A 70,256-nucleotide genomic window follows, 5' to 3' on the forward strand; every position below is an offset into this window, starting at 1 on the left:
GGCACATAATAATAGTGAAGGATTTGCTCCGCCTTTAGCGTTCAGAAGTATCACTCATGTCCTGCTGAGCCTTGAATTGTTCGAGATAGGCTTAGCTGTTCTCAGGTTGTCCAGTGATTTCAGCACAATAAAGCACACATTCACTTCTCCTTGGATTATTTTCCAATCATTTCAGCTCCCTGAATGGACTGCCCACAAGATGTGATAAGATCAGAATCAGTAAAGGAGAGAGCAGGAATGCACACGTGGTTTGTAGCAAGGAGCAGTGTTAGAAAGCAGCTTAAATTGTCACGGAACAGCAGAAACTGTTGTTACATGTCTGAACTTAACGTGAAGGGGGACTAATTCATATCCAGAAGGGAGGAGCAGATCAGCCTGTCAGGTGCAAGGATATATTTTTAAAATGAACAAAGCCCCTGATCAACTTATTCAAAGCAGTTTAAACATAGCTGACCTTAGATGTGACAGTATCCCCCTCTTATCATAATCAAAACAGCTTTAACAAACCTAACAAAAAGGCAATATTGTTTCAGAAGATAGATTGTTATCTGAATTCACCTTCCACTGCAAATCAAAGAATGCCAGACTGACATTTTGCTAAGTTAATTAAGCATTCTCTGAACAAGTACTCCTTAACTAAGCCTTGTGATGTGAAAGTCAGATTATGGGTGACATTTCACTAGATTACTGATAGCGTAGCTCTAAAAACTAATGCCATGAAAACACACTTTCTTATGCATTTTCCTGATTAAATAAAAGAAACCCCATCCCTTTCATTATGTTGCATAACAGAAGCTCCCAATACTCCTGAAGCAACCAGTGTTACTCCAGGTAGAGTGTCCTGGAGCACACTCCAGACCGCTGGTACTGACTGAAAAAACCACTCTGCTTTATTGCTTGCCTCAGCTAACACTGGAGGTAAATGTGTGCTGGAAGGGGAGTGAGCCTGAGGGTACCACAGCCACAGTTACCCCTCTCTCAGGTGGATGTTATCATCCACTGAGAAGCAAAATTTGAGAAATACATTAACAGCAAATGAAAACCAGTTTAACTCTTTTTTTGTTATCTTATTATTACTGATGACAATAATATTTAACATTTTAGATATACTTAGCGATGATAATTAGCATTATTACTGACATTTTCTTAACAGTTAACTCGCAAATATCAAAATTTGTGCAAATAACAGGCATTCAGTTAGACTGGCCAGTATTAGCTTGTCTCCCCGGCTCCCTCTGGAGGCTGATAAACGAACGCTCTTGTATTGCCATTTACCACGTGAGAAAGGTTTACGCTGAGAGTAAGGATTTTGCTTACAAAATGCTCTCATGTGCAGCAACTCTACCCTGAATGCAAACAAGCATGTGGGCTCCGCAGCCAGCTGCAGGTCTTCCTCCTCGGTTTCTAATGAGAAAGAAACCTCCCTCCCATGCCACAGCTGCAACATATATAAGGGCTCACGCTCACAGACTCTTTTTTTCTTGAATATTTTAGTGGAGGTGTTTTTTTGGCTGCAGCCCTAAGAAGTATGGAGGGTACCTGGAGAATTTGTGTTTGTTTCTATTGCTATATTCACTGGCTTTCTTCTAGCATACAGTGTGCCCCCCGCTCCAGGGACAGTGCAGTATCTGACAGGATCTCTGGGTTATTGGTAGCTCCTGAGGATGCCACCAGTGAGCTAAACCCATTGTTGAGGCTGCCAAAAGGTGTGAGACGTGGATATGCCCTCCTGCCACCCCTTCTCAAGGTGCTGTCTGACCAGGGACGCCAGAGCTGGGAAAGCGAGGCCCCGAGGCTACAGCCAGACTCCAGAGCCCTCAGGTACATGAAGAGGCTCTATAAGATGTCTGCTACCAAGGAGGGAATCCCCAAGGCCAACAAAAGCCACCTCTATAACACTGTTCGACTCTTCACCCCGTGTTCGGAATGCAAGCACAGCCACAGGGACCTAATGACAGGTAGGTGTGCAGCGACCTGAACTTCCAACATTCAACTGGTTGGGGTTTATTTTGGCATGTTCCATGCTTGCAGTATAGCAGAAAAATATCTTACTCTGTTAGAGTTGTTGCTGCTTTAATGCTGATGGCTCTTCTCTTAAACTGTGCAAGCTCTTTGTAATGTGCTTCTCTTTAAATGGCATTAGACAAAGACTTCCCCATAGTCTGGGAGCTGACACAGAAAAGGTACTGTGGTTAAGATCATATTGATGTTTCTGCCTAGCACGTTTTTCCTCTGGTTAGAGGAAATTCTATAATCAGTTTTAAACCACATAAGAAATTAAGGAAAAAGTGGCTAGGAAGGGCATTATGTTCCCTTCCAATGCCTATAGCACAAGAATCCTGCTACAGGATGACTCTTTCTCCTTGTCTTGTGCTTTCCCTAGGAAAGAATCATAACGAAATGTGTGAAGAGTAGAACCCCTGGTAAAGCAGGGTCGGGTCTGAAAACTAGGGTGGCTGAGCACGTCACTGACCTTTTTTTTAATGTGGTGTAGTCAGAGCAACAATCCTTGGCCTCTAATTCTACTTATGTGACTGGTGATGAGTTGTCTGAGTTTTCCTGACTTGGATTCCTCCACTGGGACAGCCAGATAACCTAGAACACAAACATCACGCTCATACACAGTAATGGCACTTTGAGGTTGAGGATTGGTTAAAAAATGTCTATGGCTAAAATTTCCTGGCATAGTATAGTCTACTGCTTTAAAAATATACTGTCAGTTAACAGTTAATTGTATGATTACATATCCTAAATACAGCAATAGTTAAAGTAGTAGCCTGAATCTGAACCAACTTCAGTATGTATGTCTTCATGGCAAATTAAGGTACAGTAACTGCAAAATTTTGTTTCCCTTCTCAGGAGACCTTCACTCAGGGGATTTGCTCTTCAACCTGGATCGTGTTACTGCTCTAGAGCACTTACTCAAGTCTGTCTTGCTCTATTCATTTGACACATCTGTTCCCACTTCTTCCTTTACATGCATGTGCCACTTGTCTGTTAAGGAGCATGATTTTTCTAGCCAAGTATGTCCCAGTGTTTCTCACGCTGTAGCTTTTAGCCTGCACTTTGAAGTTAGAAAACGCAAGTGGGTGGAGATTGATGTGACTTCTTTTCTCCAGCCTCTAATTGCTACTAACAGGAGGAATATTCATATGGCTGTGAACTTCACTTGTCTGATGGGTGATCCACAACATGGCACTGAACAGGACAGTTATATTAATATGGCTCTGGTTCCCCCTTCTCTTCTCCTTTACTTAAATGATACCAGTGAGCAAGCTTATCACAGGTGGAACTCACTTAGACGTAGAAGGAAAAACCCAGTGCGGCCCAGGCAAAGGAGCAGTCTGCTGGCTGATATTATCGATGACGAAAGAAGAGAGAATCTGCAAGGTAAAAGGGCCTCTCGGCGTCGAAGAGATGAGAATCTGAACGAAGCTCCAGCAACTCCACCTTACAATTTGAGTGAATATTTCAAACAATTCCTGTTTCCTCAAAATGAGTGTGAGCTTCACAGCTTCCGTCTGAGTTTCAGCCAGCTAAAATGGGACAAATGGATAATAGCGCCACACAGATACAGCCCTCAGTATTGCAAAGGGGACTGTCCGAGGGTCGTGGGGCACCGTTACGGCTCTCCTGTGCATACGATGGTGCAGAACTTAATATATGAGAAATTGGACTCGTCTGTTCCGAAGCCCTCTTGTGTTCCTGCTGAGTACAGCCCACTGAGCGTGCTAACGATAGAGCCCGATGGCTCCATAGTCTACAAAGAATATGAAGATATGATAGCTACTAAGTGCACTTGTCGGTAGTGGGTGAATCCTAATTCATTTTACACTTAGCTTGGGTATTTTGAATTATCAGAATACCTGCAGCATTTGTCTAACAGTTCTTTAAAATCGGTCAGGATTTAGCATGTGATTAGTAGGTGTTTACATAATAGCACTTATTTTTGTAGCCACTCAACTTTTCTACAATGTGAAATTAAATGTAAATATCTTTTTATTGGAATAATCTTGCATTTAAAATATGAAAGATTTCAACTACCAGATGCCTATTTTAAGCTGTTTTGTTATAGATTTAAAAAAAAAAAAAAAGGAAATAAATGCCTATCATGCATACCACTTAAGCTCAGTGCCTGCTAGTCTTCCTCAATATATAATGTTGTAATGATATTTCTGGCAAGCCTCTATGGAAAGAGGAAAGACTCTGATATTAAAAAATTACTTTCTCGATTTCTCACTCTTTTCCCTAACACCTTTTTTCTAATTCCCCTAGCAAGAAGACAACTGTTTCCTGCAGTTCTGTTTAAAAAAAAGTTATCAGGCTGTCCCTTGCTTTTCTTCTGTCATGTTCCTCAAGCTTTCTCACCAATGGACGGTAAGAATTTAAAGAGAGAGATTAAAAAAAAATAAATCACTGAACTATTTGAACACAAACATGCAACAGCTTACAGATATGCTATTGAGAAATCTTGATCTGTTTTTTAGCACAATATACAAGCTCGTCGTGGTGTTAGGGTATGGGATTCTACATGTAAAACTATGCTGTCACATGCTTCTGAGATATGTGGAAATGTTCAACACTGACATTTAAAGGCCTTTAGGAGGCTATTAAATTAGTTTATTTAAATGCTGGTAAAATTCTAGTAGTCTGATATGAGGTGTGAAGATGTAGGGCCATAGCTTCATTTCCTCTCACAGTAAGAGTGTAGGTAACAGCATCTTAATTCTGTATGTTTTTAAACAAAAGCTTCACCAAGACTAACGTGTTTTCTCCTAGATTTTTCTAGTTACAAGAATTTTGCTCAAAACACTTGTTTTGGTTTGGGGACCCATGCTAAGATGAGGCTCACACAAAAGACAGCTTTGATGTGGATTTTTAACAGAAGGATGTAGTGTAACACTGTCTTGTGTGGTTTTTGTTTTTCTTTAAATTGCGAAGACTAGCCTTTAAAAGGGCTTCCAGATGTATTAATGCATAGTCCCTGACTTCCTACTGGACTCTAACATTAGAGCCTGACCCGTGTAGTACCCAAGGGCTTGGGAACTCAGTCTGGCAGAGAAAGGCCTGAACCCGAGGGGCCGTGTGTGACTTCCCAGGGCTGTGACAGGACACGAGCAGTGCTTCCCCTCCTAGATGTGAACCAGTCGGTGCTGCTGTGGTGCTTCTGTGAGTGAGGAGTACGCCTTCTGGAGTACCCTGCGGAGGCACAACGCTGCCTGGTGAGCGGTCACATAACTTCCACCAAAAGAGGCCTCTGACTGGGGCTGCTACCTAAAAATAGTGCTTGCTTTGGCTCTGATCGGAGGTGCAGCTGGAAAACACCAAGAGCTCAAGGCAAAAACCTTGGTGTCAAACAAAATCCCAGCCCAGGTCAACATTGGGCTTGATTGGTGTAAAGAAGCTTCCCTGCCCAGTGAGCGTTGCTCCCACCACCACCTTTCAAACTGGGGGAATTCAGCCTCACCAAATGCTTTTGTGTTTAAAACCGTGTCCCTTCACATTATTATTTTGTCTCATTTATAAAACTGTGGCACCATCATTTAGTGTTCTTTGTTGTGCCAATGTCATTTGGTGTTTTTTATTGTGGCAATGTGTTTTTTTTTTCCACATGGTGTTTTGGGGAGGATTTACATCTGTGAGGGGATGCACTCACAGCCTTCACATTATTATTTTGTCTCATAAAATTGTGATAACATTATTTATTTATTTATTTATTTATTTTACTGTGGCAACATCACTTAGTGTTGTTGTTTGTTTGTTTGTTTTTATAGTGGCAACATAATTTAGTGTTTTCCATGTGGCATTTTGGGGAAGATTTACATCTGTGAGGGGATGTGCTCACGGCCTTCACGTTATTATTCTGCCTCACTTATAAAATTGTGGCAATATCGTTTAGTGTTTGTTTGTTTGCTTTTTACTGTGCCAACATCACGCAGTGTTTTCCACGGGGCAGTTTGTGCAAGATTTACATCTGTGAGGGTATGCGCGCACCGCCTTCACATTATTCTTTTGCCTCATTTATAAAATTGCGGCAAGATCGGTGATTTTTACTGTGTCAACATCATTTAACGTTTATTATTGTTGCAACATCGCTTGGTGTTGATTATCACAATGTCATTTGGTGTGTTTTTTTTTTTACTGTGGCAACATCACTTCGTGTTTTCATCGTGACGTCACTCGATGTTTTTTTTTACCTTTGTCTTTTTTTTTTTTTTTACCTTTTTTTTTTTACTTTTACTTTTTTTTACTTCGTCTTTCTTACTTTACTTTTTTTACTTTACTTTTTGTCTGTCCTTTTTTTTTTTTTTTTACTTTTTTTACTTTGTCTTTCTTTACTTTTTTTTTTACTTTTTGCTTGTCTTTACTTTTTTTTTTACTTTTTTTTTTTTACTTTTTTTTACTTTGTCTTTCTTTTTTATTTTTACTTTACTTTTTTTTTACTTTTTTTTTTTCTTTTTTTACTTTTTCTTTACTTTTTTTTTTACTTTACTTTTTGTCTGTCTTTACTTTTTTTTTTTTTTACTTTTTTTTTTTTTTTTTTTACTTTTTTTTACTTTGTCTTTTTTTTTTAACTCCACCCGGACATTTTGGGGGAGGACCGACACCCCCTTGAGGGGGGGGGGGGGGATCCTCCCGCGCAGCCGCCGCGCCGCCCGGAAGCGGAAGCGGCATCTCCGATGCCGCTTCCGCTTCCGGGCGGCGAGGCGGCCAAGGCGGCGGTCGCCAAGGTGACACCGCCATGGGCCGGCACTTCGGGAACCTGGCGCGGGTGCGGCACGTCGTCACCTACAGCCTGTCGCCCTTCGAGCAGCGAGCCTTCCCCAACGTGCTGTCGCACGGGCTGCCCAACGTGTGGCGGCGTTTCAGCTCGCAGGTCTTCAAGGTGGTGCCCCGTGAGTATTGGGGGGGGGCTGAGGGGGAGGCCTGAGGGGGATTGGGGGGGGTGGTGAGGGGGTTAGGGGGGGATCAGGGGAAATGGGGGAGGCTGGGAGGGGAATTGGGGGGGAATGGGGGAGGCTGAGGGGGAAGGGGAGAGGGTGGGGGGGGACTCAGGGGGGTTAAGGGGACAGGGGGAGGCTGGGGGGGGAATGGGAGGGGCTGGAGGTGAAGGGGAGGGGGTGGGGGAGGCTGAGGGGGACTGGGGGAAATGGGGGAGGCTGGGAGGGGAATTGGGGGGGCTGGGGGAGGCCAGGAGAGGCTGGGGGGGAATGAGAGCGCCTGGGGGAGGTCGTAGGGATTGGGGGGGGAGGCTAAGGGAGAATGGGAGGGGCTGGGAGGGAATAGGGGGACTGGAGCAGGCTGAGGGGGACTGGGGGAGTCGGGGGGGAGGAATGGGAGGGACTGGGGAAGGCTGGAGGGGAAAGGGGGAGTCCAAGGGGGACTGGGGAAGGATGGGGGAACAGGGAGGGTTTGTACCAGGTGTCTCGTGAGCCAGCCTGGCGCAGCTTTGCCTCCCCCCTCGCCATCCTCAGCGCTCTCCTCTCTTTGCAGCCTTCGTGGGCGCCTACCTCCTGTACTCCTGGGGCATGCAGGAGTTCGAGAGGCTGAAGAGGAAGAACCCCGCCGACTACGAGAACGACAAGTAGCCAGCGCCACGAGGAGATGTCAGCGGAGATGTTAGCGCTGCGTTATCGGCGTCCTGTTGCTAAGCGAGTTCATGTGATTGGGATGACGGGGAGATAAAGTGCTGGCTAATAAACTTTAACTTTGTCTCATGACTGTGTGAAGCCCGTGGCTTTGCGTGTTGAGATGAGTCGTATGAAATGTCTCTGGTTCACTCTGTACAAAGGGATGATCAGGTTAAGGTACCCTGTGCTCAAACTACTTTACTTTACTTTTTACTTTACTTTTTACTTTACTTTTTACTTTACTTTTTACTTTACTTTTTACTTTACTTTTTACTTTTTAATTTACTTTTTAATTTTTATTTTACTTTTTACTTTACTTTCCAGGCTCTTTGCCTCCCGTTTCTTTGAGACACTTCCCAGTCTAGTTAGCGTAGCAAAGGCTGTGTTCAGCTCTCCTTGGTTAGAAATGACAGCTCAGGGTAAGCTCTTTGATCCCTTGATGTTTCCCTCTCCAGCCACTTTTTGCTTGAAATAGAATCGTTCCAGCCGTGATACCCATGAGAAAACAAACAGCCCATCTGATACTGCCCAAAACTGCATGAGCTGGCTGACGGCTCGGAGCTGAGCGTGGACTCTGCCCCGCATACACCTACCTGGTTATCATCTTTATTAACGTTAATCGCACGATAAGCTGCCATTCTGCTGGCTGCTTAGTGTTAACGAGCCGAATTAGAAGCTTCTTCGTGGGAACTACAAGGAGAAAAAAAAGATTATTTTGACACCTGAGGGTGATCTCAGGAGCTTTATTGCTACTGTTTGCTTTTAAATCTGTGCCTAGGAAATTCACCCCCTAGCATTAAGTGTGACACCCTTTGCTCTCCCCAGGCCAGACCGTTTGGCTCAGTTCTTTATCTTTTTTTTTTTCCCTTAGTCTTGAGCTGATTGTCTCAAGCTCGTGCTGCAAGCAAAGTAACTCATTTATCTCCCTGTTGTGCTAGTCCCGTAGCTGGTACTGAGCATTTATCTTATCTGCAGAGGGAGTGACGTTCTCCGGGGGTAGGTGCTCTGCGGGCTCAGGGCTGAGCCGTCTGGGAATACAAAGATGCTCGGCCTCACTTCAGGAAGCTGGGGGCATGCAAATTGTGCAGTCAAATGCTTTATGGTTTTGTACTCGAGCACAGTCAGAGGCTGCCGTGACCGGGAGTAGTACCAGTGCTCCCGCTGCACCACAAGCAGCCTGTGCTTCAAGCTGCTTTGGCTCAGCAGTGCTGTGCAGGCAGCCTTAGCAAGACGGGAGCATTGAACTGGCTGCAGCTGGGAGGTGGCAAAGATGTCCCGAGGCAGGCTCTGCTCACAGCTCTTATTTGCATCCTACTTAGCCCCAAAGGGCACCGGCAGCCGCTTGTAGCCTAAATAACAGGACTCATAGGCTTGGTACAGCCTCAGTACTTCCTCAATCCCTCTCTGGAACCCTAGAGGCTGCGCCGCTCCTCGCAGCCTCTGCGATGCGGTCTCTGCCCCCGTTCACAGACAGCTGACCTCTGGCCTCGCCGGCTGCCAGGCTCCTGTAAACACCGTGGCACGTTCAGCCCCTGCCGCCGAGTTTACCCACGGTGCTGCAGCCCCGCAAGCACCACTGGCAGCCCCGGGATGGGGGCTGTTCCCTGCCTGCTCCCACGGCCGCAGCGCCTGTCGCAACCCCCCCGAGGTGGCCTCAGCTTGCAGGGCTTCAGCCCCGAGCTGCCCCTGGGTCCAGCCGGCGCGGCAGAGATGCAGAACCTGGCATTTCCACACGCTGCCAGCAGCGATGGCTCCTGCCCGCTGCGTGGCATCGGGGCGTTGGGCTCAGGGCTGTTTCAGCGTCTGAACGCCGTGTTTGAGTTTCCCAATCTCATTTGTTTCTGTTCTCCCTCTGCTAAATGTTCAAGGGGGCCGTGGCTTCGTACTGGCAAATAGGAGACAGCGGGCTACCATCTTAATCATCCAATTATTTCTATTGTCCCTTTGCTAAATATTAGGAGTGCAAAGCAGCAATTTTTTTATTTATTTTTTTTTGGTGGTGTTGTTTAAACCAACATTTTTGCTTTGGCTTCTGAGTAGCCAGCGGTAGAAAGTGAACTGCACTGGATTTGCATACATGGAAACAAGCAGTCCAATTTTTTTTTTTAATTTTCTTGCACAGAATAAACAGATTGCTGCTTCAAAGGCATCTGCAGCTACAAGCTGACACTGTTAGTAACCTAGGACACACAACAGTTTTGACACATCATCACACAGTACTAATCTTAGCTAGCCAAAAAAGCTGAGGAACAATGACTTACTGAGGACACGGCTGTCAGAGCTGAGCTGTCATTTCACATCCTGTGCTCCAAATACGCAGCCAAGACTACCACTGTTTCTTTTCTCGTCTCTGCTCTACTACAGTGCCTAGAGAGACAGCAGAAATTAGAACTCACATGCATGGAAGGAAAGGACTTAACGGGAAAAACAATTGAGAAATTCACAGCCAGATGTAAAAGAAACATTCCAGTTCTGTTATTTGATCTGCAATTATTTACTGTCTCATTTCCTTCCCTGTGTGAACACAAGGAAGGTGAAATGAAGAAGGGGTTTGATTCCTTCCCACAAGGAAGTAAGACAAACAGGGAAACAGTAAGGAGCCCCAGAAAAGGAATAACTCTTCCAATAATAGCTTGCAGGTGATATGCTGCAAAGAGATTTTATTTAATCCCAGTGAAATTTGGTCTAAGGGGTAATCATCCGTAGGCAGGAACCTGACAACATGGCAGGCATTATCTTAATCTCAGTAACTTGCCTTCCACGCTGGCACTTATACGTCCACGTTAAGCAATCACAGAAAATGTAGTCTGTTGCTTTCATATTTAGATTTATAATTTAGCTAAAACAACTCATTATTTTATACGCTATCTTCCCACTTGAAGTAACTTTCAAAGCAGGGTGCCTCCCAGCCTCCACGCAGTGCTTGCCATGGCTGAGCTGGTAGTGTTGCTCTGCAAGCTCATAAACCATTTCCTTGACAGATACAGAACACGCGGACAGATTTGGGAGCCAGATGCATAAAATATCAGAGACGAGGAGGAGGAGGAGTACTGGCAAGGTGCAGCGACAGAGTAGGGATCTTACAAACACCTCTCCCACTTCCCAGCGGGAGACCAAGTGGGAGTAGTGTGTGTCTGAACGGAGACTTTGGGCAAGATGAAAGGTAGCGTGTAGTTCTTTTGAAACATTTCCTCCAGGCTGCTGCAATCTCTTCTCACATCACCACAGAAAAGTGTAAGAGTGCCTCTAATTAACTCTAATCTGTCCCCATCGGTGGGAGCTGTTGTTGGCAGCTTCTAGAAGACCACTCCCGAGTTGTGCTGTAAGATAGAGGCAGACCACAGCAGAGACGGCTCGTCTAAAGAAACCATGGTCTTGCTACGTGGAGCAACTCAACTCCAGAAAGTCCTGACAGCCATCTCCTGCTTTTAGGGTTAGCTGCCTAACTTATCTTTAACAGACTGGGATCCTTGTAAGAAGAGGTCTAAGATTTATCAGGAATTACACACTTTTTACACTTCAAAACCCACATGAAAAGTACTGCATCCACTTTTTAAGCACGACGTTCATGGAAAGACAGGTTAGAAGTAACTTGCTTATGATTCTTTCATGTACCCAGAACGAGAAGCAGAACCAAAAGTACCATTTGCTGCTCCAAATAAACTCGGTAGGACAATACTTACCTGCCAGCTGGCAAACCCAGAGCTGCGCATACTGTGAATGTCAGAGGAGTTAAATAAGGTTGTTATAATAAGGCTTTTGATCTTTACCACACACTTTGGGCCACCCACCCTTTTGCTTGCAAGTGCAGGATGGAGTTCTGGTAACGTGTTAGGTTTTAAAAAAAGGAACAGTTGGCAAATCTGGTAAGCTGACCAGACAAAGTACAAGTGGAAGGAGAGTAAATCATTAGCTAGATAGACAGGCCTTGAACCAGATCGCTTCGGTAGATGCTAACTTTGTAATTCCCTCTTGCTCTGAAATGAACTTTGTTCCTGTAATGACTGACAGCTGATGCAATGATAAGAGAATGAAGTCTATAAAAATCTGGCTGAAGCTTGGCAAGTTCTATTCAGGGCTCTTCCAACCTCCTCCGCCTCCAGCCGAAGCAGCAGCCCATACTGTGAAGATGCACTGTTTGAAAGTCATGGCAATCTTCTTATTCTGCTCGCTGCTGCTCAGCCAGGTAAGTAGAGAGAACTATTTAAAATGCTAGCGCAAACAGCCAGGCAGTGAAGGAAAGTGTTAGGAGCTACACGAATAACACTAACTGCCAGAGCCAGAAGTAAGAGCAAAGCTTTTTTAGCAGATTCAACATCCTGAAGAAGTAACTAACTGCTTAGAGGGAATACTGGGTTGCTCTGAGATGTAATTTAGCAAATAATTCTGCCTTCCCTCTCAAGACAATTAAAAATGTTGATTTTTATAATTATTTCTTTAGGGTTAGGATATAAGCAATTGTACTTTAACAGAGCGCTTTACAATCTGAAAACAAGAAAGATTTACAGTCTTTCACTTAAAATGTATATGATTGACCACAGCATCCAAATGACCACCTGCCTACAGCTGCTGAGTGCTCCTGACAGCTGTGCCACAATCTGTTTCAGATGCACTGTGCTTCCCTGCACCAGCCACAGCCCCACCTAACAAGGCAAAGGCGGATGACACCGTTCTGGAGAGGAGTCTCACTGAGACCCATTGGAGCCTCATGCAGGGATAACAGCGAGTGCATTACAATGCTATGCAGGTAACTAACCCTGATCAATAGAAAGGCTCAGGAATACTTGGTATTATATTATGGAGAGGAAGTTCCCGGTTATTCTCATTCAAATAAGACATGGGATTAATTCTGGGCATAAAAAAAAAAAAAAAGATAGGAGGGGGATGGATGGAGCAATAGATTTAGACCTTTTTTGTAAGCAGTACAAACAGAACAGAGTCCAAATGCCCTTGATGACAGGCCTTTGTAGTTTCACTGCAACCCAGAATAACCATCTTTTCAAAAAAAAAAAAAGGCAACCAACCATAGAGTCCCAGACAGCTTTAGGTAGCCACTTAGAAGCCTTAAATAATAATCCATCCTTAAAATGGTGAGCACTGTAAAGTGATTACTGAAGCTCACTGTTTCAAAGCTAAAATACTAAAGCAAACATAAGTTATCCAACTACATATAAAAAGTGATTAGTTAAAATTACTGCCTAGTGCTTGAAAGCTGATTTTGTGTGGCACTTACTGTACTTACACCAGAAAGCAAATGGAAAATGGGTAAAATAGATCCATCTACACACAGATACTACAGGAAATAACAGTCGGGTTCCTACTCTGCATGCACCTGAAATGCACCATTTGGTTTTAACAATTAACGTGGTTGAACTATAACAGCAGCTACAGGAAGATGAATAGACAGGAAGGCATTTTTGTTGTGTATATTTTTTGCACTAGAGCCTGGCCATATAGCCCTGGGTAATACGTACTTTGGAGTTACCATGCAAAGCAAAGAACATAAGATGAATCGAGGCAAACTGAGTCACGTTAAGCTGAATACAAGCACTGGTGTAATAGCTGAGCCCTGCTAAGGACAGACAGACCTGCTGGAGCCCTACACAGCTGTCAGTGCCTGACGGTGGTTTGTTTTCCAGGAAAAACCGCTGCTTCCTGAGATCCGCCTCCGAGTGACCTGTCATGATGAAGAACACCCATCACTGTTACTGCTAACAATGCTCCGCTCTACTTGTGAAATATTTATTGACCGTTCAAAAGCTAGGACAGTGAATCAGCAACAAGCACATTCGACATTTCTGCCATAAGAACTGGTAAAAGGACTTCAAAGAGCTGGACAGCATTCAGTAACCAAGGCTGTACCTCTGCAGCATACGCCTGAGGATGACTCTCTGGCCAAGCTCAATAAAAGGACCCTGCATCTCACGTTTGTTTTGTTTTTTTATAACTGTTAATATATATTTTTTTAAGGTGTGGATTAAAAGTTTATATTCAGTAAACAACCTGGGTTTTTCCTTGTATCCTGTGAGCAAAGTGTATGGTGAGTGCACATCAGGCATTTCAAGTAGGAATGCTTATTTCAAACTGGACTTTAGACATTTATCCTTCAACCTGGCAAGTGCTTAAAGTAGATCACGCTTCCATCTCATTTCAGTCTCAACAGCTGAACTCTTATCAGTACTTCAAATAAAGGCCTGTCGGAAAGAGGGAACAAACAAACTGATAATAATACTGCTAGCAGATTCAATACGCCAAATATATCTGGTGATAACTAGAAAATGTATTTACTTTTAATTACTTCTAATCAAAATTGCCCAAGTAAGTCCTAAACTGACCTCTTCCACTGAAGGATCTTCTTATTTCAAAATAAATTTATTAAAATCAGATCCATCTTAACTCAGAGGGCTGAGAGAAATGAAGCCACTTTTGATTAGACGAATATCAACAGGTCTGAGACACAAATACTGAATGTTAGTTTCCTTTGTTATACAGATAGCATTAAAACAAAGATGAAAACTGCTTTAAAATGCAATACTGGGGAGGAGACAGCCTGTCCAACAGACACGAACACAGTGTTTATGAAGTTTAATACAGAAAATCTATTTGATATTTATTAAACTTAGTTTCTCCAGTTACAGTTTTGCATTGTACAAAGCATTTTAATGACACAGTAGTTAAAAAGATCTTTACAAATTGAAATGTGATACCCTTTTCTCCAAATATTTTAATTGCCATAAATTTGTTTAAAAATACACATTAAACGCATGTTTCAGACACTAAACTTTCTATAATCTCAATACCACAAAATACATAGAATATACTATACAGATGTGGAAAAAATCTAGTTAGTATATAATACTTTGCTCACCATTAACAGCTTTATTACGTGAAATGCACATACTGACTTAGAAATCCTAATTTTGAGCCCCAAAGTACCCTTTGAAATTTCAAATGTATTGCAACAAATAAAATCACAGTTTGTTTTTTTTTTTTTAGGTTTTGGTTGAAAGACAGATGCCTAAATATTTTGATAGAAACAAAATGTAACACATGGACTTGTCATGTACAAAGCATAAAACAGAGACATCCCATTAGTTACTAACAGTACCTTTCTGTATGATTAATAAGGGCTTCATTTATAAGTGACAGCTTAAAAGTTACCTTCCCCCTCCCGCAAACCCTCCCCCAAAAGAAAACCCTTCTTCACCAAATAATAATTTCAAATAAGATAAAGGATTTTTAATAAATATATAAGCACTTTATCCTCCATATACAAAATTTCTTAAAACAATTTAAAAGGGGGACCAGATACAAATGTCAGGAACTGTGCTTGCAAAAGTCATGCCTGGTCCTTAGAGTTGAGTGTTCAGATGTATAATGCCAGCGCAGCCGACGCCAACCGCTGCAGAAGTAACTGTGCACCCGACTGCATCAATTCCTAGGGTTGCATACAAAAACTGAAGACAGGGAACACTGCAATCCAATTTGCCTGTATCAGCTCCGTTAGCAAACGTGGAGAGTTCCAACAGGAACGGATACGTTCCCATTAAGTTTCCAGATGAAATTAAAACAGGTAAGTGTTTACATACAGATAGCCTGTATAAATTCTCTGCTGTAAGGCAGCATTTCCAATTGCTCACTATAGTGTATTCCACTGAAACTCAGCTGAGACTGGCAGACAGCAAAGAGCCAAGGCTGCTCCGCCGAAGCCCAGAGCTCCTGTTGAAACAGGAATTCGCTCACTGTACAGCCAACCCTTCCCTCTCTGCCCCCAACGCTGCTGGTTTCAAATGGCATCGGAGACCAATTCCTTGAGAAGTAATGGGGTTAGACAGAGATCACGATTCCCTGATTGATTGGGTTTACACAACTTTCATACTTAGGACATTTGCCTCCTGGAATAGGTCTGTATCTGTCTGAGTTGGCTACCAAAAGCTTTGGCTACTCTTTATACTTAACAGGTATCTTAACTCTGTTGCTTGGAAACACACAGTTTTCCGTAATACTGATTCCTTAGATGGAGTAATTTAAACCCTGACCGAAATACTCGTCAGACATGTAATAATTTGGAAGTTGCTTACTCCCCAATGGGTAATTCAAACTTGACTTGCTCAGGCCCTTAATATAAACACTGCAGTGACAGTAAATATCTGTTAGGTAAGTGAAACATTAAATACAGCAAAGGTAGTCTCTCTTTCCAATAGTTTCCCATTTTGGAAAATTACATAATTATCTGCCTACGGCTTTATTTTACTTGCCCCAGGCAAGCACAACAGTATTTCCATAAAGTACTGACTCTCTGTATGTTGGGGCCTTTCATAAATACATTTCAGGGCTTTTTTTTTTTTTTTTGTTATCACAGCAATCAAGCCTCAGCAATCTAAAGGAATATACATTGCACTCCTGTATAATATGCAAGATTTATCACCAGTAAGACGGTGACTCATCACTCAATAAATAATATATCAATATAGTCAGTTGCACCATAATCTAAAAACAAGTATAACATATACTTTGGACAGACTGAGTTCATATATATATACATATATATTAAAAGACACATACAATACAAATTGCATACTGCCATCAAAAGCCAAGAAGAGCCATCCATACGCTCTGCTTTATGGCTAATAGTTTCAAATCAAAATAAAAGTATCGGGCTGTTTTACTCTGGTGTCCTAAAGATTTGTTTATAAATATAAATGGTTGCACTTATCACCTAGGAACCTGCAAGTTTCACAGCAAATTCAAATAATATTGATATCTGAGCAAGCCTAGTCTGATTAAGCCATTTTTAAGATTCACCAACTGGGACCGCGTTCAGTAAGGGAATTAGAATTACAGCGCTGATATGTATTTAATATACAATCGTCTAGGGAATCGTTTAGGAAGCCAGGAGTTAGGGATTCCCTCATTAGTCAATAGTGCGACTTGCCTTAGTGCTGAAGGGACATGCATTTCCACCGCTGTTGTGTAGAGGTTAAAAAAAAAAAAGATTTAGATTGTTAGCCTGCATTTGGACAGAGGGATGGAAGCTTATTACGTATTTGCATTTTTTGGCTATGAAGTCTGATAAATACTTAACTTCTCTCTTTGAAATAACGGTAAATCCCAAAATAGATATGCTTTTGGAAGTGTGAAATCTAAGTTTCTCTGCTTGAAATAGCCACAGATGAGTAAGGCATTTCTTTTCAATGAACAAGACCACTGCACATCTCCCAGACAGACAGAAATCCGGGACAGCACTCTTGGGGGGTATTTCACTGTGAAGTACACTGTTGAGGTGGGACACTTTCAACCAGTTTAGGTCCACATTTTGACACAATGTGGAAAGTCTTCTGGTCATTTGAAGACAATCCTTTAAGATTCACCGATCTAGGGATAAGCGATACATTTTTATAGACCAATTGCACGTGACACCAAAAGGTATTTGTGGGACTCTAGTAAAAGAAAAAAAAAAATCCCAGAGATGAGACCATTCCTGCTGACAGTCATGGTAACTGTGCACAAAAGAGCAAGCCAAAAAACAGCCATGCTGGCTAGTGCAGCACTACACAAAAAAATAAACTATGAATGCAACTTCTAAGAAGGTATTTTTATATAGCGTCAAAAGTGTGCTAGGCACTTTAGAGTATTAAAGGAAAAAATAGTTGACAGTGTCCCATTAACCAGGATGCAGAGTCTGAGGGTACAGAGTTCTGTCTCTAACAGCAAACACTAAAAGAAATGTGATCTTGCACAGTGATTCAATACAAAGGATGCTCCAACAGACCTGAACAGGAAATTCGGCTCTAAGTGACCACCTCGCAGGTCCGTCACCCACGTATCGGTTTGTATGTAGCAAAGCTCTTCTGGAAGTACAAAACACGCTGGAACGCAAAGGAAGCTCTACGAATATGCAGCTACCTTTTAGTAGGTTACTAATTTGCAAAACTCCTAAACTCTTAAAGCCCATAGGACATACTGCAGTACTAAGTAGCGTAGAATTCTATTCCTTCCGCCGAGGTTGCCATGAGTTTGGCACTTAACTACAGCTACACAAAAATTTAGTGCAATAATTTTCCTGAACATGCACGTTCATATCTGGTACAGAATAAAGGGTTAAGTGGGAGATAAAACAAAGCAGCATTCCACCATCTCACTCCAAAGTATTCAGAGTTTGACTCTTTAACAGGAGACCACTGCGCTGAGAAGTCCGTTTGTGTGACAGACACTACTTTTACAAAGGAAATGGAATTTTACCAAAGTACTGCAGAAGACCACTGCATACAGTATACCTGGTCCTGCTGTAAAACATCTTGTAAACAGTTCATAAAATCTTCATCTAAAAGTAAGGCATAAGGCACACCAGACATGTTAGGGGCACTAAGCAATACTGAAAGCAGTAGCATTTTAAACCTTTGACTCAGACAAGCACCTTGCGTGGACAGGTACTTTGGTTTGCACGTTTTGAGAGCAGTCAGCTGCAACTCCACGAACCATTTCTGTTGCACCACATCGCTCCTCTCAAGCGAATATTCTGCTCCGTCAAACACATCAAGCATTAATGGGACCTTCGTTAACATGGGGTAAATACAAGTTTCAAATCCATTCTGCGTCAAAGCAGTCAGACAGCTTCCCTGTAATAGCAGGCGTGCTCCCCACCCCACAATGGCTGTTGCACTGTCATGCTGTAGTGTCCATTAACCATCAGACCCTAAAAGGAAAAAATGGACCTCCATTTCTACTTCCGATTCCTGGTTTCTCAGTCAATAGAAAAGATGCAAATGACGGTTCTGGTAGGAATTTAACTACTGTCGGTTTGGTTTTTTTAACCACAAAGTTCGCTGATTTTGAACGTATCGAAAAATGACAAGCACGGAAACAAAACTTGTTTTAAATGAAGAGATACAAAAAAGCACAAGATTGTCCATTTCAGAAACCTTTCCTGTATGCATCGCACCTATCAGACTGAAGTTCATTCCTACACCATTACTTTGATATTACATCGAATACAAATTACTGTAATGTTTTGTGATTTGTTATAGTGTTAATCAATGTTTTGAAACTGCCTTGAAAGCAACCCAAGTCAGATCCAGCTAAATATTTTCCATATAAATTTCTTTAAAATTCATTTAAACGAAGTATCTTAATATGTAGAAGAATATCTGGAACTTTTCTATTTAGTACAAATTCTGCAATAATAAATCTCTAGCTGTCATTTATTAGTTGACTCATAGGCATTAGGCATGAAAAGTATGGTGTTCCTACACGTTAGAACCTATCAACCCTACTTCCTTTTACAGGCTCTACCACCACAAGACATTACAGAGTAACAAAGCTCACAAAGTCCTTAAATAAAGTGTCTATGTTTAATTTCTGCTAAGTACTCGAAAGGGTAAATTTAGGGAAGAAACAGCTAAAAACTGCCCCAAAATCGGGCTTTTCAAAATTAAAATTAAAAAATTAAAATAAATAGGATTTAAACTGACTTATGTATTATGACTGGAATTCCAATGATCCAATCTATCCATGATAGATTAGCAGAAGTACACCTTTATATTTTGCAAATTTTAAAATATTTAAATAACTTAAAACGGGAATACTGAAGAAGTCCATTAACCAGATAATTTGGGGTTAAAACACAAAACACAAATGAGGATGGGAGACATTTCAAAGCATTCCTTGCTCTTAGTGTCAACTAAGCAATGTGTTATGGCAGTCTTCCTTATTGACATGACACAGTGTTGTGGAGATAAATCAGAGGCAGCGAGAAAAATGTGTTCTATTTTCCATTCCTTCAGTTCAAAATATCACTTGGCATCCAGGCGCAACCAATGTAGTCCCTGACGGGTATAACGCACTAGGTCTGTCATGATGCTTGAATTAAAAACCAGAGGGCCCATGACTTTATCCAGTTCAGCAAAGAACTCTAAAACAACAGAAATGCAAGTTAAATTAGGCACAATCTTTCACGTTGGCTGGTGTACTGGAAACACTGCATCACAAAAAAAAAAAAAAAAAAAAAAATCTTTTCAACACTAATCTTTCAGATTAAAACAGAAGAAATGAAAGATGGCTGAACGTTCGAAGAATAAAAATAAAAGAAAAAGGTCTTTGCTAGTCAATTTCTTTACTCTTTCCCATAAGACTAGCTGATGAGAATAATTATACTATGGTTAAATGGTTGCTAAACTTTTTTTGGTCTTTTCCATCAAACGTGTATATTTACTCAAGATAAGAATTTCAGAGAAGGAAGTACACCAAGTTCCTCTTCCTGCAGCGAACAAATTATGGGAAAATCAGGATTTGTTTATTTAAAACATAGCCATTAGGAAACATTACACCACCAGCACCACCTGACAACCAAGACAACCAGCCTGGGAAATCACCATAATCAAGGGCATCGCTTTCTGTCTTTCTTTTGCAGAGGACCCAGCTAAGCATCCCGTGTGCTGTTAACCCTAACTCCAGAATCAAACCTGTTAGCATTTCAGCACAGCCTGACACATCTGAGGTTATAACCTGCCTGTGACAAGCCTTACCTTTCTGTTCTTTAGACAGCTGCTCGGCTTGGTCCCATATTTCAGTGGCATAGAGGAAGTTGGATGTAACTTGGACGTAGCTGGCTGCCATCTGATGGATCCTCTGGGGGATCGTCACCGAAGACCCGCTCCCTGAAGGGTTGGCTGCCCCAGAAGAGTAATTTCCTGAATTCCCTGGAGACAGCTTTGGAGAGACTGGAGACGGCATACCAACAGGCTTGCTGCTTATCCAAAGAAAAATATTAAATTGTAAAATGCATGCATGTGTACTTCAGGCTCGTCATGCTGTAAGAATAATGCTTAAGACTTCTCTTCCTACACCTCAGAATGTGGGATGCTAAAACACCCCCACTTCACACATCAAGAAGTCAGGGTTTGCCCTGCAACAGATGAAATGCATGGGCTGGTAAAAATTGCCAAGGCTCCTCCAACTCCTGTGTTTCAGCTTAACAATCAAAACTAATCCTCACTATCTTTTAATTAAAAAGTCTTAAACTCATTGTTTAAATTAATTGAGGCTTAAATAATAATAATAATAAAACAACATGGTTAATTATGCTGCCATACTGCAACATTTTCAAATAACACGATGCAAATCTGACCAGTTCCCCTAAATTCTGGAATTTTTAATTTTGATAGAGTAATCTATAAAAGGTTGGTTGTTAAGTTTTAAAGAATAAATTAAATGGCTATACTATGGAACAGACAACCCTGTACTTGTAGCCATCTGGGCTTGCAGCACCAATAAAGCTATTGCTTTGAGGGAAAAAGCATTGTATAAAACAACAAATTCACAAAGACAAACACTTTGTGTGTTAATGATCCTCTCCTTTTTTTTTTTTTTTCCTTTTCCTTCCCAAACAAGGAAGTGCCTAAGTGTCAGTACAGCAGTATCGCAAGTAACAGTTTTCCAAACTCTTTATCAAAATAAAATAATCTACTACAATTAGAATCATCTATGACATATTGTTTGAATGATCTATGATAATTATATGAACAACAGATGCATTGGGAAATACTGGTACCAACTTTTATTACTTACCTTCCCATACCGGGTGATGGTGCTTGAGAATTGTTATAGGAATTCTGTTGGGGAAAAAAAAAAAAAATTGTCCTGATTTATGTTTATACTTTAATCACATTTTATTTGCTTAATCGGTCATTTTTGAACAAGTTAGTTCTTACGGCTTTTCTTTTAAACAATAATCAAAATCTTGAATAATATCAAGCAAAGTACTTTCAAATGTGGTAAAAATATCCCTTGTACTGATGACTAAGACAAAAATCAGTGAAGATAAAGTGAGGTTTCAGCTTTGTTATATCTGCAGAAAGAAAAATCTTTTAAAATTCTCTTTGAAGCCTACTAAACTTATTAAAGACAAAAGCTACATCAAATTATTAATAGAGATCAATCATGTTAGGACCAGTGGGTTGATGTCATTTTTAGTCATGCTGAATCTTCCCAGCTTTAAGCTACTCAGCTCAAATATACTTTCAGTTCTAAATAGAGCATACTGAAGTTTGCACACAGCAGTCTGTAAACTGCATAGAGGAATTTTTAGTGATGTAGAACTTTAATTTGATTAAAAATGAAAAATACATATGCAATTACCTTCAGATGTTCAGTCAGAGTCTTAGAATATTTCAATGCACTTTCCTTTTTCAGTTTGAAAAGCCTTAGGTATAGCAGAGACTGGCACCGAAGACTAAACAAAGACAGAACAGCAAAACGTTTACAATTAAAGCCAAGTGTATCACATCTCAGCGAAGTTCAAAAATCTCACAGCTGTGTTTTTAAAAGCTTTCTCTCCTTACTCTGAAAAGCCAATTGTCAAGTCCCAAGTAGCAAAAACCCAAACCCACTTTTAACTTCTTAAGGAAGTGAAAGCCACAGCAGCTTTCTGCCTTGAGCGGAAATTATAGTTTTCCATGATTTTGCTGATATAACTAATCTCCAGTTCTGAGCCCAGGAGACAACACTAAATTACTTGCTAGACAAGAGTTTCATTTAATTTGTTTTGCTCATGTCATGACATGCTGAGTCTAGTGTATTCTGCTGTCACCTCCCCTTTCTTTTCCACCTGATACTGGTTGGTTCTGCTCCCCTGCTTGCTGCAGCCATTTCACTGGTCCAGATGGCAAATGACAATTGTTCAGTCATTCTAAATTCTGACTTATCACTGGGTGAATACATAGGAAGCACCCTCATCCTTTCTGCCATTTCTCCTTGCAAATCCAGTCAAACACCTTAGTTTCAAGTTTATCTTTGCAAAAAAGGCACAAAGCAGAGCTACAAGTTCTTTCAAATGAATAAGCAGTGCATATTGATAATCCCATCTTACAAAAAAAAAATAGATAAAACAAACCAGAAAACAGCTTGTTAATGCAACAACGGTGTTTTCTGAAGCACTTAGGTCACCGAACAGCCCCCTATCAGCTGGATCCACATCAAACTCAACAGCAATCCATTATTTTTGAGTATTGCAATTTGCAAAGAGAGAAAACAGAGAGCTCAATTCATCAACAGTAATTTTACCAAAACATTAAGGAGGATAAAAGTTCAGAAGATCTCTCTACCATTTCTAGCCACATAACAACTTTGTTGCCTCATTGCTGCAATAGACATCGCATCAATGAAATCATATTCTAAAATAAAAGCACTAACTGACATCATTTTAAGGAAATTAGACAGAGCTGGAAAAAGATTCAGTAATTTCATTAATAGTCCCAAAACTACATGTAGAGAGCCTCTCTGCCCAAATTTACTGTAATCAGATATATAGCATTAATCTTTCTGCACAGTCAAATGAACATTTTTTTGTTCAAAACCACCTGAGAACTCGGTGTAATATAATATTTCATGGAGACTGCACTTGAAGTAATCAGTGTGTTGTCTTAAGTTCAGAATACACATACCAAAGCACTGCTAGCCTTTTATCTGCAGCTGTAGCATCTGGTGCCAAGTAATTTTTCAGTTTCATAGTGTACCTACAAATAAAGTATCAGCAGGTAAACAATCCATCAAGTAAACAACAAAATAAAGTATTGTACTATCACTTATCCATCAAAGTTCTTATCAATTTCTAATTTCAACTGTCTTCACCATTTCAGTTACTTCCCCCAGACCCTAAACAAAATATGACTAGATAATAATTGGGAAAATTTGGCTTTTCACATGTTACATATTACTGGGAGACATCAAGAATCTTGGAACAAAGGATCTCAACATTCATGAAAAGAGTTTAAGCCTCAGCAACCAGAACAAAGTGGTAAGTGATCTGGTTCTACTGGAGAATACGGGATTTCAAACGGTGGTGGGAAAACCCTTCTGAAACCCAGAAGTTCTTATTTCCAGACCTCCTTCCCACCCACTTGACTTTTGTGTATCCTCTGCTTTGCTTACTTGATTAATTCCACAGTTTCTGAATACATAGGGAACGGGGACTTGGATTCCTGAGCATTTTTCTCCAATGCATTCCCACACTCAATGAACGACACTACAGCATCTAGGTAGTACACAGCCTTCTCGAACCTGTCAGACTGAGGAGATTGGAAAAAACTTTAAAGACAAGAATTGAGAGGATACACAAGGAATTACCAGTACAGACATGGAACAACCCAGCAAAAGCAGTAAACAAACCCCAGCATTGTGTGCAAACACTGGAGAAATATTGCAGATTTACTTACCAGTGCATCCGCATTATGCTTTAACTTCTTTGCTTCCTGTAAATAATGATCAGCTGAGTAAGTCCTACAATAGAAGAGAGAAACTTATGGACTCAGCACCATCCACAATGCATTTCCTTTTACAACTGAAGTTTCTTAATGTTGACATTTCTTTTTTTTTTTTTTTTTTTTTTTCCCTACCTCAAGTTACAGGAGCTACTGTATGCTGAAACTGTTTAAAAAATACTTGTAATTGTTAAATTGTATGATTATTTACAGTATGATAAAACTGTTAAAAATAGTTAAATTTAGTTCTCTCGTTTCAGGTAATTTGAAATAGGATTTTGAGCAAGATGTTTAGTACACAGGATTGCATTTGATAGCCAAGCAAACCAAACACTTGATCAACAGTGTGGGGTAGAGAAGGAAACAAAACAAGAATTTGAAGGTGCAATGGACCCATCAGCATTTAAAACCAGAACAACCCTGAGCGATGCAAGTCTACTGCGTGGCCCTGCCTTGTTAGAGGAAGGTACAGGGCAGGCTTCTCAAGGACTCCCTTCTCAAGGACTGCGCTGTCTACCACGTAAGTGGCACACAGAGCGGGCAGACAAGCACATCACTGCAGCTATCCAGAGCACGAGCTTCTACTTAACATCTTTTGTGAAGCACAAAGACAACGCTTCCCCACAGGGGACTGGCTGTGCTCCAAGACTAGCATCCCCTCTGCTTTTCTTACCTGTCATCAAAAACAAGTTTTGCTCTTCTAGACTTTGAGCTCTCTGTAGATGGAGCAGACACAGGAGGGCAGTTTGAGGAATTGTTCAGAATCTTTTCCTGAAAGGAAAATTGTTCCCAAATCATAAACTTAAAGAACAATTAAGTCTTCTTTGTCTGCAAATAAAGCGTTTGTTATTTAAGTTTCTCCTATGACTTCACAGCTACTTCACAGTAAGGTCATTTTTGCAGCTGCTCTTGCTGCCATACAGTAACACAGCTTCCACAAGGCTTTCACCTCATGCTGGCACAGAGGAAGACACAGAGGCTGCGATCAGGCTCTTGGCTCTAATACACCAGGAGCTCTCCCTCAGAGGAAGGAGTGCAGCTAAGGTTTCCTAGATACACCTAGGTCCAGGAAATCCCTCCCTGAACCTCCCACATTGCTGTTTCTAGGTCCTGTTTTCCCACCCCATCATAGATGCTACGAATATTTTAATGACTTCTCATTTTTCTCCAGAGTAAACTGCTGAATCTCTTTGCTTTGAAAACACCAGGATTTCACAACGATAAGCAACATCTTCAGGGAGAAATGACAACTGTCCTCACAATACAGTCCTTGCTCCCTTAAATTACACACAGCTCAGTGACACTTCAGGCTGCAGATTGGATACTAAAACATTCTGTGTGTTGTAAGTGAATCTGTTCTGCTCAAGTGTAAAGCAGCCTTCCAGCTTCGCATGTGTTTTCAGCTCTTTGGCTTTATGAAGACCAAAGGCCAGCTATACAGATGTATTTCATAACCTACCCTTATCAGATCATTGCTAATCAGAAGGATCCTGGAGTCAATACCAAAACATGCAGTGGAATGCAGTATGCTGCTTTAAGAAAGGCATGACTAAGCATATCCAAGGCATAAAAGGATAAACAGCACACCAGTTAACAGCTGGTTTAGGGACAGTTCTATGCTAACAAATAAGGAAAGGACAGAGAGCAGCAGTCTGTGATGCAACTTCATTATCTACAGGCATCCTGGAAGTGTCTCGATGCACACAACCTCGCCAGGTTTCTCAAATCTCATTGCAATGGCATCTGAAGTAACACAGCACGTCTCCCACTTCAGATATTTCATGAACTCCACCCCAATGACTAAGCTACTTTCTGTCATTGCTAATGGCAATTTGCTGCTTTACTCCTGCCCAATCAATTATCCTTCCTGAACGCCTTAGACCTTGCTTCTGAACTTCTCAGAAACTGCAAACCCAGCCACTGAGGTTAGCAGCTGCTTCAACTACTGCAGTTTCCAGAGCCCATAGGAGGCTTTGGGGCTTTGCTGCAGGGAGCTCACAGACAGACTGCACCAACATCTTCAACATACTTTGGAATCCCAAAGATGGAGCTGAAATCCCTCCAAGTTAAACATTCTACACTCAAAAATTGGCTATACATTAGAAATTGCTTATCACAGGTATTCAGTGATACATTTTAAACAGTCAGATGTTCTCAGAAAGTAATTTCTGTCCAGTAATGCACATTTATGTATTGATGAGAAAACACATTACATTTCCATGACTTAAGTGCATCATCTTCCTGTAATATTTTTGAATCCCACCATGTAAGTATCTTCCTAACCTAAATCTCTTAAATTAAAAAAAGTTTCCTGTATCATCTTTGCACCCATTTTTTATCTAATCTAATTACAGTGGGCTCTGTACCTTCCTGAGCTGGAGTTAAAAGCTCCTTTCTGGAGTCCAAGGATGCAGTAAGATGAGAGCCATAACTTTGCATCCTAGCAGTGAACACAGACCCAGCTTCTGCTCTTAAAATTAGGACAAGATTTGTATCTGCTCCAATGACATAAGAGTAACCTCATTATTCTATTTACTGTTGTGTAAACAGATTTGTAGTGATATTTCTCATTAACAAATTAAACAACAAATAAGCAGCATCTGTAATCAGATGTCTAAACTCATTTCATTAATTAACATAAGCATTTGGTAGGAATAAGCATTAGTATTCCACAATCTCTCCCAAGTTATTTTCTAATTTACGGACTTCCAAGGTACCTAAGCACCATGACATGAAACAATGCAAATCTAAAACTAATTACATTTCAACTTGAACGGTGAATTACTGTTTAGATCACACTGAGCATGTGTTTCGCTTTGCAGTTTGACAAGTTCAAGGCAGTCCCAGAATAAGCCCTTTACCTTGGTTTCTTTAGTACTGCTAGAACCCTTTCCCTCCATCTTCTTCTGTTTAGAAGATGAGTTGCTTTTACTGCCACCACTACTGTCCTTACTGACGTTGCTGCTGGACTTCAAGGATGACGACTGGCTGACTGTCCTCTTTCGGGACCCATGTTCCTGCTTGGAATCCTTCTGGAGGACTGGGGCAGCAGGAGACGGCAGTAAATCCTTCTCTTTAACAGCACTTGGCTTTAGAGACCTGAGCAAAATGAACACATTCAGTTTTGTCTTTTATTAAAAGAAAAAAAAGCCCATTTTCTTCTAAATTCTTTTTTTTTTTTTTTTTGTCCCTTCTTCCTCCCCCAAAAACCAAGATCTTTATTGTTAGCCCCACCAAGCCAGATTCACAGGAAGAAAGAAAGAACAATTATCACAGTGACTGGATGTTACGAAGCCTGATTGAACTCGTTTTTACCATTTTATCTGTTCTGACCTGAAAATGCAGCAGGCAAGTTCTAACCATAAAACCACATCCCTGCAACAGTTCTTAAAAAACACCCTAAACACCACGTCAGAAATTAATGCCCATGTCAGCGCCAGCCTGTCTATTGCAGACTAGTCAGCCTAACAATTCAGAAAAAAGATGGTCCAGATAAGCCAGCTCTGGAAGCCAGGGAAGTGGAAAACTTTCTCAACTTCACTGCTGAGGGCTATGGTTACTTATTCCTGGCTCCCCTTTTTACAGAGTACAGTACATTAAGTAATTATTTATACAGAGTATTTTAATAAAAATACAGTTGCATTTAACAAAGTGTCCTTCTGACAACCACACTGGCAAACAAGCAAATATCAAGAATAAAAGGAAAAAAGATAGAATCACAGAACAGCTCGGGTTGGAAGGGACCGTACAGATCACCCATTTCCACCCCCCTGCCATGGGGGGGATGCCACCCACTCGGCCAGGTTGCCCAGGGTCTCATCCAGCCTGGCCTTGAACACCTCCAGGGATGGGGCATCCACAACCTCACTGCGAACCTGATCCAGTGCCTCAGCACCCTCTGAGTGAAGAATTTCCTCCTAACCTCTAATCTAAATCTCCTCTCTTTTAATTTAAAACCATTCCCTTTATCCTGTCATTTACAAAATTGCAGAAATAACCTGTAAGTAAAAGGGTATTGAAGGATGTTGTTTTTGCTAAGTCTGCAATGTTTTATTTTTTGTGACGCTTACACTTCAGCTAATCTGTCAAGCAAATTTGAACTAAATCCATGGATCCAAGTCTCAAGTGCCATCAGCATCCCACATGGCAGTTAAGTAATTTATTCTCAGTTTACATACTTGCTAAACGGAGAATTAACGGATTAGGTTAACTTAAAAGTACGGATTTTGCAAGATCAAAAACCTAGAGGCACAGCTTACTTCTAGAAAAAAAAAAACACACCATACGTCAGAGAAAAAAAAAAAACAGGAAGTGTACTTTCCATAATAAACCAACCCTTCACTTTAGGGTTTACCTTAGTTTTGTTAAGTAAAAAAATGTGCTTGGTCAATGTTTTTGGTTATGGAAATCAATTTCCACCAGCTACTAGCAGAAACTGAACTAAATCCGTCTCAAGAATAAGAAGCAATGAAATTTTACCCATCAAATAATAATGAGGAGACACTGTTGTGGAGGGAAGGGAAGGGGGGGAGATCGGTCTTCTTGATCACCCCGAGCTGTCATGTTGAAAACAGCCAAGATACTCACTCTCTACTGCTAGACGTCTTGTGTCCTGATGGAGCTTTCTCTTCCAGTTTTGTCTTCTTGCTTTCACTGGCTCTGTTTTCATCCTCATTCTGAATAAAGCAAACAAGAAATGCATCCAGGCAAATGTCTACATTATCATCTCAGTGAAGCTGTAAATGTTTCATATTTAGTAGTATTGTGCAGTGTACAGAGTAAGATCTGTACAGACCACAAAAACATTCCCCAAAGCATCTAGCCTGCATCAAATATTTGACCAGATATTGAACCCTGAGATCGGAACACAAAGAAAAACAAAATCTGACTTCTGAATTACCAACCCATATAAAAAAAGTGGCAGTCAAATTGTACATTTTAGAACAAAAGTATTACCATGAAATACCAGAAAAAAAAAAAAAGCCAAAAGCTTCAATAAGAGATCAGGAAACAGATTTTATGCTGGGAGCCTAAAGCAGGTGTCCTACGAACGCCAGAAACAGTAAAAGTCTTGCTGGCTGTAAAGGAAGAGATGTTGAATACCAGGTTTTTATATAAACCTAATCCTAAAGTCAAAGGGTTTGAGGGTGCATTTCAAAGCTGTCTTCAACAAGCACTGGAAGTAGAAATACAAAGAATAAACCAGAACTTAGGGCCCCACAGAGTACGTCACCTGGTACAGAACCCAGACTCAAACCCAGAAGGTTACACCTTAGTCACACCAATATTTCAACCTTGAGCATCACCATCACGAAAACACAACAGCAAATGACAGTCACAGATTTGCTCTTTACACAGACTGTGTATCTTCTTCTGATTTTTTCCAAAAGCAGTTTAAAATTATACTAGTAGCTACCCCCTACCATTTTTCTCCCAGCAGTGCTAACTCTGTTCAGATCCCTCATTAATACCTGTCCATTTTACTGTCCCTTGGGATTCCTGCTTTTTGTTTAATTGAGAAGATTAATTGCTTTTCTGAAAAGCCTCACTGTTATGGAGGGATACTTCCAATCCCAGTAAAGCAGTGCCCCTGAGCTTATGGTTTCTCTTGCTGTGCCCCAGGTCTGTTTCTGCCCGTCCCTTGTCCTGGCAATAGCTCCCATGCAAATGCATTGTTTGCTGTTTGAAGTGATCCACATTAAGACTTTTTTTTTTTGGGCCAGGTGGATTTTCCTTTGGATTAGCTGCCTGAGCTGGCCTGCAGTGCAACAGGGACTAATTGGAGCGGAGGCAGGAGAGCGCAGGATGCAGTGCTCAGAGGTACAGCAGCCCTGCAACCTCCACGAGCTCTCACTGTGGTGCTCGCAGACCTCCATGTACAACCTTCTCCCTTTCCCTCCTCACTCCAAAAGAAAACTCAAATAACCCCTAGTACAACGACACAGGAATGATCAACATATTCTACACAAAACAGTGGCCCAAGTCATCTCCTGAATTACTCAGCGTCATGACAGTGAGGTACGATGTGGGTTGCTGGGTTATACACTTCACCCCCGTAGCAAGGCAATAAGGGGCTAAGATAACAGGCAAAATTATATGTACAGAGTCATCACCTGCTTATGTTTCCTTTTGCCTTTTGTAGAGCTTTTGTCAGAAGGCTGCTTCTGGGATTCTCTTGTGTGCTTCTCTGGTACGGTTTTCTTTTCCACTTTGGGCGCGTCAGCATCCTTGTAAGGCTTCCCTGGTATTCTTGATAAGAGGCTCAGGTCAATCTTCACAATAAGTGGGTACCTTTCATCAGGATCACTGAGTGGTGAAAGAAGCTCTTTCTCTTCCATAGGAGAGAACATTCTATGCCGAAAAAAGCTGTCATCCTCCTCCATGGAAGATTTAACAGGAGTCCTATTGCTCTCAGAATATTTGGGTGTTTGTGACGAAGGAGGCAGGCTTTCATTTTCATCTGAATCAGAGGATGAGGTATCTGTTTCTATGAATTCCCTGGATTTCTGGGCAGATTTGCTCGAAGCCTTGTATTTCTTCTTCTCCGTTGTAGGCCGAGGGGAAGATTTGGGCTCTTTCTTTATGTTAGGTTTTCTGGAACCTTTTGTGGCTGCCTTATGCCTGTTTGAAGGTATATTTGTTGCCATGTCTACTGGGGTTTCACTTTCTATTTTAAGACCTCCCCTAGGCTCTTCAACAGATGTCTTTTCTGCCTTCTTGGGCTGCTTTTTACCTACAGTCCTCCTCTGTGTAGAGCTGTCACTCTGCGCAGGTGATTTCTGCCTGCCACGACTGCCCTCTGAGCCCTTTTGGGTGGGTTTGGAATCTCGCCCTGGTGTAGAAGAAATCGAATCCTTGGATCCGCTTTGATCAGCGTACCCACTGCCTGTCCCCTGATCCCGTCCCTCTTTTTTGTAGCCTTGTGAGGACGGGATATTGCTGTCCACAGAAGAAGCTGGTGACACTTTATGTGAATTTACTTTGTTCAACCAGTTATCCAGCTGCCACTTGTTTGTTGGCGGTGGCTCTGGCTAAAAACAAAATTTAAAAAAAGAAACAGCAGTGTTATATCAAGCATTTTACATTTCTTCCATCTTTTCTGCAGGACACCTCCACTGTGCTGCAGGCCTAAGCAAGAGGTACACCAAACATCTGAGATCAATAATTAACAAAAATAAAAGGAGTTGATGAGTATAGTTACAAATAGCAATTCTCATTTTTCCCCTCAGCCAGAGCAGCTGCTACCCAGAGGCGATACCTGCTGCCGTAGCTACACAGACTAAAAGACCACAGTTTTTTAAGATACTGTCACCATACCCAGGGTCTGCACTCCACCAGGTAACTGGTGGTAAAAATCACCTCAAATTGGAACATCAAATGTGTGCTTACACAAAGCACCGTTACTGTGTCCAACTACAGGTGCTTCAGCAAAAGAACACTGTGCAGATGGGGGAATGATTCCACGTATGTCAGCTCAACTTTTTTTTTTAACCACTTTGAGAACACATTCAATTTTTCTGCTTTTAAAACTTGGGATGAACGCCAAACTAACGAAGACAGCCTGAATCCATGTCACATCCTACCTCAGGGGACGCGCTCTGTGATGGTTCATTAGCTTCACTATCACTGGAACTGCTTTCACTTTCGGAGTCAGATCCTGAACTGCTTTCAGATCCACTATGGCTGCTTGAGTCATCCCTTGAATTATCTGCTCCTTCACTGTTATGCTGCGAAGGTTCAGAATTACTGGAAACAAAAATGAAGAAAAATAAAGAAACACTACTCAAGGCGCAAACACATCCTAGAAATCCTTCCATTAGGAAGAATGAAATCTAACATTTTTATTAACAATTGCTTAAAAGTTCAACAGAATGCAACTTACTCTGGAAACAAACAACAGCTTTTGCCCCCCTCCCCCCCCTCACAAAGTGGTTAGTATAATTTGCAGGATAAATGCTATTTAATCACCGATTACGTTTTCATCACCTTTTGCTCTAACAGAAGATGAAAGACAGAGATTTTAGAAATGAGATCAGGTCATGAGTGCTGACTGGACTGAATTTCACTGCTTTACTTTCTATGCTGCAATCTAGCAGGAATGCCTACCTTCCAGGTGTGCTCCTTGGCACTGTCTTATCACAATCCTGCAATTAAGAAGAAGAGCGTGAAGCTTCTGGAAGTTATTTTAGGATTGCACATACAGTTACATCGCAAAGCATCAATTTAGAGCCTTAAAATTTTAAAATATTTTGCCAGAACAGTGTTTTAATTCAGTACTTGAGAAAGTTGTCTCAATTTTCCTTGAACAGAAAGAAAAACAAATCAGAGTTTTCTCCAAGTTTTTACCACAGATGTGTCATCTTAGAGTCCCCTGTATTCTGAGAGATGCTATTTTCTCAATCCTTAGTAACACCTTTTTGTATCAGGTTATTTGAAATTCTATGATCCTACTCTAGAGATGGCCAGAGTACCAGTAGGTAACCAAGTAAATGCACTATCTTCAAGTTTTTCACATGAGAAAACAAATCAAGTAATAGAAGTGGGAATAGGAAAAAAATAAATAAAAAAAAAAGGAGAGTGGACTACTGCTGCTTAGTATAGACCCTACAGGTATTTTTAATTTAGCATGCCAAATGCCATTTTTAGCAGAAGCCACACAACATTAATATTGACAAAAAAGAAAAAAAGACTTATCTACAGCAATAAAGGTGCTGCTATACCCAGTTACAGATAAAACTTGGGAGTAAAACACAAACACAGTAGCTCTTATCATCCCAAACACAGTCCCTGCACAGAAATGTTTATGCCATGCATGTGTTAGACAGCATGGAAGAACATGAAGGCTTCTGCCTTTCAATGGCAGGCCGTTACATATGTTATGAAGTACACTCCTCTTTATTTTCATAGAAAGTCCATTTGAAATCAGAAAGGCAAGAGTCTTTAGGTAAAAGCATACAATTCACATAAAACAGATGATTTTCCCCCAGTTTGTATTGTGGAATACCTGGAGCTTGTTTAGAAACTTGCTAATTGATTTTTGCCTCTTAATTACAAATCTTGGAGCTGCTCGGTTTGCTGTTGGGAGTACTGACTGCTGCTGAACTACCAAATTATCAACGTGCTTGCTATACTTCCCTGAAACTTTGGTACTGAATGAACATACCTGCTCTCCATCGCTGTCTTCACTACTGCTAAGCTTTAAGTCATCTTTCAACATACTGTAAGTAAAAGGGAGAAAGTGAGACAAGTTTTTCCATGTACTTTAATTACATTCAAAGCATTCTTCTATATTGCAGCATGCTATTGTTTATGCTATAGAGCAGGCTGCGTGGGTGAAATCTGCAAGTTACCATTCTAAAAGATTTAATTGTTTAAGAATGGCGAGGTAAGTCATTCTTTAAAGACAAATACAGACTCTAGTACTTTTACTCCTTTGTTCAATCTGTCAAATTTAGGAAGGAAATCTCATACATTTTACTAATGCAGGAAGAGCTAAAATCTGGATGTTCAGCTTCTCTCATACAATGACCAAGAATACTGTGCTAAATAAAATTAAGTGGCTGTTTCCCATCTCATGGCAAAAGCACAACTGTATTAAGCTATAATTTTTCTATTATTATTATTCAGTTATAATTACTCTATTATTTAAGCTAGTTATAATTACACACACCTATTTCACAATACTGAAAATATATGAACACATTGGAAACAAATAGTGGGGTATATTGCCTTTGTGCTTATTTAAAAAAATGGATTACAAAAATAAGACATCTTACTCTGTCTGGTTCGATTCACATCTGGAAAAAGAAGATAAGAAAGGATTAAAAGTCTGGTATATCTGAATTTTACAGTATAGTTGTTCTACCGATAACCTGAAAAGAGACGCCAACCTCTAGATCTAGTTCCCAATGTTTTCCACTACTATCCTTTTCCAAAAGATACATTTATGTCATTTTCTGAGGTTTCTGAACAGGGTACAATCACTTTGTTTCAAAGTCTACTGCAACAGTAAACATCTTCTAATCCTTCTTCCTATGCGCCCCAGTTCAACTAATGCACAATGCTACATCTTGTCCTTAGATGTTCTTGCATTTTGTTTTGGAAATAGCACAGTCCTTTCATGGAGAATTCCACTACCAAAACAAAAGCAAAGTCAAACAGTGAACTCCTATTTCTCCTGCTTGTTGAAATGGCTGCATATAAGCATCTTCTTAAACCTCATGTTTTCAGGAAATCGACTGCAAGTCTAAAATAAATAAATAAATCGGCCTTCAATTATCTTCTATTTCCTTCCCACAGGTCATTTGCTTTTTAATCTTGTTAAGACTGTAATATGTACACGGACAAGCAGAAGAACTAGCCTTCATTTTGTAACTGCATCACAGCAAGCATTAACTCAGAATACCCGGTTTTCAGAATCTATCATCACTTTTATGAAACATACAATCGGGTGGTAAAACTTTATTTTTATGGTCATGTTTGTTTGGAAACAATCTTTAAGCGCAGGTAATAAATTTTCAGGTTTGAGAAAGGTGGTGGGGTACAGTCATCTAGAATCTTCCAGTTACTTTTTATTTTTTCTTTCAGTTGTATGACTGAAGATGCATAACGTTGGGTCTGTGTACCTAACTAACAAAGATGGTTATTGGTCGCTTAAAAGACCGAGTAGCATGAATTTAACTAGATCCCAAACCCAATTTACTATCTCCTCCAATAACAAAACAGTTCTCATCCTGTCTGGCTGTGCAACTGCTGCAAGCTGCTCCTAGCTGACAGCTCTGCAGTGCACACGTTTGGTACGTCCTGTCCCATCCTGCCTGTTCTTATACGCTTCCAGTTCACAAGCCAGTTCCTAGGTCCAAACTCCTTCACACCTATCCTGATAGCTGACGAAAGCAGGGGAAAGGAAAGCATGCACAGTGTGTTTGTTTCCCATACCGATACACCGTATTTACTCTACTGGCCCTGAAAAGGGCTTACAGGAAACGATCCCTGTTTTCTGCCAGCCTAGTACAAGTATGCTAAAGAGTCTGTGCAAGAACCGACACAGTCAAGTAACAAAACAGCTATTTTCCCCAATTTCTTAAATTCTGACAGTTATTTGAGAAATGTTTTCTCAACAGCTACTTACGATTTGGATTGATGACCATTGGATGTTTTTGATGAAGGATTATATCGTTCTAGAAGAAAAAAGTGCATAGTTTTAAACTCAGACAGGAAAATAGTCACTCCAAGATTGCCAGAAGTAAACAGTCTTGGATAAACAAACCCAGAAGGGCTGAGCGAACGGCAGAAAGGAAGAACCAGCAGACACCAGGTACAGTCTCCCAGAGACCAACCGAGTGAGCGGATGCAGAGACAAAACACCAAGTAAAACAACTAATTTAACCGAGAAAATCTTGAAAGTTATTTAAAACCTTGCTGTTGAAACCGATACGTGCTTAATTTGGTTTTGATGGTGTGAAAAAATGTTTTGCTTCTATCAAGGTTAAAGTATTGCCTTCCATGTGCTGGGCAGGGGATACAGGTCATCCTGTCAAGTTCCTGACTTTTCAGCATCCCTGCGCAGCTTTTTAGTGGATAAGCAACCTTCAAACACCAAAAAAACACTCACTCAAACCAACTCTTACAGTCAAAATACATACTGATATAATCTGCTTTTCAGCTTGGGGTTCTATTCTTCCCTTTTCTTTAATTCTGGTATATTGCTAAGCATAGTACAACAGGAACAAAAATGTTAAAAGTTTCCCAGAAAACTCAAACAGGAGTTGAAAACCAGATCAATGCTTTTATTTATCCAGCCTCTCCATTCACACACAGAGAGATCAGTTGCTCCCGGAACGCACGTCTATTTGTTGGCATCAGGGAATTACGTTTTGTTTCCTTAATTCCCCACTGTATTAGGTGTTTAGATTAAGCTGCTTGTGAATACCTAAGAATAACCCATTATGCTTTTACTACTTAATCTGTTTAATCACTTCAACAGGGAGCGGAAAGACTTCTGGAAGACAACAGCACAAATCTAATTCAATTTTTCTAGGTACATGTATGTCACCTGGTTAAATTACTTGTTTCAGTAATATTCAAATTAAAGATATAATTCAAGAGGAATAAAAGCTGCTTTTGTCTAAAAAACAGACATATATTTTGGGACATGAATTCAAGATTATTAAGTCTATTGCTATAAGAATTCTTGATTGTTTTTTTTTTTTTCTTCTGATTTTATGTTCAAAAAGTGAAAATGAACATGGCAAAGGGGAAAACGTAATGTGCTTTTTATACTAAAACAAGAACTTATGCAATCTGTTAGTTTCTATTACATCCAGAGGTTTTATCTGAGGGTGTTTTGTTTTTAGTACTCAGCTATTTTCATTCAGATCAACCAAAAAGACACCTTTTCAAGAATTAAATAATATGACAAATTAAAGATGTTTTTTTTTTTTTTTTTTTTTTTTCCCCAGCAGATACAACAGAGTTGCAAGGCTGTTACTGGCTTTCTAGTTCTCAACAAGAAACTAGGAAGAAAATCAAATGCTATTTCGTAAGTCAACATTTGAGAAAGTACAGAAAATCTTAACCTAGACTCCATGCTATGACCAGTCTGGAAAAGTCTCTTTAAAAAGTCTGACATCTTAGGAGGATACTAAAAATACTGAATCACAACAAAAACATTACACGTATTAAAGGAAGTTTAATATACTTACTCTGTTCTCCAGTGCCAAAACTGGACTGTTGGGACTCCTAAGGGAATAAAAAGATCACAGGAGTTTTTTCAAAGGGAATTTTAACATACCAAAAACCACGCCATCATCCAGCTATTCTTTGACTTTAAAGGATGGCACCTCATCTTTAAAAAAACAAAACAAAACCACTCCTCCACCAAAAAACACACACAACAACAACAAAGCAAAGAGTGATTCTTTATCTGGGCCCAAACTCCTTTCACCAACCCTAGTGGAACAGCAAGAACATAGAAAGAGCACTTCATGTTCCTCGTCTGGAGCTCGGCCATCCCTACGTGCCAGGTTTTAAGGGCCTTGTGCTGTAGCTCTTGGTATCTGAAACTCATTCTCTGTGTAACTTCCATAAATCCTATCTTTTTGTTTGTTTAGCATGAAGATGAGCAGTTTGGTATGTTTTTATTTTTCTTATACAGTGGGGAAAGCCTTGCTGTTAGCTTTACATATTTTCACTCAAATTCTTCTCTTCTCTTTTTCAGACACATACAGCATCTTGGTGGACAAGCCATGAGCATACTAACACTCAATGAACAATTAATGAGTATACTAATGCTCATAGTAATGAAAAAATCCCAGCTACAGAAGAGCACATGAGACAATTAAACTTGAAATCCAAAGAGCCCTGCAGAAATGCTGCGTCCAACTCCTCGTCTCAGAACACTCTGCACGAGTTCCTGGGGAAACGCAGGCAGGCACAGCTGACAAACAGATCATTTCCCTTCCTCGCCCCCACCCCCGTCCCAATAAACAGCCAAATCCGCATGTAATCAGGCAATTCACTTGTACCAAAGCCAATGAACAGCGATATTACCTGCCTTGAGACGCAACAGACTTGTTACCTACAAGTCCAGCCTTGAAAGATGCAGCCCTGCAGATTTTAGCACTGCTGTGATCTTTGCTATTCCCATTCCAAAAAAACAATTCTGTCTCCCGAAAGTACATTATCAAACTTTTCAAACACTAACATATTGTTTCAATAAACAAATATGCAGAGCACCGAGTTACCGAAAAATGTCTAAGCCAGTTCGCCACTTCAAACCAGGACCCTCCTGACCTCATTTTAAAACGAGGACAAACGCTGACTTTAAGCATGAAAGCTGAAAAAATTGAGATAATTCATGAAGTCACACACACACATTTGACAACACTGAATTGCAGGGGTTTTGGTATAGCTACGAACCAGTCTTCCCTAACAGCCAGCTCACTGGTGTGCTGAGTGGCTGTATGCGCGATTTCCAAACGTAACAAAAGCTTTATGCAACAAGGCGTGCTTAGATTAACTCTAACTTCCTTCAACTTTATTTCAAAAGTGGAAGCAGTTGAAATACTGTCTTGGACAAGTTTTTTGTCAGTGGTCTAGACGAACAGACTGCAGCACTTCTCTCAAAACCACACCTTCCCAGGAGACTTCATTTTCAGGTGTTCCAAACGCCTCTAATGAAAGAAACCGAATGAAAGAAAGGGACAATATAAATAAAATTTAACTATACCCAAAGTGAAAAGAGAAGACGAACTGGAAGAAAGTGTTGTGACTTCAACAGAAAGCAAAGCTCTACCTCCTTCAAAACAAAAACAGATTTTTATCTTTGACACAAGTTCACGGAGTGCAAGCGTGACTCCCCAATTTCCTTTGCCTACTGTTAACTTAGACAGGACTGATAAAACTCAAGTCAAAAAAGAAGTAAAGACCATATCGTAATCAAAATACCACATCTACAGATACAGAGCATCTGTGCTGGGGTGAGCACAAGACGAGGAACTGGCACCCGTTCTCACCAGTATACGTAGCACAAATTCTGCAGAAACCCCTAACTGCTCGCGTCAGTCAACTTCCTATTTCTAAGGCACAGTGCAATATTTCAGTTAAGTGCACTTTAACGAGGAGTTATGCTTAAACACACAACTTTTTCCAAACACCTCACCACCTATTCCATCATTGGATACATTATTTCTTTAAGAAACTCAGAAATTAATTAATAAATAAGAATATACACTTTCAACCATGAGGTTACCTATGACACTATCTTCTAAAGGTCTACTTCAAAAAGGAATTAAAAATATCTTAAAGGAAGGAAACCTCTTTCACAGAATACCACTGAGGTTAGGCAGTGACGACACTTAACAGGAAATAAAATTGCTGCTTGTAGTTTGCCACAAGAACTGCAATGAGAAAAACCACCTGGTAGCTGCTGGGAACAGCAGTGGGGTACCGAATCGGGCTGTGAGCAGCCTGTGGGGAGTGGGACCCGTTCCCACATAATGTCTGAAAACTCAGGTCAGATCTCATTTTTATTTCTCAGAAGAAAGTTTCTGTTTGAGAAAGGATCGACACACCTGCCCGCTGGCCATTACGATCACTTCAGCACAGGGCAGGCGCCGAAGAAGGCTGGAGACAGAACCCACCTCTCCAGGGATGTCTCCAGGTCACCGCACGGGCACGCAGGCACAAAACCTGGCAAGGATGCTTGCTTTGAGATGAAAAGCTCCCACCCTCTAACAAACAGCTGGATTTTTGAATATATTTTACAAACACACCAGTACTTCCTGCTTTGGAGATTTTGACTGTGAGCCCATGGCTTTAAAAAACAAACAAACAAAAAAACCCTTACATAGGATAAAATTATAGAGTGTTAGGTCACCAGATAACGTTTTTACCAAGAGTCAGGAATCAGTTTCTTTTCATAGTATCCATAAAACTTTCCCTGACCTATTTTCATGAAGTTTTATCTTCTGATTCAAAGACTTTCTGATATTAGGTATATTTATAATAATGCAGACAGGCCCCAGTCAGTGGTTTGAGTCCCTGCAACCTACTCACTATCCGCACACAGGAGAAGCGATCTTATCCCAACAGCCTCACAAATAAAACCAACCAGTCCACTAAAAGAAGCCCTATTTTATGTGCGCAGGCAAAACATGCCAGGCTTCTGCACACAAAAGGAACGCTGTGAAATACTGCAGCATATCACTTGTAAATAAATAGAGTATTAAAGAGAACGAGCTTTTCTAGAGCAGCACTGCTTGATTAAAGTAAATCACTGCTTTGTTTTGTTTTCTGAGTTCTTCTCTGGGTCCAGGCAGCACAAGCCTACGGCTCACTGGCTTGCTGGAATTCTGCGAAGTTCCTGCTGCCAAGAATGACAGAGGGGAGAAGGCAGAGGAAATTACAGACTTTGGATACGGAGAGAGAATTTGACAGAGTTCCATGGTTAAGATGTGCAGCCACAAAATAAAAAAGCTGGCAAAAAGTCGAAAGAGTCAGAGCAGCCATAAATGGAATTTTTTTTTGCAAACTGGGTGAAGAAACACAATCCAGGTTGATAGATTCAAAAGAAGAAGAAAACACCAAACACACAACCACCCTTTTTTGTTCAAGCATCAACAAGGCTGTGCAACCTTACGTAGTTTCTCTGGATGTGGCAAAGGCCTACAGATCTCTGCACAGCTTCTTTCTCCCCACACTGAGTCAGATGCACGGAGACAAAAACACGACAGGACAGGGTGATGACAACAGGACTGTCTGTAGCTCCAAGACATCTAGCCAGTAGGAGAAACAGAACTGTTTAACCTTTCATCAGTCTGTGGGAGTTTGTGCACTTACAGAGGCTGGAACTTTTGACCAAGAAATAATCGTGAGCTATAGCTAGAGCCTTTTGGAAAACTGTACTCATTCAGTGCTCATCTGGGTAAATCACCTAGATTAAACCTTTTGCCCACACTGAGGAAACTATTACAGGTGCTCACAAGAAAACATTTTCTTATGACCAACTAGTCAAAAAGAGAACACACTTCTTTTCCAACTAGATTGTTAGAAAGAGTAATCCATTGTGCTTGTTTCGTGTATTAGAGCTCCTTTACTTGGATTTTCAAACACATGCAAACTCCAAAACATCTTCATGTTAAGAGAAACGGGGCTAGAAAGTTGATGTCCAAGCATTCATGGAACAAGACAATCTGTTTAGACAGATTTCATTTAGAAATCTCAGGGAAAAAATCTTAAAACACATTTCACTGAACTGTTTTGGGGAGTAATTTGGATCAAGCAGGAAACTGATAGCAGCAACTGGTCCTCTAGCACAGCAGCCTGGTCAGAAAAGGTGTAGTCTTCATGATTATTAAGGTAACTTTTAAAAGATGACCAGCATAATTTCTGCAATCTGAAATTATGCCAAACTAGGGACAGAGTACCTCAACCTGTTTCAGATGTATGTTGAGCCTTGAGAAACATTGTATTCTTAACTTAAATCTTTTTCTGCTAATCAATAGGTACGAAGTCCTGAACGAGTCAGCTATCATAAGCTGAACTGTACTTGCTGAAGTTGCTCCCCAAACTCTACCCTGCCTACCTACAGCTTCCAAGACACTTCAGATTACAGAGCTGCAGTTCAAGGCAAACAATCACTTCTGCCAATTTGCCTTAAAGCACTGCAGCTGGGAGTGCAAGAGCCAGCCCGAGGGGAAAGGAGCAAACAGCCAAGAGCAAAAAGGTAGGAGAATGCAAGCTCCTTCCTCAGAGGTGTCGGCTCAAGCAGGTCTCTTGGCAACATGCCCTATGCTGTCAGCAGCAGCAAAAAGCAACTGATTTCTCTTTCCAATTAATAATTTAAATGCTTCAGTAGTTATTAAGTACATGGTAAGCTAATAAGGCGTATTTCTGGGCAAGTAATCTCAAAACTTCTTGAGCAAAAGGTCTCATTTAAAAACTTTTTTTCCTTTGTAATTGGAAATGTAAGATCTAACAGAACTACAACTGGACTTCAAAATTATGAGGAAAAATCAGTTTATGCAGAAAAATATGTTTGAATTTCTTAACATTTATCAGTCTCCACTGCTTGCTTGACGAGGTAAACAATGCTTGCTTCTGCACAAAGTGCTGCAAAGTATTTCCCTAACAGGGAAGAGGCTCAGTGGCGTTTTAAAGCTTCAGGAGTACCCTGAAGAAGGTTTGAATTTATGAAAAAGAATTTAATATAAAAATGAAAGCTTATACATGTCTTCGCAGACATTGAAGAGTGCTTTATGCATGTAAACCAGAGGATAAACAATGACATTTTTCATAAGAACGACAATGTTATTGTGAAGCAAGATAAAGAGTTGCACAGCACTGAAACAAACACAGAAGAATACAGAATTGAATTTAAAAGAGTTCCAAAATGCTAATCTTTAATAGGAGCTACTTTTTTAAACTGCATTCGGTATTTAACTACAGCACTGACCTTTGTTGGAAAAGGAAATTTTGACGGTTCAGTTTTGCACGGAGTATGAATAGCAGTCAGTGGAGGAGGCCAAGAATGGGACATCTCCTGTACCAAAACAAAAAAGACAAGCTATTAACAAAACAAAAGCAGAGCAAAGATTTCAAGTTAAAATCCTGATTCAAATGGTAAACCTCTCAATTTTCAGTTCATTGTTCACGCTTCAATGAGCTTTATATTCAAATCTTAATTCCCCAAATGTGTAACGAAGATTTTGCACATAAACCTAAATCTTAAATTGCTACTCATGAAAATAAATAGACATGCCAACAAAACAAGCAGAAAGGAACAAATCAATAAAACTGGTTGGCCTGAACATAAACTGAAGTAGAAGCCAGCGTCTGATCACTTCAGCCTGTGAAGAGCACATGTAAGATAAAGGGGTAGAAAGAAAAATCCTGGGAAGGGAAATCTATAAAATTTGAGGAAAAAGAGGTGAAAATCAATACCTGAAGCTGGAAAGAAAGCATCTTGTATTCATTCAGAGCATCTCCAAGGACCATGGAGTACTGAAGGTCAGAGGAAATACGCTATGGAAATGCTCATGGGGCAATGATACCTTTGTGACAGCAGACATATGAACAGGAGGTCACGTGAGGGGTAAAAAGGCTTGAGAAAATAATGCAGGTAGAGGAGAAGGGAAGGGTCTGCTGTTGGGTAGCTACAAATAATTATACTCTAAAAAGGTATTGGAAGGTAATGACTGTATTTAGGTGGAAGAAATGGCTAAATACTGGTTAGATTAGCGGGGATGGGGCTCGAAGGAAAGGAATGCCATGAGGCTATCCAGGAGATGATGTGTGCACCCTGCAGTGCACAGTGCCCAGCTCACGCACAGCTCTGCCTCCAGTTTTCCCCAGTCTACCCGCTTCAGAGGATTATTTGAAGAGCCCTCCTGTAACAACTTGCAGTCAAGCCAATTTAAAAGGAACTAATCAACTGGAGAGTATTTTCCACCTCCTTAGTAATGTTTTGTATCTTCAACAAATAACTTATGAAAAAAAAGCAGAGAACTTACTTTTAGAATTTCATCCACACAGCTCACATCACCAGATGCTGATGCCTACAAATCAAAACTCAAGATTAACATCTCCTAAAGCAGATTTTCTTTAAAAGATACCAGGAGTTTGAAGCAGTTAAGAATAAACTTCAATCCTTATCATAATTCATACAGAGTCTATATAGATACCAACAGACCTCATTAATTCTTTTCAACAATATTAATTTTAATATCAGATAGCTTCAAATTTTTATGGGATGAGTCACATCCAGTTATGAAAAGCGAATACACCGGATCTATAAAACTGCCACAATAATCTCTTAGTTTTCACTTGACGGTTAAAAGTGATCTTAGGCAGTCGGGGATATTAAAAACTTCTGGAAAGAGGGGAAAAAAGAATCATGGCTTTCAATCTTTCCCTGGAAGAAGCCACTGCATAATATCTGAACTCAAATGCATGACAATGAATACACAGTAATGACAAACTGCTTTACAAAGTAAAACAGAGCACAGCACGAAACTAGAAACAGCAATAATTATGAAACTATGAATCTACTGCATTTGGGACGCTACAACAGGAAGAAAGCAGAATGACTACACATCTCACTGCATTAACACCACCGTGTCAAGTCTTTCAAAAGGTGGAAATAATTTTTCGACTTTCCTTATCTGTTTCCTGAATCTTAATCTGCTATTTATTGAAATCCCAGGAACAAACGTTTTTTTTCTTGCTACTGGCACTTACACAGTTCATATGAAATGCACGGCCATTTTGTTATTAAGAAAGGCCCTCTTCTTGCAAGTGAGCTGCAGTCAAGGTCTGTGCCTTACCAATTCCAGGATTATTAAACTATTAAAAGTTGTTAATCCAATAGTATTCTGTATTCAGCATACCTGAGCAAAGTTCTGAACCTTTTTCACTTTGGTGTGCTTTGGGGTTAGCTGATGTTCCCTAGGTGAAGGTATAATAATCACATCTAGAAATTACTACAAGCTCCAAAACAAAACCTGATATGCTCAGATAGCATCACCTGACTAAGGCAACACGGCTCCCAGCAAAGACAATATATGGATACAGGCTTGTCAAAAGACTTGTGAATATCCTACTATTTTACTGACTTTTGACTTCAGAAGTACTCCAGGAAAATTAGCCTGTCTGGGTTAGCTAAGCCTTTCTCAGAATGTCTCATAGGCTGTGTTTAATGAAAATCACAGTATCCACATGGAAGAATTTCATGTTTTCCATTTAAAATACAGGTCTTCACCAGGAGAGATGTTTTATTTAACAAAAAAACAGCATTCACTATAAACTGCATCTTAGTTACGTAGATTGGGATTTTAAAGAAGCTGGAAAATCCCAGCCCAAAGGGACTATCATTTAAGAACCCAGTAAATAGGTAGGAACTTACATCGAGTGGTTGAGAAGGTATTTTCAGCTTGGTTAGATGTGCTTTGCTGCTGGGCTTCAGCTCATTCACACTGCTGCTGTGAGTCTGGCTACTGTAGTGTTCAGAAGATAACTTTGGTTCCATGGATTCCTGCCCATCCATCGGCCTTACATAGGCAGTGGGTTTCTGTAACATTGAATTGGACTTGGACATTAGTGAGGGTGGAAAAGACTGATTAGAGTGTTGTCCACTTGAAAATGAGGGTACGCGGGAGGGAGAGTCCCAGTTGGCATCTGGATCCCGGGGAGATTTTGACCGTTGATGTTCTTTGCTGTGATGATCACCTCCATGAGATCTCGAATGGCTGGAGCTCAACGAAGAAACAGCAGGTGGTTTTCCAGGGCTGGAAGAACGGGATTTGGAGTGTTCTGATCCATGCTGGCTTTTTTTGCGGCTGCTGCTGCTACTGTATGAGTCACGGTCATGCCTCTGGCCACTACTGCTAGTGTTATTGCCACTGCCGCGCTGACTGCTGTGCCCGCTCTGTAAACCCGAGGACCGTTTCTGAGATTGCGAGGAAGTGCTAGGTGCTGGTCCTACAGGAGTCCATTTGCTACTCTGATGTGAACTAGTATTATGTCTCTGGTCACCAAAGAAACTTTGGTTTGATTTCTCATCTGTTGCTGATGGTACGGTTGGTTTGGGAATTCCAACGAGCTTCTGTTGCGATCGATCTCCTAGAAGATCCTCCATTTCGTCATAATTACCGAGCATGCTCTGAATGCGACTAGACAATTTGTCTTCTTTGCTGGTCTGTGAAAATCATTAGAAAAAATGCAAAATTCAGTGTTAAGAGTCACAACTTCGCTTTCAGTGAATTGACTTGACAACTAGTGCAGCTGATCTACATTTCAAGGCTAGGATCGTGGCTAGCACCTCGATCGTTTTGCCAAGGTTTCCTAGTCCCAGGCTTGCTTTTCAAGCAGTAATTTAACCCCCTAGAGCATACAGAAAAGATGTGCTTAGGCAGCACTGAGTCATTTTTGTATTTGAAAACTAGAAGGCTTTTGTTTTCAGTTTCAAAATCTTTGATCTTTAATTTTTATTTTTATTTTTTAGAAAATAATGACAAAGTCCCTACTGGCATAGAAGGTAAGGAAAAGGAACAAAACACTCTGCAATACTTTACACTTATTTCTACAGCTTACAAAAGAAATCCGAATGAACTTTGTTACTTTTACTGATGCCCAATCAATATTTATCTTCTAAAAAAAACAAAGCTGCTGTTAAAATCTAGACAACCAATAGAGGTTTTAGTCCTCTAATAATAATTGCACAGAACTGCCACAAAAAAAATGAGTTTGTGAAAATGGCATAAACTCACAACTTTGTACGGTTCCGCAAAGAGAGGAGAGTTAGGTGGAAAGGCTTCTTCACCCTGTTGAATTTCTTGATTTCGCCTTTCCCTTTCTTTCATACGCAGCACATTCCGGTCTTCACGGTTCATGTTGCTACAAAAAAAACATAATTTCCTGATCACAGAAGGAAATGAGGAAGGAGGAAGGCAGGCGCAGTGAGCCCCAGTACCCGTTCTGCCAAACGAGAGAGCTCAGTTAAGAACCCGCTGCTGACAGCAGCTCCTCACAACTGAAGAGATGTTTTTGTCCAGTTTAAAGAGCCTTGCATTTAGAACAGCTGTAACCCACAATTTACAGCTACCTTCTGTGCCTAACTGGGAGAGTTTATGCAGGAAAACTAAAAGTAAAATAAAAATAAAGCACAAAGTCCTCAGGCAAATAACTGTTTCTAACTATTGCACCTGTTTGAAGCATTTAGCTGTTCCAGCCCACCCCGTCCATCTCCCAGTCATTCCTACAATTCCCTTTCTCCTCAACATCCCCCAAGCCTTCTGCAATTCCCTTCTCTTCCCCCGCCCCCGTTCAGTGCCTGAATCGGGCTGTGGTTTGCTTTCAGCTCTGCCCCAAGGCACCTTTCTGGGCATTCCCCAACATCCTCTGACCTCCAGCTTTGATGTTTCCAGGCCTACCTTCCTCCCTCCCTCCTAAAAGACCTTTCTAGCCAAAGCAGTCATTTCCGTGAAGTTCTGTCAGTGCCGCACTTCTGCCCTAGGCCACACGATCTGCGCCTACTGCAAAAATGCAGACTAGAAAGCTGGCAAGCTCCCCTCCTGCCCATCCTCCTTGGAGGTTTGCTCTTGCTGTTTGAGTTAACAGCAATACGCCAAGTTGTAGCAACACGACGAGAAAATACTGTCAGCTTTGTGCTTGATAAAGCATCGGGACCCACAGGAATCAACAAAATCAGATGACCGATGAGGTCTCCCCGGTTTTGTGAGCGTAATTCTTTATGTTAAGAGAGCTATAAAAGCACCCTACTGGTGTGCCAAAAGCACGGTTGGTGCTTCCAGAGAAGAAATGCCTATTCTTCCACATAAATAAGCTGCAGTCTAAAATGAAGAAGTCATCTACTTTGAAAGTCACTGTTAAAAATAATAGGAAGCTGTCTAGAAACAACAAAGTTTGCTACAGCACTGATTTGAAAGCTGTGTAAAAGCAGCTAGCCCATCCTAGGAAGCCTTCTACCTATCACTCGGTTGTCTGTTTAACATTATTCTTTTCACCTTAATAACATTTTAGCCTTTCATGGCAATTTCTTACTCATTTGGCTTCATTCTGCCTGCTGCTCTGCTGCAATAAAACCTACAGGGACGCCACAGCCAGAACCCCCAGCCTGAGCTTACACACTCAGTGCTTTTCCAGGCGCTGGATTTGTTGCACTTCCCTGGAATATTTGCGTTGTAAACAAGGTAAAAACATTAGCATAATCCAGCTCAGTGCTGATACCAAGCCTGTGGATATGACTGTTTTTAACACAGATGTGAAAATTATTTTTCCCCCCATTATGCTAAACTCAGCCCAACTCCTGGAGGTGGGAGCACACCGCAGGCCTCAGGGCACTGCCGCCAGCAAACTGCCTCAGCACTTGCCCATGCACAGCAAAACGCAAATTCCTTCTGAAGGATGGAGGTCTAGGAAGCTTGTTCTTCTTCAGATTTCTTACATGTGCAGGATTTAAACAGAAACAAATACCAGATTTAACTATACTGATCAGGTGAGGCCGATTTTCAATTTCACACCTACATTTTACAAACAGAGGGTTAAATTTTAACATAAAGCTCTTCACTGGCTTTCAGAGAGCCGAGCACCCTCCCAGAAGTGTATGGACATACTGCAGCTCGTTGGGCTGGGGAAGTCGAGCTCTGGCACTTGGTACAACGCTGCCGCACAGAAGGGACCCGAAGGCAGCCACCTCTTGGAGCGAAGCAGGCAGGCTGGCTCTGTGCGCCAGGTCAACGCAAAATCAGGCTTTGGAAATATCAAAGCAGCTCAGGGCGCTTCTTACCACTCCTCCCTACCCCTCTGCAGTACGTAGCAAGTGGCAAATGTCCCCACAGGCACTCGCTGTGGCTGTACAGGGAGCGCGCTGGGGTTTTCTTTTTGTTTTGCTGGGGAAGGAAGGGAGTGGAATTGATCATTTGGATCGCATTCAAACGAGACTTCTTTATCTACTCTTCTGCATCTCTGCAGGATATTTTAAGCACCAACAGCGTGTACTACGCTATTAAAATCACATGGGCATTAAACATGCAAATAAATGAAGCCAGTGCTGGTTGGCGCGGCGGGCTCTGAGCTCGGCGTGTCCGGCAGCTTCCCAGCCACACGCACCCCGTGCACAGCACCGAGCATGAGACAAGGTGTGCCTGCTCAACCCGGACTGCTAGCAGCAAAGGCACTTGCAGGAGGAACTTTTCAGATGCTTGTGTCTCGTCCAGCTTTAGGGCCCCCGGAGAACCCCTCGGAGGAGCTAGGCCAGGCTAAGGGAGACAGCCAGGCCTCAGTGGATCCTCAGAGCGTGTTCACAGCACCCTGACCCCTCTGAGACAGCCTCATCTACCTCAAGGGCCTCTTTCTGTCTGAATTGCTTTGAGAAGCAGGAGAGATCCCACAGGTGGCTCAGGCAGCACGGGCTAGCTGGCTGCGAGGAAACACCAGCGTTGTTTGACAGCATTTGGCCTTGAATGATAAAGGGGCTGTGGGGGGAACGCAGCACGCAGGCCCCAGCAGCCGGGCAGGGCACACCCGGCTCACACCCTGCGCTGGAAATGCTGCCCCTAGGAAGGAGCAGTATATAAGGAATGAGGTATCTGCACACACACACACAGTCCCCAAGTGCTACTCTGACAGTTTAATCCAAATGCACTCACAGAAGAGTTGGTAAAGAAAGAAGTCACAAACAAAACCAAGCCCAGCCACCAAACCCTGCCCCACAGCAGCAAAACGAAGCACGCCGAGGCACAAAGCAGCAACGCGCTCTGGTGTGGCCACTAACGACTGAAAGCTTCCCAAATAAAAGTGATTTAGAGCTTTCTGTTTTATGGTAAAGAAAAAGAATAGTGCAGAAAAATTAAACATTTCTTACAAGAACAATAGAGCTTTGCACAAAATTGTACAAGCTCCAGGTAAGTTTAAGGATAATCACGGTGCTGCACATACAGCAGCAGTAACACAGGTATCCAGGTTGGCTTCGTACGGCTTTGTGACACTAAAATAAGCAGCAAAACCAAAAAGGAGTTTACAGAGAATTTAAATAATAGTCATGTGTCAATAAATAAATAAAATAAAAAGCTTTCAGAAGAGCGCAGCGTCCCTCTCGCCTCCAACCCCACGGCTGGAGTTCCCCTCGAGGCTCTGCCTCGGGAGGGCGTTTGGTTTGGGATGGCTCCGGCTGCAGGCGTTACCTGCTCCCCGAGAGGAGAGGGCGGCTCTGCCAGAAGTGCTCAGCAACTCTAACTCGGCATCAGTCAGCCCGAGGCGAGGCACACTCACACTGCAGCGGTGCTGATGTGTCCTGAGCATGAGAAAGGGTGAGCCATCACCTCACCTGGGTGTTTTGGGGAAAGCCAAGGGTTTGGGTGGTTTGTTTCTTGAAAATACAACCCTGTTTCTAGCAGAGAAATCCCTTCTTCTAAGGTTTCATGAGGAGGTCTCTTCTTTTGGTCATCTGGTACAGCTATGATTGTACTGAGAGTATAAAACTAATACAAACCCCAGATTTCCCCAGAAATTCCACCCTGTCCTTCACGTGGGGCATTCCCTCTGCACACTCCCCAGCGAGCTGCTAACGCACAGCCGGAGAACACCACCTCTGTACGCACCGTAAGGGTGGCAGAGCTTTTAAAAACAAAACAAAAAAAAGTTGCCCTAGGCGAGGTTAATGTTTGATGAGAGCCACCAGAGGGAAGAGCTCGGTGTTTGCCACGGGGCCCTTCCCCTTCCCGGCCAGCCCTGCGGCTGCAGAACCCCCCCAAAGCACCCGATTTAATTTCATCGGCTGGATTCCTCCCTTGGGCCCCTGGCCTTGCAGTGGGACTGACGAGGCTCTGCACGCTCACGTAAGACCCATTTTATGAGAGGAGCTGAGTGAGAGCTGGGCACAGCGTTCACCACACCAAGACCCAGCACGCAGACACAAGGCTTCTGTTTTAATTCAGGTAAATGCAGCTCCCAGAAACTGAATTTTACAACCCAAATTAAGGAGGACACTTGGAACTTCTGCAGCTGCGTTTCAGCTGGTCTAAAACAAGTTTGAAGTCCTTTTCCTAAACATACTGCTAAAATAGCTTTAAACCGATTCTGACCAAGAAGAATTTGCTGTTATTTACTCAAGGGTTAACAGACCCCACACCACCCTCCTTTAAACCATCACAGTTACTTTGTGCAACAGCATTACAGGGTAGTGAAAGCGCCCAGGCCCCCTCACCTCTCCTTCCCTGGATTAACCTTACCCAGCCCTCGGTTTTATTTTGTGTCACTACCAAGGGCAAGCTCTAAAAATAAAGCAATGACTGCAGCTCGCTCTTGGTTCTGCAAGGAACCGCGCCGCACAGCCGGGCTCTTGTGCAAGGCTGGCAGCTCCAGAGCTGTTGGAAGAAATCCTCCCTGAGTCCTCTGGAGAGAAACGAAAGAAAAACACAGACCTGAAGCTATCGGTTTTGTTTTTCTTTTCGCTAACCACTTAGGGGCAGGAAGACATCAGCTGCCCGGCCCTCTGAAACAAAGTTCCCAGCTTCCTTTTTCTTCCCAGCCAGGGGAGTGCTCCCAGGCCTGCAGCACCAGCCCCTTTGTGCTGTCCCTACAGAGGGAAACCCAGGCAATGCAGCAGCGTGCCCAGCTCTCCCCGGGGATGGGAACAGCAGAGAAATGGCTTCAAGCAGAAAAAACAGAGCCACAACACAACCGGGAGCATGAAGGCACCGACCCCGCGGAGGAATGGCCCAGCCAGGGGGACCCTACTGACCCCAGAGGGAAGGGGGATGCCCAGACTGCAATATGAGGCTGGGATCTACCAAAATCATCCCTTTCTGACCCACGCTGCAGGGTGAGGCGCTGGAGCAGCGCAGAGCTTCCCCGTGTGCTCCTTCCTGCCCGCACAGGCTCCACGAAGCGCACCGCGATGCTGCTCCCAGCAGCCACTTTAATCGGGCAGACTCGCTACCTGAATTCCTGTGCCTGCATGTTCTCCTGCTCCAGCTTTGAAGCCGAGACAATTGGCGTTTAAATTTTATTAAGCAATAGTTCTTCAGACAGCCAGCGTTAATCTGCCTGTTATAGTTCTGACTTCCTCACGTTAATTTACTGTCTTCAAGGCCTCATTACACGGGAGCGTTACGAACTCTGCAGCATTATGCCTCAGAAGGGACTGGCTTTGCAGAAATCCCGTGATAAAAACACCCCGTCCAGGCCCTGAAACAATACCCAGTGTTCTCACGAAGCCCCACCTGAAGGACAAAAGGGAAAACTCACGTTTGCCTGAAGGTTCCCGTCCTCAGCTGCAGACCAAGCAGGAAAGCAGAAGTTTATCACACGGTGCCCAGGTTTAACAGCCGCTTCCTCCAGCCCTGCTGAAAGCTCACCTGGCTGCTTCCTCACTACGCATTTATCTCCAGCCTCTCATCGCAGCCAAGGCCCAAGCCCCTTGCTGCACACCAGGCTGACACACATCGGGTTCTCAGACCGTAAATTCAGGCACTGAATAAACCAGGGGGGGCTCTGTAACTGCCCCAGCAGCTGGGCACACGGCCGTACACCCACCAACACCCCTGCTCCTGCCCTCGCTGCTTCGAGCACGGCACCAGGGGCAGGCAGGAGGCACTGGGGCTGCAGCACGGCCCTGCCGGCCCCTGAGCTGTGTGGGGTCAAAACACAGCCTGGGGGACAGGGTTATTTGGGAACGTGGATGAGCCTAAACACTCCCCAGCCTCTAGAGCAGCTATAACAGCATGAGAGAGTGGGAATAAGCAACTTCTTTAATAAAAATAAAGAGCAAAGAGCATGACTGCCCGCGTTTCTCACCCCCGGTGCCACGCAACTTCCCCACGTCAGACCCAACACGTTGCAGAAATGCAGGCAGAGCCCCTCGGGGCGTGGTGCGGGGCCACAGGGCACAACCAGGTGAATTCCTGAGAGCACAACCGAACAGGGCATGGAGAAGCACCAGCAGTCACCTGAGCTGAGGTGTCGGCACGCACCGGGACAGCCCAGCTGGGCGCCAACGGCCGCCGCCAGCCGTTAGGGAGCTCCTGGGCTGCCTCGTGCTTCCCAAGATGATGAGAGAGGTTGCTGGCTGAACTTTGGTAAAACCCACCGGAGAACAGCCGAGATTTACAGCCAAAGAACAAAAAAACTGAAGCCAACAGGAAGGGACCAGAGCTACCGTCAACACGGACGGAAAGTTCTAACCGTGTGTCCAGCCCGCTAAACGCCCCGGGTATTTCACAACCCCTGTGAGCACGTCATTGAGAAAACCACCAAATTCAATGGGACAGAGACACTTTGTGTCGTGCAGAGACGGGTGGCAGAAGATACCTGGATGATTTTGTCCTACCCGGCCTCAGAACTTCGCTTTGCAGGTGGCACAGGCCAGGCGTGTGCCAGCTGCTTGTGAGCGGCCGCTCGCGGCGCGTTCAGCTGTGGATAAAGGAGCTGGCAAAGGGCACCCCAGGCGAGCAGAACAGCACGCGTGATTTCACAGCAGGGAGACCGGATGGATCTTGCCGCCAGAAAAAGAAGTTAAACTTTTTCTAGTACAAAATAAAGGGAAGACACAAGCAGCCTTGCAACACTCACGCCAAAATTCAGTTGAATTTCCAAACCCTCACTGCAACAGCCCGTGCGGGGCCTTCAGCTGCGTTCACTCGTTACGGAGCTTCCACACGATGATGCTCCAGCTGACAGACAGACAGACGGACAGGCAGACAGACAGACAGACGAGCTTCCAGGTGCTGCAGGAACACGGCAGGACGGCCGCTGCCTCTTTCAGAAGCGCCCAAGGATGCGGCGGACAAAGCAGCTCCCCTGAGCAGCTCCGTCCTGCGCGGGCGCCTGGCCCAGAAGGCAGACCCGTCACTGTGCCTGGGAATTAACCCAATTCCATTTCCCACTCCAAAGCAGCACAGTGCAAGCTAAGAGCAATTTTTAACGTGTGAGTTATTTACTTACACACCATAGTTCCTGAACTATTCGTTGTGTAACACGTTAAATGCGCCACGCGCTGTGTCCACGCTTGGTGCGAGCTCACCCCCTTACGCCAGCCGCAAGGCTCAAGTTTTGTAGTTCTCTTGACAAGAAACCGAAATTAAAACGTTCTCATTTCACCCACCTTTAGCTTTTCAGTCAGTGAAAGCACTCTAACATCCCTCCACATAACCAAGGCCATGCAAGTGCCTGGAGCCAGCCGGGGGTGCCGAGGGCGCCGTGAGAGCACCCTGCAATGCCCACTTGGTGTGGGTCGTGCCCTGTGTGGCCATAAGAGATGCAACTGACTTCTTAAACCACAAAACCGATCAGAGGAAATCAGAGAAAAACGAAGCCAGAAAGTCCTCTTTTAGGAGCTTACAAGCAACGAACAAATTGAAGCCGAAGCCTGCTTGCTCAAGCCCCTCCTGGTACAAGGTTTCTGCTACTCACTGGCTCAGGATGTGTCCCAGCACAAACTCCTCGCTTCTCTTTCCCCCTCATTAAATATAATTGGTGCAGATCTTTCAGCAGAAGTAATCGTTGCTCCAGGAAAACCTTTTCACTGCAGCCTTCTGCAGGCTCACAGCTTTCCCCGGGCCAGAGGAAGGTTTCGGTGCGAGGCCAACACCTCCCCGCTCAGCACGGCGGGGCCAGCCCCTGGCACAGCAGCCACAGCTCCACACGAAGGTCCCGCTGTAAATCTCCAAAAAAGCAACCAAGAGAAAAAAAGGTACCACTGCCGGGCCTCCCCCCACCCACACGTACACCAAGAACTGGCTCCACGCAAACAGAACCGTCAGAAGCCTTTCCCCACGCGGGACCACCCAGCGCACCAAAAAAAAAGATGTAAGACAGCAAAAACCTTACCCGCCGTATCTCATCCTGTCCGATCTTCATGCTCGGAGGCCCCGAGGTCAGGAGAATAAAGCTGCCTTTGTAAAATCAAAGCTTTCTCAAGCAGGGCAGCTTCCATCGAGCTGCTATTTTTATTTACGCCGAAACACGTCCCGCTGGCTGCCGGGCACTGCCAGGCGCTCCTCCTGCAGGGCCCCCGGCCCCGCTCCGTGTGTGACACCCTGGGAGCCCCGTGGTAACCAACACGGGCACCATTTCTCACAGCTGGACTTTGACCACGCAATTTTTAAATTATCGTTAAATAAGAAAGTGATTACGCTAATAGAAGCGGAGGCCTGGTAAATGAGATAATCAGTTGGGTTTGTTTTTTTTCAGAAAACGATGGTTTACACTCCTCTGCCCACGAACACACTCAGCGTTACACAGAAACCGCTCTGAGGTGGCTTTTTGGGTTGGATTCTGCCCTCCCCCGTAGCAAAGTACTGTTAGCTGCTCCTAGCCAAACTATCCCGAGTGAAGCAGGCTCTTATCTCCTCATCCCACTTGCTTTAATGATTTATGCACATCAAAGCCTGATCAGAGCCATTTAAGCACTTCCAGCACTGAAAGCTCTTTAACGTCCCTGTAAATTAAATTAAAGATAGAAACAAACCCAGAGGTGTGTGTGACCGTACCCAGGTGCTCCCTGGGTTTTATCAGCTGTTGAGCTTTACGGGAAGCTCAGGATGGGTGGCGAGCGGGGAAGCAGCTTCAGTGTTCTGGAGCAGATTTGGGTTAAAATGTCGAAGATTGGTGTGCACCTGCTGCACCTCGCTGGGACGGCAGGAGCAGAGTCAGCGCTCAGCACCGAAGCGGGCAGGTTTGAGAGCCAAAGCCAGCACGGGAAGCATCTGACAGGCAGCAATTTGACTCTTACCGGGGTGGAAGTTTAGAATCTGAGCTCTAGAACCTGAGCAGAATTTTACAGACCACAGAACTTTAGAATCTGAGCAAGTTTCAACAATTCCTCCTGTCCGAAGGGTGCTTTTTACCTGGTCGCTGGGTAGAAACACCGCGTTCCCAGCGCTTGCTTCTGAAAATTAAACACACTGCCATGCCCTGGACAGCCTCATCTGAGGAGCAAAGCGAGCGCTGGGAGATGTGGCTGAGAGGAAGAGGAGCAGCACAGCACCACGGGACGCCCCACAGCACGTCCCTGCTGCTTCCCAAGGGTCCTGAAGATGGGAAATCCCCCAGGGGGGTCCCAGGGAAGGCAGGGCAGCAGGAGCAGGGGACCAGCAGTGGCTGCTTGGGTGAGGAGGGAGGGCAGGGGCTGCTGTGGGAGCAGGCTGCCAAGGAAAGGAGTGCGCAGGGCTTGCTGTGACAGGGTGCCAGAAGGGCTCACCCATCACAAGGCTGGTGGTGGCCACCACCACTCACACACCAAACAATGCCCGACGATGTACAAATTGCAGTGAGATACCGAGCGTTTACGGCTGCTGCCAGGAGCCCACACGGCTGCAGTGCACCAGGACCTGGGTGCCTGCTCCTTTCAGCGCCATATAGAGTAAAAGCTTTGAAAGCACAAAGCCTGTGATCTGCTTCGGTGTAACGCACGGCCTCTGACATTGCCCAGCCCCGAGAGCTTCAGGGGGGCACCCACAGCTCGGAGCTGCCTCCCGGCCCTCCGCTGAAAGGCCAAACCCAACAGCAGAGGGAAGTTTCAAGCCCAGCCTAAAGGACACCCATTTGAAAGCCACTTTTGGGAACTGCAGACAGTGGGGGAAACATCAGCCCTTTATGGGAAAAGAAACACAGCACTAACGTTTAAGAGCAGCACTGTTCCAGCTGGTTGTCTAAGTCTGGCCTTTCTGCCCCCATCATGGTAGTGGAAATAGCAAGAGATTGCTCTTAGGTTGCAGAGAGCTGCCAGCAGGGAGGGGTGGGGAAGGAAACTGTCCTGAGCAACGTGATCAGCACAGGCCCGTGATGTTCGTAAAACTGACTCTTAACTAAACTTTTAATCATAAATCATGGACAAGCACCGCATTCAAGTTATCCGTAACTGTCTATTATCAGTAACTATAAAAGAAAACTGAACTTCAGCGAACAGCTGGCAACAAACGGGGCTCAGGAGCTGCCCGGGAGGTGCTGCTGGGGCTGGGGACGGTGCCTCAGCAGAGCCGTGCGGGCAAACTGTTCCTAATGAGCTGTCAACAGAAGAAAATGAGTTCAGGACTTCAGGGCAAGAACTTCCCTTATTCAGTGTCTGTGCAGCACCCGGCACAATGAGGTGGTTTTTTTCTCCTGTTGGTACCTGGTGCTGCTGCCAGTTCATAAACCGGGTTTTACGTTCATCAGCAAGAACAATTAACGACTCAAGTGAGAGCAAGAGCCACGACAACTTGAAGAACCACACGGCGCTTGGGAAGAAAACAGAGCTCGCTGTGTTAGGGAAAAGGGAGATCTGGAACACAAAGCTGGAGAAAGAAACTTGGAAAGCAGCAGAGATCTGAGAGCCTGGGGAGATGGCAGACAGCAAGCGAGGCACGAGCGCGAGGCGAGCGGCATTACAGCCAGAGGGGAGGCTGGGATTCCGGGCTGCACGTACGAGGCTGGCACAAAACCAGGGAAGGAAGCCCCGCGCCGCGGCTAAGTGCTCTGCGAGGCACCTCCACGGGCACAGCCTCACATTCCCATCTCGGAGAGCAGCAGCACAACTGCCAGGCGTGGGAAATGGCAACGGCTCCATGCAGGTATACGTTACAGAGCTAGAGAGAGCACAAATCCAGGTTACCACAGGAGGAAACTACAAAGCATAAGCACAGGACTCCTCTAACATCGCAGGCTGACTAAGCTCAAGAGAAAAGCTTTATGGCAGGAAGGAGCATGAGCCCCTGCAGCCGTATTTCCTGAGCGGCAGAAGCCCTAACATCTCACAAGGCTAAAGTCATCTCGTCAATCTGCAGCAGCTGCAGAAAGGATCCGTCCCGCAAGAGGAGAGTCACTGCGAGAGAAGTCCTTTCCTCTTTCCTTTAGCAATCCCACCTACCCACTCATTACTTTCTCATTTGAACAGAGCTAGCGGTATTTTGCCTACCCCTAGCAGTGCTCTACTGAAATGTGGTTTCTTAAAGCTTCCTGACCCACTTCCAAACGCTCCCTCTCACGCTGCGGCCTCTCCACCTCCCCACAGCGTGGAGCTTCCCTGCTGTAGCGAGGACGACACCAGCATCAGCTCCTCCGTGGCACAAACTCCACGAGAGACACTGAAAACGAACGACACGGGGGGACAGACGGCCTCGGGTTCATTTCTCCACTCCTGCTGAAGGGAACTGTGACACTACAGCAACACGAGCAAAAAAGAGTGCCTGTAGAACAAACCACAGGTGAGTAACGCTCTGAAATTATGTGGCTGGCAACAATTACTGCAGCAGAGAAGGAACCTCACAGCCACTGAAATCCCGACTCCGTGCCTACCTCCTCAGACAGGGAGGCCCCACGCAGGGCTCTGCCCCGCCAACTTTCTCCCCGCTCTACAACACGGCTCTGCCGACAAAGGCGGCCTCCTTCAGCTTCCAGTTCTCTGCCCACGGCTCCCAAAAGCTGCCCGTGGAAGCTGCTCACTTCGTGCCTCAGCTCTCAGCAGCCAGCCCCAGGGATCACCCGCTGCTGTGCCTGCCCTCAACACCGCCGCCTCCCATCATCTGGAGCAAAGATTAACAGGAGCAACGATTCAAAAAACCTCTCCAAACAAGAGGAGGAGCAGGAAGCACAAGAGCAGAGGCACCTGACGCAGCTGTGAGCAGTTCTGGCAACTCTCGTGACACACAAAGCGAGGGGGAGGAGGGGGCCGAGTCCCCGTGTGCCTGCAGCCCCGTCCCGCAGCCGGGGAGGCCAGCGTGGAAAACAAAGTGCAGCCCAACATCCCTGCCAGCAGCTGGGAGCCAGGGGAGAAAGGAGGAACTAAGGCACGCCTGCCAACTTACTATCTGCTGCCTGCGAGGTCAGGACAGATTTCTGCTGCAAGTATTTATTTACAAAGGCCGAACAATGCAAACTGAGCCGCGTTTGCAGATAAAAAAAAAAAAAAAAAAAAAAATGTGGCATCCCTTCATTAAATAGTTGGGAAATAACCACGCACAAACACATTCCAGCTCACAAAAATGGCAACCTGGAAACCCAAGGAACGTTTCACTGAAGTTTTATCAAGTTGCGATCATTATAGCTAGAAGAATGCAAAACACACCTCTTCTCTGGGGGGTTGCTGCGTGGCTTCCTGCACAAAACTGGGAAAAAAACCCACCCGGGGCGTTCAGTCTCCCTCTCACAACGTTTGAGAGGGAGGAGAAATGCCAGAAATGAGAACTGGGAAGACGTTTAAAGAAAATATTAGGGACCTGAACCCACTCTTGAAACAAGAGCTGAAATCCACCATGTTCTTTGACAACTGAGAGCACTGCTCAGCACTGGAGAAGTCACCCTCACAGAAAGCCACACAAGCACTGCACAGCACAGAAATGACCCCGATACGGTAAGAAAGCCGAGGTACTAACGATGCCCAATGGCAAAATTTTCTCTCCTGGTATCAATGAGCAAGAACTCCCCGATTTTCACCACGAGCCACTGTACAACTCACATCTAACGCCCTGCACGGCCCCTCCAGGACTGGTGCTGTTCGTACCAAGCCCTGCTGGGCCAGAAGGCGCAGCAGCGTGCGGAGGGTTTAATGATGTTTCTCTCATTAGAGCAGATACGAAATGCCACTCCTTCCAATCACTTGACTAGACCCTATTTCACAACAACGCCCTGGGCTGCCAGGCGCCCCGCTTCAGAGGAGCATTGGGGAGTTTTCAAGAAGTGCAAGCAGCCAGCAACGCTCTCGTGAGAAGGCCGGCACTGGAAGAGCCGGCAGCAAGGTGAGAACCCCAGGCAGACACTTGAGCAGGAGAAGTTAATTTCAAAGCCTGCCGGCGCTGAGTAAAGTGCCTACCCCGCTCACGGGGAGCCGAGTGGGAGGCCTGGCTGCCATCACGGGGAGCACTTCAAGCCGTCAGGGGCCGCGTTTGGCTGAGGGGGTGCTCACGGAGCAGGGCCCCAGCTGCTTGCGGGCACCACAGGGAGCGGGGCCGGGGCTGAGGCACAGCCACAGGCGCTCGGCTTCCCCCTGAAAGGCAGCCACGGCGCGAGGCCCCTCTGGAAGAGGCAGCGGCTGCGAGCAGCGGTGCCTGCCTGCACCCAGCACTTCTCTGCCTGCCTGCCCAACGCAGCGCCCGCAGCTCAGCACCGCTCGTGCTGGGGCCGGTGCTTCCCATAACACCCCCGGAGGCTGTGCCCGCACCCACCCCCCCCCCCCAATCCCTCCTTGGAGCGGCCCCAGCCCGGTCCCAGCGCCCTGTGGGTGTGTGGGGGGGGCAGGAACAAAGCGCTGCCCGCCGCCGGCTGCCGGGGCCCAAACCCGAGGGGGCAGCGCCGGCCCCGGCAGCATCCCCGGCACCGTCCGGGCCCAAGGCCTCCCGGTAGGGCCGCGGCCCACAAGGGTGGGGGGGGGGCGGCGGCCGGGAAGGGGCCTCCGGGGCCTGGTCCGGGCCGGGGCCGGGCTCCTCCCTCGCCCCCCCCGCCCTCCCCCCGGTGCCCGGTTGCCCCCCCCCGGGTCTCACCTCCGCGGGGCGCTCCGCCGGGCCCGGGCTGGGTCGTGGTGCCGCCGGGGGGCAGGGCAGGGCCCGGCCGGGATGGGTGAGGGGTGGGGGGGGGGGGAGCAGGGCCCGAGGCCTGCGGCGGGGGGCGCCTCACAGGCGGGCGGCGGCGGTGCTGGCGGTGCTGTCGGCGGCTCCCCGGGGCTCCCGGCGCTCCATGGCGGGGCCGGGGCCGGGCTGGCGGCGAGGAGGGCGAGGGGAGCTCGGGCTGGGGCTGGGCCGGCGACGTCGGGCGGCGCTGGGCGGCCCCGGGCGGGCTGGGCCCTGCCTGGCCCCTGCCCCGCTGCGCTCCGCCCGTGCGGCCGGGCCGCGCCTCCTCCCGCAGCCGGGCCCCAGCGCTCCCGGCAGCCCCCGCGCCGGCGCCGCTCACGTGACCGCGCGACGTCACGCGTCATGCGTCACGGGGAGGGGAGGGGGTGGGGGGGGTGGGGGGGGGGAGGTGTCCCGCGCCTCAGGGGTGAGGGGAGGGGGTCGGGGCCCGCGCTGGAAAAATAAATGTGAAGTAAAATGTAACTAAACGCGCACAAGTGTTGGAGTTTAGTAGAAAGCAGCACCTGTAGCCCTGCCCACACTGCCCGCGCTGACGGGCCGCAGCGCGGCTCTGCTTTGGGCCCACACAAAAAATAAACGATTTAAAGTGTTTTAATGGGCTGCTAACTCCAAAGGGGGGTTCGACACTAAAATATTACCGACTTCTCTACAAAATATGGCCAAATGGGAACAATCCTGCCCGACAGTAAAAGCAATTACAAGTTCCCACTTCACAGGGGTAGAGGAGGCAGAGGCCCTGAGAACACAGCACCGTACTGCAAATAGACAGAAAATAATAAAAATACCCTATACATTCCTGTAAGGTTTCCACAGTGTTTTCAAAATGATGTTCTGCCAGTGACATTTTTGGTACCTTGCTTCTCCAAGCTGATATCCTGCATTATGGTTTGTATTATTCCTAACACCCCCCCTACACACAGACAATTTTTACACATCTTGAACAAAATTAGGCTGTGAAGATCTGCCTCCGACACAACTGATGTCTCTGTGTCTGGTTAAAGGCACGGCTCGGGTAAATATAACTTCATAAAGCAAATTAAACCCATGGGGTTCAGGTATGCTGAATCATTTCTTTATAGAGCAAATCCATTTGATAGCAGAATTCCTATTTATTAAGGACACTTCCCCCCCCCCCCCCAATAAAAAACTAAATAAAATCCATCAATCCATGAAAGACTTTTTAATGCAACTTCACTGAGGGCACCCAAAAGCCTGTCTCTGGCTGACCGATGTTCGATTCAGTAGAGGCCTGGATCAGGTTGTCCTGTCCCTCCCTCCTTTTGCTCTCCCCTGGGTTAGCAGCGTTTCTCCTTGAAATGCAATGCCTTTTCCCGAGGCTATTTTTCTACAAGACTGCATCAATTGCTTCACTTCAATTAGCAATGGCAGCTTTGCTTGGAAGAGGAAAGATTAAATTGAGCCTGTTCCAAGCTACACAGGTTTCGTGTAAATATACACGCTTGGTAAATAACAATTCCAAGGGGGGGTTGTTTGTTTTTGTTTGCTTTTAATTATTGGCTTTTTGTAGGTAACCTAGAGCTTTAGAAGACAGTAATCAAAGAAATCACCTTTCCCATTGAAAAAAATGGAATCAAAGCACCTTATAATGAGGTATCAGGACACGATCTAGTAAAAGATGAGTGGTGAGGCTCTTGACAGGCTGGCGGGCTTTACTCTGTAAAATAAGAATATACAGAGATAAACAGAAAGGGCAAGTCACAAAAAAATCAAACATACCGTACTTAAAAGTAAACATTAAAACAACGTGAGCAGAGACAGCCTTACGGCTGGTCTCAGACTTAATGGCAGGCAACGTCAGACACGCAGCGAGAACAGTGAGCCATCTCTGAGTCTCTGCTCATGAGCCAACAGTGGACCAGAAACTAAATTAATGACTTCTTGATACTATCTGCAATTATGTTACCTTGTCCTACCTCCCACTGATGGAACCTGACATGCACAAGTGTTTCCTTTTGTCTCTATGAACGGACACAATTTGTCTGACTATGGGCACTAAATGTAAACAGAAGCAGGAAGAGGCCGCCCCCGAACAGAGTGACTTGCTTTGCTATCAGTAGTTGTCTGACAATCTTCAGTTTTTCTTTTTTGGCAGAAACATTTTAAAGGGCAGCAGTAGTAACACTTCTGTGTGGAGCAATGCACATCTGACAAAGCAATCTACGCACAAACACCAGCAGCATTAAAGAAACCAACGTACAGCATGGTCATAACAGCATGGCAAGGACTGTTCAGACTCAATTCCTTGTCCTCTCCCTTCGAAACAACTGCCCTCCCTCATGACAACCCCCTTCGCATCCACGCTGCTGCTCAGCTCAACATCAACCAAAACAAAAGCCTTTTTTCTTCGTAGCACATCATCTTCACGCAGATGGGCTCCACACCCCTCTTCCTGCAGTCCCCTACAGCCTGGCTGTGCCCTTACAATGGAAGCTGGGGCTGCAAACTTCCAAACTCACCTGCTTCAGTCGCGCTGAAACCATGAGAGATGACCCTAAACCCAGACCTATAAAAGTACTGTTTTCCAAAGGCCTTGCATTTTGATTTGCAGTAAGCATGAACTTAACAAATACCATTTAATAATTTATTAACTTTCCCATTAAATAGTACATTTACTCAAGAAGACTTCAACAACTTTCTGATAATTTTTATTTACAGTCTGCAGTGTTCTGTAAAACACACTAAAACAGACTAAAACAGACAACATATATATTTTCAAACATTTAAATATAAGCACAGTTTATTCAAAAGTAATTCTACACACTACTTTTCCATAAAAATATAAAAAATAGTTTAGTTACTATATTTTACCTAGACCAAGATATTTAAGAATTCTTCCACATGTGATGCCTCCCCCTCAGAAAAGGGTAACTCCAACAGTAAGAAATTCAGGAGATGGCATCACAAATTAAAATACTAATGCCAACAGCTCAAGTCCACCAAAAGAACAAATAAATTTCAATTTATAACCAGCAAGAGTTGTTCTGCAGTATGCTTGGATTTATTTTTTTTTTTGCACTAACTTGCTTCTCCCGTGCCAGATTTCCACAGACATGTACACACGCCAGTAAAAATAACGAACAGATTATACTGCAGACTATAATGCCAGTTACCATGTGCTCAACAACGTAGATTGGCAATCTTGCATTACAGAACTTTTTTTTTTTTTTTCAAAAATATCAAAATGGAAACGCTGTCCTTTGGACCTCTTTTAAAAGACAACTCCACTCCTTACTGAGCATCCCACGAAAATAGCCTTTCTTCTCTCTCCTAAAAAATAGTGCCTGTTTTTGCTCGTCACTACCATTTCTCTGGCTTTACTAACCGTACTCTGTGTGGAAAGCTATTGGGAGTTCTGAAAAAACACCCACTTGAGCCCTTCTCTCACCAGGATACATTTAATTTACAAAAAAAAAGGCACAACGATGAAACTCCTAAGCAGCATCAGTCGTAATTCTTCCACTGTGCACTGCTCCTCTTTCTTACATAGACAATGCTACAACAGACTCTGTTTGTCTCAGAAAAGTACTACAAAGACAGGAAATATGGAAACAGGCAAAGTTGAAAAAAGCCTCTGTACAGCACAAGTAGCATATTGATCGTTAACAAATGAACACTATTTAAAGTTTCATGTTGCAATTAAGACTCGACCTGGAAGCATCAGGAAAAGCCATCAGAAAAAAAGCTCAGCAGCATATAATACATTTGTTAACAGTGAGATGGAAGGCCCTCTGTGTGCAACATTGTGCATTCAGTTTCAACAATGACCGTGCTCTACAGCCAGCAGCGTACAACTTCTGCTTCTGACAGATTGGAGGATTTTCTACATGTAAGTGAAGTTGCCGTAAGCAGAGTAGCAGTATGTGATGCACAGCATGATCTGCGATAAAAAGCTTTTGCTTTCCAGCATGTAAACATCCAGGTTACTGGACCTTAGCTCGTATAAACAAATCTGATGATAGATTTTTAAACTAAAAAAGTAAAATTTCCCATAAAAGGATAAACCACAAAAATACTCTTTCAGTAAGTTTCACGTGCCATTTAATACTTTTCATGTCCTATGAACTATGCAAAACATTTAGAAAGTTTTAGCAGTAGAAATGTTGACCAGGTAAACTGCTTGGCAACCACGTGCTCAGAACATCTTTGAAGAATGTTATCGTTTGCTCAGCAACAGTTCTTCGCTACAACATATTATTTCTTCTTCTTTTTCTTTGGTGGCTCATCATCAGAACTACTACTGTCTGTGCTGCTGCTGCTACTGCTCGAGGAACTAGAATCTGATTCAAACTCCGAAGAAGAAGTAGTACTACTCGAGGATGGAGACGATGAGGAAGTTGAGGAGCTCTCATCACTGTCACTATCATCATCAGAAGAGGAGGTAGAGGAATCTTCACTGTCAGATGACGAATCGCTGGCTGAGCTGACACTGCTGCTGCTGCTGGAACTCGTCACACTTTTAGATCTGAAAGAAAACAAATACACAGATGAGAACAGGCCTGCTATAGACAGCATTACAGAGCGCTCTTTATACTCTGTTGTAATCCAAAGACCAATTATTCGGCCTGAAAATTTCCAGGCCTAACAATTTAACAATCTTCCTTCCCCTCCTGCTCCCAACCTCCCATTCCATTCTGAACAAATTAATTTTGAGCAACAGCAGAATGACACCACGCACATGATGTAAGTTGCCCTGGACAACATGAAAGCCTGAACAGGACTACAGGGGAAAAAAAAAAAAGTTACGTTTGAAAGTTGGCAAGGCTCCTCCTGTTCACAGTAACGACTAGCGTCTTCACTAACTCGTAAATAAAAGAAAGTTGCAGGAATGTGCTGTACCACTAAAGCCTCAGGGGGAAAAGTAACCAAGATCAGATCCCTAGCACTGCAATAAGAAGTGAAATTTTGGCAATGTGAGTTGGTGGAAGTTTCATCAGCGAGATTTCCCAAACGTCAGAATTGTGCTCAGCGGAAACCTTTCTTAGATTACTGCTGGCAGAACCCCCACTACCTGCCGCTACAGCAGGCTTCTGTTTTCGGGGTGGAAGAGAAGGTATGGAAACAGTCCAGGATAAAGATGGAGTCAGGAACACTGTAAAGTGGATTTCTGTAGGCTCTGCAGTTTAATTTTTTTTTTCTCCTTTTTTTCCTGTCCTCCGTGTTTAGCTCTTACTGTAAGGCCACTGTTCCCAAGATCAAGGTCTTTGCAGAACTGATGTAATACGAATTCTAAGAAAGTACAATTAAGTTCTTCCATAAATCTTTCTCCAAGCAAAATATAGAGGTACTTATCCACCCTTCTTCCCACCAAGTCAACCAAATACTATGCAAAAATGCTAGAAATAATAATGCAGATTTGTAGTTTTTATCTCAGTGTTTGGTTAAGCATAAAAATTCAGGAAATGCCTACGTTAAGTCTACCAGAGAGTAATGTTTTTTCCATCAGATCAGCCACTGTCACGACAACTGCCAAATCTGAATGCCTGTAATATGCTACGGACCACTGAAGTTTTTATAATACACAGGGCATGGGTTCCCTCTCTGTGCACAGACATAATGGCTGTTTATAAAAAAAAAATAAATCATAAAGGCCAGTTAAATACAGACACTGTTGGTGGAAAACTGGTGTAACGAGATAAGAAAAAAAAGTGTCTATTTTTAAAGTGGCATTTGTTATTTTCTGGGCAAACTCCCACACAAACCAGTAGTTTCAATCTAAACACTTTTTACTGGATGTGCAGACCCATTCATATGGGCAAGGATCAGAGGATCCCCTGAACAGTAACCTTGACAAGATGTTTTTTTCCCCCCAAAACATCCATGTATCTGAAACATCAGACACGATACTCAATACCTTCACCTCGACGAAAGCACTGGCTAGATCCATGAGAAAAGAGCAAGCAGATACTTGTTGCCAGCTGATGCAATCGGTGGCCTATTGGTAGTCACAAAAGGACGATGGACATGGGAACAAGCAAAATTCACCTATTTTACCTTGTCCTATTTAGGTAAGGTGACATCCTAGATGCTATATGTTGGGAGGTCTCAGATTTGTGGGTCTGCTGTACCACTGGAAAAGCACATTCCTCCAGCAGATAAACATTCGTTCTCCTCCACACAAGCTCACAGATGGTAACAACTAATATTATTCCATGCACGATGAACCACGGGATTACTGCTGCATTTGGTAACGTTGGCTATCACCCTTCTCCGAGATTTTACCCTTTCTGGCTCCACTGCAATCACCTAACAGCCCCAGGTGATTTTAAACATGCTGCTTAAATCAAACCTACAACATTGGGCACCAGCACCTGGCTGTTCACATGCCGGATTGCCTGAAGGAACAAGGGAATTAGGACTCAATTCAGGACCCTTCAGACAGGCAGCATAAAGGGGGCTTTCAATTAATTAACCAAGTATGCCACAGAGGAGTGATGAAGCCAACGTAAACTCAGAGACAGTTCTGTGCCACCTAAGGTTACAACATTGTCCGACAGCAGTTTTGCCTGTTCCTGTTTTTCTGGTTAAGCCTGTAGCTTCCTTATTACTGTTTATATCAAAACAAACACACACTATGTAAAAGGTTAGCGCTCACTGCTGCCAGAAGTCTCACTTTTGCATTTTTTGAATCTGGAACTTACACATCCATTGCTTCGCTCAATTTTCTGCGTTTATTTTTTCCCCTATCATACTAAAGATATAAAAACCATGTGACCTGGAAAGGAATTTACATTGATGGATTTTATACTGGCATAAAAGCAGGGTAACAATTCAAGCATAGCAAAGTTTTTAAGGTTTAAAGAAACAATGGTCAAACAACCCCCCAACCCAAATTCTTTTGTTCTTTTCCTTTTGGCAGCGGTTTAGAGCTCAACTACTCTGAAAATCATGCCAAGTAGAAGACTGCAACACATGAGAAAGCTGAGGAAGGAAGAGATCTGAACTATATTGTTAAGAAATCAGCTAATTTATGATCTCACTAGCCGTGGATAATTCCAACAATACGTGAACACAACCGAGAAAGAAGCCCTTGAGAAAACACATCCTGATAGTTAGAACTAAGATACTAATCAAGTGTTCCAATAAAGCCGGATTTAACATGAGAGCTTCATATAAAAGCATGTTTTAAAAAAATGCTCTGGCTCATTTAATGACTGACACACAAAGCAAAAGGCCTTGCCTTTAAAAAAACAAGGCTGTTTTTAACTGGTCAGATTCAGAGACAGAGGACAGTCAACGAAAGGCAAGGAGACAATGAGGCAATTACTGTACAGACATCCCCCATATGTAAAACTTGCAACGTGATTAGCAGGAGTCTTACAGCCCGGGTTCTAGCTGCTCCTGAAAGGATTTTGCTAATAGAGACTGAAGTGGATTCCCATGCTAGCATTACTGCATATGTAAAGGAGGAAGGATGGCAAAACAACTCTTGGCTCAACTTATTTTTTTTTCCAGGGATGGAGGATGGTAAAGGAGGAAATGTTTAGTTCCTGGATTTTTTATTTATTATTTTTAAGATACACGTTTCATTCTCTAGACAAAGCTTCAGAGACAGACAGCTGTTAAGAAAAAGGGATGAAAACAAAAGGAAGAGCAAGATGAGTAGGTGGAGAGAGAACAGGCTAGAAACAGTATGCCATTCTTGCACAATTATTTATACTACTCAATAAACATTGAGGCAGAAATAAGACGACTTATTATTAAAACAAAACAACACAGAGATAGAAGAATGACCATGGAGAAAAGCAGAGGACAAAGAAATTAAAGTTTTTGGTCAGGGAAGAGTAGAAACTCTCCCAAGTACCTGCTGTGCAAATGCCCCCAACAGGCTAAAAGCTTAACACCAACTCTGTATCTGCAATGCTCACTTTCAATTTCCACACAGGCCCCTTCCAAACTGCCTGCTGCAACACCCAGTGCAAGATCACACCCTGAAGCAGCCGTACAACTTGTCATCGATCCCCACATACCTTTTTTTCTTGGTCTTCCTTTCTGCAGTACTTTCTCCAGCGCTAATTAAGGGGGAGAAAAACAATGCCTTTGATTAATGCAGTAGGAAAATTAAATATGTAGCAGCACAGAGGAGCTGAGTTCAGTACTAGAAAACTGGTATCCCACTTGCAGAAATCTGCCCAAAGCTCCTTTAGTATCTATTTTCAGTTGCTATTTAAACTAGAAAAACAATATCTACAAATCCGGGGAGGGGGAGCAGCAATTCACCTCTGATTTTCTGGGTTAAGAATGCTTCACTCACCTTTACTTTTTTCCTTTGCATTATACAGACAACAACATCTTGGGATGGCAGAAGCAGAGGGGAGGGGATACAGATACAAAAAAAAAGTTCTGTGTACCCATATTTAGCAATAACTGAACCGAATGAAACAAAGGATTAGAAGATCGGATTAGTCTGTAGCTTTCATCGTGCATTTCTTTCAGGTACAAAAGACACAAAACTATTCATATGGCTGCTTTCCAGCTATTTGTCTTTCAGACTGCCATGTATTCATACACGTGCAGAACGTTTTAGGAGTAAAAGAAACATTCTTTTGTGATATTTAACAAACCACGTTAGGAGATTTTTACTAGTCTTCAGTTTGGGATTTTTTAATCATTTTCAAATATTTCAGTCATGTTTACCAGTCACATCCACTTTGCATCCCCTTTTTCCCCATTGTAGGAAAACAGCACATAATTCAACCTGGAATGAACATTTGTGATTGAAGTAATCCTTCATCATCTACTTACATGCTTAACGTGCCACTGATAGGTGAGGAAGTTGTTCTTTTATGACCCGGGATACTTTTTCCTCAACTGAAACTATTTCTGAAAGCCATCTTATGTACACAGAACTAACAGTAACCATTGAATTAGAGAAGTTGAAAATACATTTCACTTAGCAATTAGATAGCAGCACGTGCTGGTAACTCCAGAAAATGTCAGAAATAGAAACACGTTAAGTGTAAATTACATTTCAACAAAAGTACCCAAGGCCATTTGTACACTAGCAAAATGAGATTTCGCAAGTTTTTCTTTTTCATACCAGTTGTATGAGAATAGCAGAATTATTACATGGAAGAGTTTTCCACACTCCTCACAAAATCCCATCGACAAGAGGAAGAGTCACTGACCCTCAAGCTTTGAAGCAAGCTATAATCCCTCCTGTACTGCTGAGCACCGCTCATATTTCTGTTGTTAGGGCCGTATGCCCTTACCTAGGTAACCAGGGATGAGTACCAGTGTGCATACACAGAGCTACGCCCCAAAGCACCTATGGGGAGGCTGGTGACTAGCCCAGGCTGCCACCCATCGGCCTGTGCCTCCCTCTAGCGTTTTAACATATGTATAGTTCTATGAGTTTGACACTTTATGAAGCCACAGAGCTGAGAGCGGTCAGCCGGCTGCACATCAAACAAAGCTGCTTTGTTACACTTGGTTGTTCTCCCTGTGGCACCACACATTGCCTCCAGAACCATAAATAAAACTCAGGAGTTCTACTTTTAGTTGATTGTAGCAGTTTTTACTAAGGAATAAACATCGTCTCACCTTTCCTTCCCTCTCAACTCCTGTAGGACTGGCAGGCAGCAGGCTCTACTGATGCCAGCAAACTAAACAGTGACAGAAAGCAGGTCTTCAAATCCTCAACCTGCTCACACGTGAACTCAAGGAACCAAGCAACTGAGGAACTCAGGAAGCCGTATTTTATTACGGACAGCCTCTGACTACTTTACCCTTAGCTTAGTATACTTTATTGTTTGTTTCAGACGCACTTAAAGCTTTTTTGACCCAAAGCAACAAGCAGGTGTTAACGAACAATGACTTAATTTTGTGGGATCCAAGTGCACATACACCATCTAACATACACAACGGTTCTGATACTGAACAGACACCTCACAGCCTGGAACAAAAGACAACAGAAAAAGGCCTGGACCACCATTTTTTCCCACCCACCCAATTACCTTTTCATTAATAAACCGAACGTTCTCATTCTGCCCATCTTACCTTTGTTGCAATAACAGTCGCTTCTCTTTTTCCTTCAGAACTTTTGCTAACTGAGCTGTCCTCGAAGGTCTGTGCAGGTATTTTCTCTTCCCTGTACATTCATACGTCCAATGTCCGAACTCCAAGCATTTCTGACATCTGACGTGCTGCTTGTTTGCTTCCCTATAAAAATGCAGAATTGCATTAAGTGACTGATTCCAACTCTGTTCTACCTATTGAAAAAATAGAAATTTTCTTTAGCACACAAATTCTTAACAATACACGCAGCTATGTTTAAACCAGAGCAATGTTCATGGGTGCTTTAACTATTAAACATCTTCAGTTGGGACAAGAACAGTAACGTACACACAGAATTTTGGCAAACTCACGCACTTCAGTTATCAAAATATCCTAATATCAACTATTTATGAAAGAAGAAAGAACACTTTTCCTCTGTTCCAGAGCTTCAGCTTAAGCCTTCTTCTGCTATGGTAGCTAATGCTGAACTACTGACATTAACTGTCAACGCACTGAGCAACTGCACCTGAATTTCACTTTATGCTCGTACAAGCTCCTGCCAGCCTAGCTTGCAATCTTCGTTCCCATATCCTCGTATCTAACCCTCAACAGCAGAACACTTCCAAATTAACACAAAGAGCCTGGGATTCTGAGCAAGTAAAACAGAGCTGCTCCTATTGGTAACTTACTTGAATCTCGCTAAGATTTATTAAAGCCTGACAGAAGATTTATTGCAAGAATACGTTCTTGTTTACTTACTGCTCTCTGCCACTCAAATACAATTAGTATAAAAG

The 70,256-nt window shown here is 43.5% G+C and overlaps 5 protein-coding genes and 1 long non-coding RNA gene across 7 annotated transcripts in view; 3 read left to right on the forward strand and 3 right to left on the reverse strand.

The window, feature by feature from the left end:
• Positions 1-1,528: 1,528 nt before the first annotated feature.
• On the forward strand, positions 1,529-3,809 carry GDF9 (growth differentiation factor 9; the record flags this gene model as incomplete). Its single annotated transcript, XM_082771293.1, has 2 exons — positions 1,529-1,958; positions 2,860-3,809. The coding sequence occupies 2 exons, from the start codon at positions 1,529-1,531 to the stop codon at positions 3,807-3,809; spliced, it is 1,380 nt and encodes a 459-aa protein (XP_082627419.1).
• A 2,876-nt stretch (positions 3,810-6,685) lies between these two features.
• UQCRQ (ubiquinol-cytochrome c reductase complex III subunit VII) lies at positions 6,686-7,721 on the forward strand. The gene is made up of 2 exons (XM_082771294.1): positions 6,686-6,896; positions 7,495-7,721. The coding sequence occupies exons 1-2, from the start codon at positions 6,743-6,745 to the stop codon at positions 7,587-7,589; spliced, it is 249 nt and encodes an 82-aa protein (XP_082627420.1). The 5' UTR covers positions 6,686-6,742; the 3' UTR covers positions 7,590-7,721.
• Positions 7,653-10,000, reverse strand: LOC309883335. The gene is made up of 3 exons (XR_014318438.1): positions 9,893-10,000; positions 8,225-8,321; positions 7,653-7,782 (listed from the first exon to the last, which is right to left on the reverse strand). It is a non-coding gene; the product is annotated as an uncharacterized lncRNA (long non-coding RNA).
• Positions 10,001-11,728: 1,728 nt separating this feature from the next.
• On the forward strand, positions 11,729-13,799 carry LEAP2 (liver enriched antimicrobial peptide 2). The gene is made up of 3 exons (XM_082771295.1): positions 11,729-11,817; positions 12,239-12,378; positions 13,271-13,799. Exons 1-3 carry the CDS (start codon positions 11,761-11,763, stop codon positions 13,305-13,307), a joined length of 234 nt encoding a protein of 77 aa, XP_082627421.1. The 5' UTR covers positions 11,729-11,760; the 3' UTR covers positions 13,308-13,799.
• A 385-nt stretch (positions 13,800-14,184) lies between these two features.
• On the reverse strand, positions 14,185-59,698 carry AFF4 (ALF transcription elongation factor 4). 2 transcript variants are annotated; one of them, XM_082771300.1, is made up of 22 exons: positions 59,362-59,698; positions 45,655-45,781; positions 44,292-45,083; positions 42,901-42,945; positions 41,844-41,930; positions 36,592-36,628; positions 35,019-35,067; positions 33,664-33,684; positions 33,051-33,105; positions 31,994-32,031; positions 31,471-31,633; positions 30,001-30,918; positions 28,475-28,563; positions 26,749-26,986; positions 24,561-24,658; positions 23,843-23,906; positions 23,559-23,695; positions 23,072-23,143; positions 21,768-21,861; positions 21,198-21,241; positions 20,156-20,376; positions 14,185-19,542 (listed from the first exon to the last, which is right to left on the reverse strand). In XM_082771300.1, exons 2-22 carry the CDS (start codon positions 45,775-45,777, stop codon positions 19,424-19,426), a joined length of 3,504 nt encoding a protein of 1,167 aa, XP_082627426.1. In that variant the 5' UTR covers positions 45,778-45,781; positions 59,362-59,698; the 3' UTR covers positions 14,185-19,423. The 2 variants fall into 2 exon arrangements, with proteins under 2 accessions (XP_082627426.1, XP_082627425.1); XM_082771299.1 differs by having other exon boundaries at positions 20,156-20,379.
• Positions 59,699-61,938: 2,240 nt separating this feature from the next.
• Positions 61,939-70,256, reverse strand: part of ZCCHC10 (zinc finger CCHC-type containing 10) — a 10,286-nt gene continuing 1,968 nt past the window's right edge. The window contains exons 2-4 of the mRNA XM_082771301.1: positions 69,466-69,627; positions 67,437-67,478; positions 61,939-63,931 (exon numbers count right to left, since the gene is read on the reverse strand). Coding sequence (XP_082627427.1) covers positions 63,661-63,931; positions 67,437-67,478; positions 69,466-69,627 — 475 coding nt within the window. The 3' untranslated portion in view covers positions 61,939-63,660. The remainder of the gene's footprint in view (positions 63,932-67,436; positions 67,479-69,465; positions 69,628-70,256) is intronic.

Source organism: Aythya marila, assembly GCF_965140915.1.
Source record: "Aythya marila genome assembly, chromosome: 14".
NCBI classification, from domain to species: Eukaryota; Metazoa; Chordata; class Aves; order Anseriformes; family Anatidae; genus Aythya; species Aythya marila.

What these genes read in the sequence shown, in the direction of transcription:
- LEAP2 (XM_082771295.1), top strand. Translation starts at nt 11,761, where the DNA reads ATGCACTGTTTGAAAGTCATGGCAATCTTCTTATTCTGCTCGCTGCTG. An exon ending in GCTCGCTGCTGCTCAGCCAG is followed by an intron (nt 11,818 to 12,238) that starts GTAAGTAGAGAG and finishes AATCTGTTTCAG; the next exon opens with ATGCACTGTGCTTCCCTGCA. An exon ending in TGCATTACAATGCTATGCAG is followed by an intron (nt 12,379 to 13,270) that starts GTAACTAACCCT and finishes TTTGTTTTCCAG; the next exon opens with GAAAAACCGCTGCTTCCTGA.
- UQCRQ (XM_082771294.1), top strand. Translation starts at nt 6,743, where the DNA reads ATGGGCCGGCACTTCGGGAACCTGGCGCGGGTGCGGCACGTCGTCACC. An exon ending in GGTCTTCAAGGTGGTGCCCC is followed by an intron (nt 6,897 to 7,494) that starts GTGAGTATTGGG and finishes CTCTCTTTGCAG; the next exon opens with CCTTCGTGGGCGCCTACCTC.
- AFF4 (XM_082771299.1), bottom strand. Translation starts at nt 45,777, where the DNA reads ATGAACCGTGAAGACCGGAATGTGCTGCGTATGAAAGAAAGGGAAAGG. An exon ending in GTGTGGATGAAATTCTAAAA is followed by an intron (nt 41,931 to 42,900) that starts GTAAGTTCTCTG and finishes GTTTTGGTACAG; the next exon opens with GAGATGTCCCATTCTTGGCC. An exon ending in CCAAGGAGCACACCTGGAAG is followed by an intron (nt 31,634 to 31,993) that starts GTAGGCATTCCT and finishes TTTTGTTTCCAG; the next exon opens with TAATTCTGAACCTTCGCAGC.